The sequence below is a fragment of the Phyllobates terribilis genome, unplaced genomic scaffold, assembly GCF_046119375.1.
Source record: "Phyllobates terribilis strain yellow unplaced genomic scaffold, ASM4611937v1 Scaffold_10__3_contigs__length_209671492, whole genome shotgun sequence".
NCBI lineage: Eukaryota > Metazoa > Chordata > Amphibia > Anura > Dendrobatidae > Phyllobates > Phyllobates terribilis.
The window spans coordinates 150,772,632-150,834,394 of NW_027362770.1; the positions used below are offsets into that span (position 1 = coordinate 150,772,632).

The 61,763-nt window shown below is 48.6% G+C and overlaps 1 protein-coding gene across 1 annotated transcript; it reads left to right on the top strand.

Moving 5' to 3' along the window:
* Positions 1-51,544: 51,544 nt before the first annotated feature.
* Positions 51,545-60,280, top strand: LDHB (lactate dehydrogenase B). Its single transcript, XM_073649935.1, has 8 exons — positions 51,545-51,704; positions 55,064-55,201; positions 55,818-55,935; positions 56,465-56,638; positions 56,732-56,905; positions 56,983-57,100; positions 58,785-58,908; positions 60,004-60,280. The coding sequence occupies exons 2-8, from the start codon at positions 55,073-55,075 to the stop codon at positions 60,169-60,171; spliced, it is 1,005 nt and encodes a 334-aa protein (XP_073506036.1). The 5' UTR covers positions 51,545-51,704; positions 55,064-55,072; the 3' UTR covers positions 60,172-60,280.
* The last annotated feature ends 1,483 nt before the right edge of the window (positions 60,281-61,763 follow it).

Consider the following 61,763-nt stretch of genomic DNA (forward strand, 5'->3'; position numbering starts at 1 on the left):
GCTCTGCCTTGCTCACAGCTCCGGCGGTTCTTGCCTGCTCTGCCTTGCTCACTGCTCCGGCGGTTCTTGCCTGCTCTGCCTTGCTCACCGCTCTGGCGGTTCTTGCCTGCTCTGCCTTGCTCATCGCTCCGGCGATTCTTGCCTGCTCTGCCTTGCTCACCGCTCAGGCGGTTCTTGCCTGCTCTGCCTTGCTCTCCGCTCTGGCGGTTCTTGCCTGCTCTGCCTTGCTCACCGCTCTGGTGGTTCTTGCCTGCTCTGCCTTGCTCACCGCTCCGGCGGTTCTTGCCTGCTCTGCCTTGCTCACCGCTCCGGCGGTTCTTGCCTGCTCTGCCTTGCTCACTGCTCCGGCGGTTCTTGCCTGCTCTGCCTTGCTCACCGCTCCGGCGGTTCTTGCCTGCTCTGCTTGCTCATCGCTCCGGCAGTTCTTGCCTGCTCTGCCTTGCTCACCGCTCAGGCGGTTCTTGCCTGCTCTGCCTTGCTCTCCGCTCCGGCGGTTCTTGCCTGCTCTGCCTTGCTCACCGCTCCCGCGGTTTCTGCCTGCTCTGCCTTTGCTCACCGCTCCAGGCGGTCTCCCTCTGCTCTGCCTTTGCTCACCGCTCCAGGCGGCCTCGCTCTGCTCTGCCTTTGCTCACCGCTCTAGGCAGCCTTGCTCTGCTCTGCCTTTGCTCACTGCTCCAGGTGGTCTTGCTCTGCTCTTGTTCACCGCTCCGGCGGTCTCGCCCCGCTCTGCTCTTGCTCACCACTCCGGCGGCCTTGCTCTGCTCTGTTTGTCTACCGCATATGCGGTTCTGTTACTGAGTCCCAATCTGTATTTGACCTTATCCCGTCTGTGCTCCAACCTGCTAGTGCCTCCCTGTCTGCACTCTAGCCGTGCTTGCCTGTACCCCCCGCCTGCATACCCGCCTGCCTGCATACCAGTCGTGCCTGTCTATACCCACCAGTCAGTGTGCCAGCCCAACCTGCCTGTTCCTGTATTCCACGGTGTGGGTCAACAGCCGTGTCCGGGGTCTGACCTGGAGTAGCACCTGGTCCCTCTGCTAGGTTCCTCCCTGGTGCACTGGCGTCGTATGCCGTCGTGCGACCTTGGTTGGATCAGGCAGATACTTAGTTACGCCCCTCCAGGCACTCTCCGGTTCATGGTCCAGTGGGATCACTAAACACGCACACGCCAGTCAGTCCGGGCGTGTGCATAACAGACATGTACTCAATGACTGATAAACAGAGAGCCGCTGTTGTGCTGGGACAATTGACTGGTGCCGCAGAGCAGGAAGTTGAAACCTGGCCAGCCGCAGACCAGGAATCAGTATCCATTATATTTAAGAGACTGCAAATTGTCTTTGAAAACCGCACTGAGACAGATCTTCAGATACGTTTCTACCACTGTACCCATAAACCTGAGGACAGTATCCAAGACTATGCCTGGCGTGTACAAGAGGCCCTGCGGGCCCTGAAACAGGTTAGTCCGGCCAGCATACATGATGAGAACAAAATGCTGACAGAACAATTCATCCGGGGGTTGAGGTCTCAGGAGGAGAGCAGAACTGTACGGTGGTGGGCCTTAGATCATCCAAATGCCCCCTTTGACACCCTGAAGGACATGGCTATTAAGGGCCTTCAGCCCCTGGAAACATCAGATACTGCTATCCAGCGTTACCAGGGTGGGGCCACCCCAATGGCTACAACACTCATTGCCCCTTCATTAGCGGCTGAGACAAAAGTGCAAACAGCGCCCCCTAGCGAGCTGGACAGCCTGCGCCCTGAAGTGCGTCAGCTAAGTAAAACCCTGACCACTGTCCTGAGTGCCCTGCAGCTACAGACGGAGCCCGAGCCGGATGGAAGGATCCTACTCGCCGACAGTCTGAAGGATGTCCCCTGGATGAGGAGAAGAAGGAGGACAACGCCACCCCGTGGGAGGACCAACGACCAACGTCACTCTCCAGGAGATCTCATCTGCTACCGTTGCCACAAGACAGGCCACACCGCGCGGATCTGTCCTTTAAACGGGCAAACCGTGGGGCCAAGGGCCGACACCCAGGAGTAGATCAACCAGGCCCATCAAGCTGGTACGACCGGTTTGTAGGAGGGAGGCCTTTCCTGTCCATCGTGTTGGACGGCATAGCAACACCTGCACTACAGGACACCGGCTCACAGGTAACCATCATACCTGATGTCCTCTACAAAAGGTACTGGTCCATAGATGAACTCCACCCGCCAGCCCCAAATCTCTCTGTGTATGCCTCTAATGGCCTTCCTCTTAACCTAGTAGGGGTTAAGGACCTGACAGTGAAGGTTGGGAGAGTGGAACTAAAGGACCAAGGACTGATTGTCATAGAATCTAACCCTGGTGATACAAATCCATATATGATACTTGGTACAAATGTTGTTGGTAACTATTTGGGAGAAGTGTTGTTTTTACTCCAACAGATTGCTGACACTGCCAAACCAGGGCAGAGGAAGGTGCTCCAGAAGGAAATTCGCGCCCTCCTGTACCAGCAACAGGTAAAGCTAACAGGTGGTGAGATTGGTAATGTACGGGTGACAGACCCGATACCCATTGTGATTCTCCCAATGAGTGAAATGCTGATTTGGTGTAGGGCAGCAATAGGTCTCAAGGGACAGAACTACCAGGCGGTAGTAGAGCCCATCAACTCAGAGCACAGACCTACACTCCTAACTGCTAGAGGGTTAGTTGATGTACGCAATGGAGGGTACCCGTACGTCTCCTAAATTATGGGGAGAAGGAAGTTAAATTGCCACGATACGCCACTGTTGCCAGACTGTATACTGTGAATAATGATGCCATACACACAGTGGAATCCTTGACCCCACCGGATACAGTGGAGGACAATGACTCCGAAGCTCAGCTGGAGGAATGGTGTCAACAGCTCCATGTTGGGACTGATGCCACTCCTGTCCATCAGAAACACGGTGTTTACACAGTGGTTCAGGAATATGAGCAGGTGTTTCGTAAACACCCACTTGATTTTGGAAGTGTTAAAGGGGTACAACACCACATACCCACCGGTAACCATCCACCCATTAAGGAGCGTTACAGACCCATACCACCAGCACATTACCAAAAAGCCAAAGAAATGTTGCATGACATGAAGAAGGCAGGGGTAGTAAGGGATAGCTGTAGCCCCTGGGCAGCTCCCCTGGTCCTGGTCAGAAAGAAGGACGGTAGCATGAGGATGTGTGTAGATTATAGACAAATTAATCGAATAACACATAAAGATGCATACCCTTTGCCCCGTATAGAGGAATCCCTGGCTGCACTAAAATCCGCCAATTATTTCTCTACATTGGATCTCACTAGCGGGGACTGGCAAGTCTCTGTTGCTGAAGAAGATCGGGAGAAGACAGCCTTCACCACCCCGATGGGATTATGCGAATTCAACAGCATGCCATTTGGACTCTGCAACGCACCCGGAATGTTCAAGAGGTTGATGGAGTGTTGCTTGGGACACCGGAACTTTGAGACAGTGCTGCTATACCTGGATGACGTTATTGTGTACTCGAGGACGTATGAAGACCATCTAAAGCACCTGGCGGAGGTATTTCAGGCATTGTCCCGGTATGGTGCCACCTGTTCAAACAGAAGGTTCAGTACCTGGGACACGTGGTCAGCTCAGAGGGAGTAGCACCAGACCCGGAAAAGGTCACTGCCATCCAGAAGTGGCCTGAACCAAGGAACATCAAAGAAGTACGTCAGTTTCTAGGACTGGTCGGGTACTACAGGAGGTTCATTAAGGACTATACCAAAAAGGCAGCACCTTTACAAGATCTCCTAGTAGGACAGTCCAAAAGAGGTAAAAGTCCCCCATTCTAGTGGGGCCAAGAGCAGACTGAGTCCTTTGCGTCAATGAAGGAAGTCCTAACTGGTGAGGAAATTCTGGCTTACCCCGACTATGGCCAACCTTTCCTGTCGTACACCGATGCCAGCAACGAGGGACTGGGAGCTGTGTTGTCCCAGAAGCAAAACGGCAGAGAAAAGATAATTGCCTATGCCAGTAGGAAGCTTCGCCCTACTGAGAGGAACCCGGAGAATTACAGTTCCTTCAAGCTGGAGTTCCTGGCCTTGGTCTGGGCTATCACTGAAAGATTCAAGCATTACCTAGCCTCAACTAAATTCACAGCCTTTACCGACAATAACCCCTTGACACACCTGGAGACAGCCAGGTTGGGAGCCATGGAACAGCGTTGGGTGGCCAGGTTGTCGAATTATCAGTTCACAATCAAGTACCGGTTGTCAGCCTTATCAAAGGACTGATAACCCAAGAAGGTTCTCACCTGGAGAAGGATGCTCCTCCACAAGCCAAACACCTGTGGAATGAGAGAAGCCGGCTGTTCATCTACAGAGAAAAGCTGTGCAGAAGGTAACAAAATTAATAAAGGGAATGGAGGGACTGCAATACCCAGAGAGGTTGGCAAAACTAGGACTATTTAGCCTGGAAAAGAGAAGGTTGAGGGGGGACATAATAAATGTGTACAAATATATTAGGGGACAGTATAGAGATCTTGCCCGGGATTTGTTCAAAAGGAGGGATATTACGGTAACAAGAGGGCATTCACTAAGACTGGAAGAGAAAAGGTTCCAGCACCAGCATAGGAAGGGGTTCTTTACGGTAAGAGCAGTGAGAATATGGAATTCACTGAGTGAGGAGACGGTAATGTCGGATTCACTACACCAGTTCAAGCGGGGACTGGATGCATTTCTAGATACCAGGCAGATTTCAGCGTATACTTAAAAATAAAATAAAATAGTAGGTTGATACAGAGATTTATTCTGACTGCTGGTTTCAGAGTCGGGAGGGAATTTTTCCTCAGGTGAAGATTGGTTAAATCATTTGTGGTTTTTGCCCTCCTCTGGATCAACTTTAGCAATTACAGAACTAACAGGTCGAACTTGATGGACGCAAGTCTTTATTCGGCTTTACAAACTATGTTACTATGTCAACCCCAGAACCCATGAAATGGTGTGGCAGATTTTTGTACCCAGGACGGATATCCAGATGGTGTTAGAGGCCTACCATGAGCAAGCAGGTCACTTTGGCTGGAAGAAGCTGGAAACCCTGCTGAAGGACCGATTCTATTGGGTTGGAATGCGGAGTTCCATAGAAAGGTGGTGCCGAAATTGTGGGCCCTGTAGCCTCAGAAGGAAAGACTACGGCAGCCAGAAAGCACCCTTGCAGTCTATCAAAACTACCCAACCCCTGGAGATTGTCGCTCTGGATCACGTCAAACTGTCGCCCAGCAGATCAGGCTATTCCTATGCCCTGACCATGGTGGATCACTATTCCCGGTTCTGGTGGTAGCCCCCGTCAAGGATCTGACAGCAGAAACTGCAGCAAGAACGTTTCAAGCCTACTTCTGCAGACCCCATGGCTATCCGGACAAGGTGCTAACAGATCAAGGCCCTGCTTTAGAAGCTGAGTGTGGTGCCCCTGAGGGTTCGGTCGCCACAGAGGTACTGCACCTCACCCAGAGGTGTGGTGTCTCCCTTCTCTCAGGTAAGGAGGGAGTGCTGCACGGGACCCCAACACCTACATCCAACACTACACTAACCCAGGCCAGCAGGAGGGGCAAGACGCAATGTAGTTTTCTGCTGAGCCCTGACCCTGGCTGGGGTGGGGGGAACCCAAAGTTAGGGGGAACCAGTAGTGGGTGTGGGTGGAGGAAGTAGTTTATGGGAGCACGCATATAGTAGATATATAAAAAGGTAGACATCTTAATAGTAGAGGGTTGGAGTAGGGACAGTTCAGAGGAACAGTCTGGGAGCAGAGTCTCTGTAGGAGCTCTGCTCCACTACAAGGGCCCAGGGGACTAAGGCCCAGGAGGGGAGCAGGGAGTAAGCTCCGTTCTACAGAAGGGATCCTAGGGGAGTACGGCGAGTGCAGGTGGCACCCGTACACCCCGAACCTGCCAAGTGTCAGGAAGATCTAGGCCGCAAGAAGGGGACCGGCCCCTGGCCCAGTCGTGCAGCTTCAAGCCTCGGCTGGAAAAACCGGAGCCAAACTCCCACTTCAATCCAAGTAAGGTCAAGCAGGTCTGTGCAACTCCGACGGACAGGGGGGACCTCGCAGCACCCAAGCAGGATTCACAGTGGGAAGCGCAGGGCAGGAGGGAGTAAAGATCCAGCGTGAAGTCGGTCTAGAGAGGTACATAAGAAAGTGAGGTTCTGCCAGGTACACCCGAACTGCCTGAGGAAGGACTGAACCCCTGCCCGGTGAACGCAGTGCGACGCGGGAGGCTTGCACCAGTACAGTGCACCTGTAGACTGTCTAAGAACTGTGAGTAAATCTTGGATGACTGTACTGAGCTGCCTCCACTCCTTTATTCCGCCGGTGCCACTTCCCTCCCTGCACTACAACGCCCAGTGCCCCTCAATTCATCTTCACTGCCCTGAGGCCTGCTCCACCTGGGGGGAGCCGTTCCATCTCAAGCTGCCCAATCATCTGCCTCAGAGGACTGTCGCAGCGCTGGTGATCCTCACCAGACACCACAGGTGGCGTCACGAATAATCCCAAAAACCCCATACAATAGAAGTTTTCCCCCCTTTTTCACTGACCGCCCTGGGTCATGGACCGGGCCAGCCACCGTGATCTCCCCCATAAGCAGCCATAAGGCCCGGCTGCCGAGTACCCCATGGCCCTGGGGGTGAGTCATGAGCTATTCAAGGAATTCTGTCACCTGTATGGATGCAAGAAGATCCGGACTACGCCATGTCATCCGCAAACCAATGGTATGTGTGAGAAAATGAATAACATCGTTATAGACCTGCTAAAACCCCTACCTTTGGAAGAGAGGAACCAGTGGCCAGACAAGCTACCTGACCTAGTGGACCTGTATAACCACATACCTGTGAGTTCTACTAATTGTACCCCAGCGTACCTCATGAGAGCAAGACCTGGAAAATTGCCCATGGACCTGGAACTCGGAGTGGTAGAACCTGCTGCAGATATGTCCACTGAAGACTAGGACACAAGTCGGCAAGAGCAGTACAGGAAAGTACAGGCCTGTGTTGAAGACAGTCTAAACAAGGTGAGGGAAAGACAAGAAGATCAGTATAACAAGAACGCATCAGCAAAACCCTTGGCACCAGGAGAAATAGTGCTCAAGCGGAAAAGAAGAGGTCACAAGCTCGATGACCAGTGGGAAAGAGAGCCCTACACAGTGTTGAATTCTAAATTTGACAACACCAAAACCTGCCTGATCAGCAAGGATGGAGGTAAAACAACCGCAACAGTCTCAAGAGACCACTTGAAATTGTGCCCGGGTCTACTGAAGACACAGGAGGAAGAAGCACCTCTTGTAATACCGGAGAAACCCAAGGAAGATGTACTTCATACAGTTCTAGGAGACTTTCCTGCGGAATGGCCTCAACTTGATGGAGCAGTTATTATACCAGTAATACACTTCGGTCAACCCCCAGAAAAGCCTCCACCACAAGAAGAACCTGTGAGCACCCTAAAAGAACCTGCTCAGGAACAGGAAGAGTCCCCAGTAAGAGGAGGATCACCCGTTGAAGCAGAGCCGGAGGGCCCAGTAAACAGTGTACTTGCCAGTCCCATAGAGAGATTGAGGCAGTTTTATAATTTACCCGCACGTACACCTGATAGGTTAACAGAGAGTGCATGCAGAGACACCAGTATCACCCCAGTGCTACGAAGGTCCACACGCAGCACACAAGGCCAAATCCCTGCCAGGTATAGGGAATAAGTACAAAGTGCCTGCATTGTAAATAGTTACCCAGGTGGGTATTGCCTACGTCATTTATTTGTGTAAACTGAAAATAGAATGTGTTAATTTAGTTACCTGTAAGGGTATAGAGACTTGTAGGCTGAGGACTGTGAGCAGCCAAAAACTTTTCCTTGTAAATAGTTGCACTTATCAAAGTGCCTCCTTAATTTCATAAAAAGACCACATAACAAAAACCCGTTTGGCGTGGCTGAAGACGTGGTCCAACACCCGGATCACTTATGCCCTGTAGCCACGCCCAGGGCCTACATTGAGGGTTTTCAGGCGGGTCCCTCATGCTTCCTCTTGTTATACCTTCATCCGTGAAATGGACACCTGGTGACGGGACTTACTGTAACATTGTTATTGTTATTACTATTGTTACTTTTTGTTACCTGTTTTACAGAAATGCTTCAGTCCGAGAGTACTGAGTTGTACTGGGGGGAATGTGGCACCCTGCTACTACAGGTACCACAGGACCCAAAAGGGTGCATGGATGGACTTCTCCACAAGAGGCCCTCACTACAAACAGACACCTCCACCCTTCCACCTCAGACTACCAGAGGGAGCCCTGTTAGGGATATATAAAATGGAGGGTGGAGTTAGGCAGTGAGTTTTTAGTCAGAGAGCAGTCTGAGAGCAGCACGTGAGCTGCTGTGTGTGCTGAGGGCCCCGAGTGTGGCCGAGGCAAGGAGAGAGGAGAGAGGAGTTGAGGGGGCAGAGGAGCATCTCAGGCTCACCCCAAGACACTATCCGGACACCGGGTCTGCGCCTACGGGGTTCTCTACACCCAGTAGGGACAACCGGCATACCAGGAGGCTTCCAGACCCCTGGTCATCCTGAAGCTACCACCAATAACAGGACTAGGAATCACGAAGGCCCCAGCGTCCAGGGATAGTGGTTGCCAAGGAAAAGTCCTACTACCAAGCAGTCAGGTGAGAGAGCAACACAACATAGAAGCTAGGCCAAGTTCCAGGCGGGCCAGAAGCTTAGAGAGGGGAAGAAACGGATCAGGAGTAGTGTTGAGCCACCCCCGTAGTGTTCGAGTTCGGTTCGGTTCGTCGAACACCCGTGTGTTCGCCGAACTGTTCGTCGAACTGTTCGTCGAACACCTTCGAACACCGTTAAAACCAATGGCAGGCAAACAAAAACACATAGAAACACATAGAAAACACCTTCAAAGGTGTCCAAAAGCTGACAAACTGCTCAGAAGACATAACTAACACATGGAAAAGTGACAAGTACATATAGTCATGCGAAAATAAAAGAGGTGGAGGAGTAAAAGGAGGGGGAGACACAGATATAGGCATGTCATGCCCTTCTAAAATCCAAAAAGTGAGAAGCCGACACGGCCAGTCCGCTCCTGCCCGTGCCACCTCCGTGTCGCCGGGTTTGTGCCAGAGCCGCGGTGAACCCTGACGGCCAGCCCCCCTCTCCCAATACTGGTGCCTGTCCGCTGGTGGGTCGAGCGAGCCCCCCTGTGGTGGAGGCAGCTCTAAGCTTTTTAATTTAAATTGTCTCTCTAATTTGAATGAATACACTTTAAATCCATTTACAAGGATCTATTGGAGGGCAAGTCTCATGCCAGCAGCCGCGGTAATTCCAGCTCCAGTAGCGTCCACTAAAGCTGCTGCAGTTAAAAAGCTTTTATAAGGATCGAGCTCGGCTGTCCACCGCAAGGCATCCTACTGCCAGTCCCAGCCCCTATGCCTTGGGGTGCCTCCTGATGCTCTTCACTAAGTATACCATGGTCCCGAAGCATTTCCTTTGAAAAAATTAAGTGTCTAAACTACAGGTGGTGTAGCTTGCTTAACAGCCGGGATAATCCGCTGACTAGCAGACACTGCTACTAGGCACAAAGTATTTCCTGGGCTAGATGCAGTTAAAAATTTGTAATTAGATACTCTCGTTGGATGCTGAGAAAGCATTCCATAGAGTCTCCTGGCACGCCATATATGATTCTCTTAAAAAGCTTGGGGTAGGGGTCTAGGGGACCCTTTTATAGCCAAAATCACGGCCCTGTATCGCAATACGTCACCTAGGCTGAAGATAAATGGAACTGTAGCACCCTGAGGGCTCGGTTGCTACAGACGTATTGCACCTCACCCAGAGGTGTGATATCTCACTCTCAGGTAAGGATGGAGTGTGGATCAGGACCCGACACCTGCATGCATTACACCACATTGCCGTGGGGCAGGGCGACCAATATGCCCCTGAGATGGGCACGAAAGTCCCTGTCCCTGGCTGGAGTGGGGGGAGGGAACACTGAGGAAGGGGAACCCTGTACTGCAGGAGCAGGGAGGAAGCAGTTCCTGGGTGCATTGAGAAGGGAGTATAAAAGGTGGGCACCATCTTAGTTCAGTGCAGAGAAGTCTGAGCAGAAGTGGCAGGGAGCAGGGGCTCTGCATGAGCTCTGCTCCGGAGGCGGGCCTAGTAACAGAGGCCCAGGCCTGGAAGAGGGAGAAGGAAGGAAGAGGAGCGGAGAAGGCTCCAGGAACGAGGAATGAAGGGATCCCAGGGGTGCGGACGGGCGAGTCGCCACCGCACGCCCGAATCCACCTGCGTGGAGGGGTCAGGCCAAAGGGGGAGACCGGTCCCCGAACTAGTGGAGGCAGGAAACGACCCTCAGCTAGAAACCGGAGGCTCTGACATTTTATGTGGCGCAGCCCCTCGCTACACCCGCTAGGAAGGCACCACATAGGGTCAGGGAAACTGGCGCCAAGTTTACCAAGAGGAGGCCCGAGGCAGCCGGACAGAAGTGTTGGTAAGAAAGGCCAGACAAAGGACACACAAAGGGGGTCCTGTGAAGTGCTCCAAAGTTATCTGGGAGTTGTCTGAGCCCCTCACCTGGTGAGCACAGTACGACGTGGGCAGCCGTTACCTGCAGACGTGGTCTGGATAATAAGAACTGTGAGTAAAGGCCCTGGACTGCATCACTGACTCCGTGTCGTTACTGCTGCTGCCCTGCACCATCACCCCCATCCTCCGCATACACTGCCCTGAGGCTATACTCCTCCCGTGGGGAGTTATGCTACGCTCTGCTGCACCCACAACACCAGCCTCAGCGGTCTGCCCTGTAGCGGCGGTTCACTCTGACCGCAATCCACGGGTGGCGTAGTCGGACATTTAAACATCAAAACCACATAAATAGTTCCGCCACTGGTTTGACCGCCCTGAGCCACGGAACCGGGTCGCCGCCACGAAGACTACAACCACCAGCATCCACCAAAAAGGGTCCGGCTCCGGGTGTCCCAAGGCCCAGGGGGTGCGTCAGAACATTTTCATCACCTTTCACAATCACCAATGGGACAAGGCAGGGATGTCCTCTGTCCCCTCTCTTATACATCCTAGTGACGGAGCACCTGCTCTCATCAATTCGCCATAACCCCAATATTAGGTGGATTGAGATGGGAGGCACCGAGTACAAGTGCTCTCTATTTGCTGATGATGTCCTAGTATATATCACTCAATCACATATATCCATCCCTGCTGTTATGGCTGAAATAGATCACTTTGTTACATGGTAAAATTTTAAAATCAATGCAGCGAAGTCTGAGGCCCTCGATGTCTCCCTCCCCAAATCCATATAGGATTCCATCCAGTCCAACTTTCCCTTTGCCTGGCCCTCACAGGGTATCAAATACTTAGGAATTCCTATTCATAGAGACCTCTCCCATCTATGTTATCTTAATTTTGGGCCCTTTATTGAACAATTCCATACAGACCACGGTTGGCAAGTTAGAACTGTAAGATTCACTACGTGAACCACTGGTGTTTTGTGGAAAAGCACATGTACACTGCGTTCCAAATTATTATGCAAAAAGTGTTTAGGAGTGATAAGGGAAGAATTTGTTTGTTTGTCAGTTAAACTCATTGATGGTGATGTGTGTCAGGGCTCTTTATATCACTGTAAGCAATTGCAGACACCTGTGCTAATTAGTTTGGCAGGTGTGTCCAATGAAAGGCAAGACTACTTAAGAAGGCTGTCTCACATTATTAAGCAGCCTACATTTTCTGCCAAAATGGGAAAGAAAAAGGATGTGTCGGCTGCTGAGAAGCAACAAATTGTGGAGTGTTTAGGTCAAGGCATGACTACAATCAACATTGTGCGATGATCAGGATGAAGTGTCTTGGCAATCAAGAAGTATGTAGCTGATTCACAGTACACACGTGTGCGTGCTGATAAGGGCAAATTGAGGACTCTTTCCTACAGGCAATTACGTCAGGTTAAAAGAGCAGCGGCAAGAAAGCCTTGTCATAGCAGCAGACAAGTTTTTGAAGCTGCTGGTGCCTCCAACGTCCCCCGAACAACAAGATGCAGGGTCCTTCAGAGGTTTGCAGCTGTGCATACGCCATCCTGTCGACCTCCTCTATCCACTTCACACAAGCAGAAACGGCTCCAGTGGGCCAAACATTACATGAAGACTGATTTCAAAACTGTTTTGTTCACGGATGAGTGCCGTGCAGCGCTCGATGGTCCAGATGGATGGAGTGGAGGATGGCTGGTTGATGGACACCCCACGCAAACACGGCTACAGCGCCAACAAGGAGGAGGTGGAGTAATGTTTTGGGCTGGAATCATGGGGAGAGAGATTGTCGGCCCCTTTAGGATCCCTGAAGGCGCTAAAGATGAACTCCATAATGTATGTGGATTTTCTCAAACAGCACTTCCTGCCATGGTTCAAGAAGAAGAACCGTGTATTTCACAGCAAGATCATTTTTCTGCATGATAATGCACCATCTCATGCTGCACATAAAACATCTGCATCTCTGGCTGATATGGGCATAAAAGGGGACAAACTTATGGTGTGACCCCCATGCTCCCCTGACCTCTACCCCATTCAGAACCTTTGGAGCATCATTAAAAGGAGTGTCTATGATGGCGGGAGGCAGTTCACATCTAAGCAACAGCTCTGGGAGGGTATTCTGTCCTCATGCAAAACAATTGAAGCAGAAACCATCCAAAACCTGACAAATTCAATGGACGAGAGAGTTCAGAAGCTCCTTTCGAACAAGGGGTCCTATGTGAAAATGTAACATCACCTAGAATAAAGTTTTGAGTTGAAAACTGTTTGATTTCAGTTTCTAACAACCTGCTAATGCTTATAATTTCAAAAATGACCATTTTTTTGGTCTTTATTAAAATGAAAAGGTTGATCGAAAAGTTTGGGGGATCTAAGAGTGTGGCAACCCAGTAGTCATGATTACTTCGAATTCTGACAATATGAGGGTCATGCTGCAGGTAGTGCAGCAAGAAGGCACTTATGTGTCTTGCGCATCTCGGAGCCCCAAAATTATTTTCCGGGCTAGATGCAGCTAAAAATTATTTTTAATTTTAAATCTGGTGGAGCTTATTATAGATGGCCTAATAGGATCAGTGCTGCACACTGCTACAAAGCCCAAATTATTTTCCAGTCAAGATACAGATAAACATGATTAGTAATTTGAAAGCTTAAAACGGTTGGTAGGGTGATTTTAACCAATCATCAAGCTTTTACTCTCCCCAGGATGACACAGGGGTAGAAAAGTCGTTTCGGATCCATGATTTGTTCATCTTTATGAACGTGAGTCTGTCTACATTATCAGTGGAGAGCCGCGTGCGCTTATCTGTCAGCACACCACCAGCAGCGCTGAACACACGTTCAGACAGAACGCTGGCTGCGGGGCATGACAAGATCTCCAAGGCGTAAGTGGCTAGCTCCGGCCATTTATCCAGATTGGAAGCCCAAAAAGAGCAAGGGTCCAGTGACACAGTCGTGGCTTCAATGTTTACTTGGAGATACTCCTGTACCATCGTCTCTAGGCGTTGACTATGTGTCAGACTTCTTGTCTCCTGTGGCCTTGCAAAGGATGGGCTAAAAAAGTGGTGAAATGATTCCGCAAAATTGATGTTACCAGCAGATACTGTGGTTCTGTTACGGTTTGAGTGCTGAACACTTGACGGTCCCAAGTTGGAACTGTGAGATTCACTACGTGCACCACTGGTGTTTTGTGGAAAAGCACATTTAAGATTCTGCAACAGTCTCTGCTGATACTCCTGCATGCGTGCATCCCTTTCTATGGCAGGAATAATTTCGACAAATTTACTTTTGTACCGGGGATCTAACAGTGTGGCAACCCAGTAGTCAGGATTATTTCTAATTCTCACAATTCGAGGGTCATGTTGCAGGTAGTGCAGCAAGAAGGCACTCATGTGTGTTGCGCATCCAGGAGCACCAAATCCCTGTTGTGTTGGTGGCGAGGTAACAATCATGCTTCCTTCCTCTGTCCTCTCCCCCCAACCTCGCACAACAGAAATGTGATCAAGGTCTCCCTCATCTGATGAGTCTTCCATCAGTTCGTCCTCCACTTCTTCCTGGGCTCCTGCACCTTCCTCACTAGTTTGGCTGCTACCATGCGCCCTGGTAAAACCATCTCCCCCACCCTCACATGCCTGCCGCCTTGGTGCTGCCGACCGTCTGGACCTTGCAGATGTTAGCCCTTCCGCATACAACTCCTCCTCCTCTACTTCCTCCACCTCCTCTTGTGCCACCACCTGACTCCGAATTCTGTTTAACATGTGCTCCAGCATGTAAATCACCGGAATAGTCATGCTGATAATGGCATCATCAGCACTAAACATCTTCGTCGCCATTTCAAAACTGTGCAGAAGGGTGCATAGGTCCCTGATCTGAGACCACTCCTCCAGCGTGATTTGCCCCACCTCTGGATCTCGTTGGCCCAGGCTATACGTCAGAACGTATTGCACCAGGGCTTGTCGGTGCTGCCACAGTCGCTGCAACATGTGCAGAGTTGAATTCCACCGGGTAGGCACATCGCATTTTAGCCGGTGAAGTGGCAGGCCCAACGACTTCTGTAGAGATGTAAGTCGCTGAGCTGCGGGATGCGAACGGCGGAAGTGAGCACACAGCGACCGTGCCCTCTGCAGAAGGCCATCTAGTCTGGGATAGTGGGCTAAAAATTGCTGGACAACCAGGTTCAACACGTGAGCCATACAAGGCACGTGTGTGACATTGCCCCGGCGAAGGGCCGCACCCAGGTTTGCAGCATTGTCGCACACGGCCTTCCCTGGTTTCAGGTCCAGTGGAGACAGCCATTCATGAAATTGGTTCTCCAGAGCTGACCACAACTCCTCAGCTGTGTGACTCACATTTCCCAGACATTTCAAAGTAAAAACCGCCTGATGACGTTGAGCCCTACTGCCAGCATAGTAAGGAGGTGTGCAGGATCCCTTCTGCGCAGTTAGAAAGCTTGTGGCATGACCAGACAGGCTTTGGGTGCAGGTGGAAGACCGAGAGGAGGTTGAGGAGGCAGAAGCAGTGGAGGAACTTTGACATAAAGAGGATTGACGCACAACTCGTGGGGACGGCAAGACTTGGACAGCAGCCCCTTGTCCTGCTGTCACCATAGTTACCCAGTGCCCAGTCAGCGACATGTAACGCCCCTGTCCATGCCTACTCGTCCAAGTGTCTGTGGTGAAATGCACCCTGTCACACACAGAGTTTCTCAAAGAAGCGGTGATGTTGTGTGCGACATGCTGGTGGAGCGCAGGCACACCTTTCTTTGAGAAGTAGTGCCGACTGGGCATCTGGTACTGGGGCACTGCGACGGACATAAGGTCTCGAAAATCCTCTGTGTCCACCAGGCGGAAAGGCAGCATTTCTGTAGCCAAGAGCTTGCAGATGGTGAAATTCAACCTCTTAGCTTTCTCATGGCTAGGAGGAAATGGTCTTTTACTTGTCCACATCTGAGGGACCGAGGGCTGGCTATTGTGCTTAGACGGGGTTGATAAGGGTGTCCCCGGCAAACTGCCGGTCTGTGAGGAAGATGCAGGCGGACATGTTAGGTTGCCTTGATCCAAAGGTGGTGCTATCGATGTCGGACAGCGCTCAACACCAGCTGGTGTTACCACCTCCAAAGAAAATGATGACCTGCCAATCACGCTGGCTGTTGCGGGTAAAGAGGTGGCAGGTCTGCGCCCCAAAACAGGTGTGACTGCTGTCCCCCCAGTCACAGAGGATGAAGAGGCCGCGGATGCACAAGATATGGCAGACGGTGGTTGGCCCGGCCGGCTAGGCCGCATTGTAGCACACTGAGCTTCCCACTGCAACTTATGCTTCATGTCCATGTGCCGGTTCATGCATGAAGTACTCAAACTATGTATTTTTTGGCCTCTACTTAGCTTTTGCTGACAAATGTTACAGATAACACGAGTTGGGTCATCTTTATCGATCTGAAAAAATGCCCAGGCTATGCAAGGCTTAGCACCCATGCGACCTGAAGAGCCACCACGACTTGTGGTGAGAGGCAGAGTTGTGTTTGAGGATGCAGTTGTTGACGTGCTTCCAGTACTACGTCTCTGTCCAGGAAGGCGCAACCTGACCTCGTCGTCACTAGCATCTTCCTCCTCCTCCTCTGCTGACCTCATCTCTTGGCTGACTGTGGGTTGACAGTAAGTGGGATCTCCAACCTCATCATCATCACCCTGTGCGTTATCACACCCGTCGTCCTCAGAGCCAACCTGTTCCTGCCCTGACAAAAAACTAAAGTTGTCGCTCCAATCAGGTATTTGAGTCTTATCATCGTCTTCCTCATTGTCTCCACCAACAGGAGTTACAGTTTGGGAATGAGGGTCTACATTATGGTCAGAACCTTCTGCGTCTGGTCCTGGATCCGACTCATAAAGATTCTGGGCATCAGTGCAGATCATTTCCTCGTCTGGATTCACAGAAGCGCTGGAGTCGACCTCTGATTCCCAGGCTATAGTATGAGTAAACAGCTCTGCAGACTCAACCATCTGTTCTACCTCATACTCAGACGGGCAGCTGGAGATTTTGGAGCTGTGAGGAAGCAAGTGCGATTTGGGTGACACCTTTGAGGACTGGAGTATTTGTGATGTTGAAGTTGATGTGGAGGAGAGCCCACTTAAAGGAGCACTTGATATCCGTTGAAGCACCTGCTGTTTTTGTGCCTCATCTGGAATTTGTAGCGATTGGCGTGGCCGTAAGAAAGGGATCTTATCACATTGTCCGCTAAAAGAAGTAGACATTTTAGTTTGGCTGGAAGATGGTCTTTCTTCTGCAGATGTTACTGTTGCTTTAACACCTACCCCACGGACACAACCTTTTTTCCCCTTCCCAACACGCCTATTCCCCTTTCCACCAGCAGCAGGCCTTTTTCCACTCATTTTGGTGGTTAACTAATTCACAACTCTGGAGTTGTTTGCACAAAAAAACAATGGATGGTAACCGAGCAGAGCTGAGTGGCCAAACTGTGGTATTAGGCCAAAACTATTGGCTGGGTTAGATGCAGAAAAAAATATATTCAGTTTGCAACCTGATGGAGGTCAGTATAGATGGACTAATACAACAAGTCCCACACACAGCTAGAAGCCCAATATTTTTTCAGAGGTAGATGCAGAAAAAAATATATTCAGTTTGCAACCTGATGGAGGTCTGTATAGATGGATTAATAGAACAAGTCCCACACACAGCTAGAAGCCCAATATTTTTTCAGAGGTAGATGCAGAAAAAAATTATATTCAGTTTGCAACCTGATGGAGGTCTGTATAGATGGACTAATACAACAAGTCCCACACACAGCTAGAAGCCCAAATATTTTTTCAGAGGTACTGTAGATGCAGATAAAAATTATTTTTAATTTGCAACCTGATGGAGGTCAGTATAGATGGACTAACAGAGAAAGTCCCACACACTGCTAGAAGGCCAAATATTTTTTCAGAGCTAGATGCATACAAAAAATTATTTTGAATTTGCAACCTGATGGAGGTCAGTATAGGTGGACTAATAGAACAAGTCCCACACACTGCTAGAAGGCCAAATATTTTTTCAGAGCTAGATGCAGAAAAAAATTATATTCAGTTTGCAACCTGATGGAGGTCTGTATAGATGGATTAATAGAACAAGACCCACACACAGCTAGAAGCCCAATATTTTTTCAGAGGTAGATGCAGAAAAAATATATATTCAGTTTGCAACCTGATGGAGGTCAGTATAGATGGACTAATACAACAAGTCCCACACACAGCTAGAAGCCCAATATTTTTTCAGAGGTAGATGCAGAAAAAAATATATTCAGTTTGCAACCTGATGGAGGTCAGTATAGATGGACTAATACAACAAGTCCCACACACAGCTAGAAGCCCAAATATTTTTTCAGAGGTACTGTAGATGCAGATAAAAATTATTTTTAATTTGCAACCTGATGGAGGTCAGTATAGATGGACTAATAGAGAAAGTCCGACACACTACTAGAAGGCCAAATATTTTTTCAGAGCTAGATGCAGAAAAAAATTATATTCAGTTTGCAACCTGATGGAGGTCAGTATAGATGGATTAATAGAACAAGACCCACACACAGCTAGAAGCCCAATATTTTTTCAGAGGTAGATGCAGAAAAAAATATATTCAGTTTGCAACCTGATGGAGGTCAGTATAGATGGACTAACAGAGAAAGTCCCACACACTACTAGAAGGCCAAATATTTTTTCAGAGCTAGATGCAGAAAAAAATTATATTCAGTTTGCAATCTGATGGAGGTCTGTATAGATGGATTAATAGAACAAGACCCACACACAGCTAGAAGCCCAAATATTTTTTCAGAGCTAGATGCAGAAAAAAATATATTCAGTTTGCAACCTGATGGAGGTCAGTATAGATGGACTAATACAACAAGTCCCACACACAGCTAGAAGCCCAATATTTTTTCAGAGGTAGATGCAGAAAAAAATATATTCAGTTTGCAACCTGATGGAGGTCAGTATAGGTGGACTAATAGAACAAGTCCCACACACTGCTAGAAGGCCAAATATTTTTTCAGAGCTAGATGCAGAAAAAAATTAGATTCAGTTTGCAACCTGATGGAGGTCAGTATAGATGGACTAATAGAATGATGCTATGCCCAAAAGATTTTACTTCACTAGGTGCAGTAAAAAAATTGGTATTCTATACACAGGTGGTATATCTTGCAACACAGATAGGCTACTCCACTGACTAACACACTCTGCAATAGGCCAAAAAGGATTAGCTTTGCTAGATTCAGCCAAATGCTGTGAAAAAAACTTGCACAGCACTGGCACAGACCTGCCTGGCAAAAACTGATAGGAACTGATGTAACCTAGTCCTGAAAAGGACTCCAATTACAATTAGTCTTTACTCCCACAACCTATCTATTTAAGAGCACAGACCTGCCTGATAAAAGTCGTAGGAAATGCTGTAACCTAGTCCTTAAAAGGACTGCAATCACAACTATTCCCTACTCCCAAGCTATCTGTATATTTGTGCGAAAATTGGCTTGAAATTAACAAGGTATAGCGCACACAGCAACAGCGGTGCCGTCTAACACGCAGCTGCAGCAGTGAGAAAATGGTGGCGACGGGGAAAATGGCTTGGTCTTATAGGGCAAGGACATGTGACATACACTGCCAATGACACATGCCCTTGCTTGTGTGAAAAAAAGCACTTCGCTCCGTGTGTGCGCTGCTGATAGGCTGACAGATTGCACCTCCCCACTGTAAATGCGGGAAAGAGAAAAAAAAATGAAGATCTTCATTGTTCCTGCAGAGATCCATCCCCTGCCCCTCCCCCCGCCCCGCTGTACACTCAAACTGCGTATTAACATTAATTTTCATCATTACTGAGAAAAAATCCAGTTATGATTTTGGTGCACGAACAGTTATCGAACATAACCTCGAACAGCCGAATTTTTCTCAAATTGTTCGTGTTCGCCGAACGGCTCGAACACCGCCCAAAACAGCTCGAATTTGAGATTGGCGAACAGTTCGAGTAGAACAACGCTCATCTCTAATCAGGAGGCCTTATACCCGCTCACTGGGGAGAGTCCTGAAGTGCACCCTTCCTAGCAAGTACCCTGGACCATACCTGCCGTTATACCAGTAAAGGTACTGAAGCGAATCCCCTGTGTGCGTGTCCGTCATTCCCCCTGACCCGACCGGGCCATCTCTCACCTGCATCCCTTTCATCAACCCTGCCCTGGGGGTCCACTCCGCCTGTGGGGAGCAGAAACATCCCAGATGCCATCCCATCATCCCCCGGAGGTCTGCAGCAGCGCTGGTGACCATTACCAGAAACCACAGGTGGTGTCACGAGACAAACTGTTAACAAAACCCCCTTTTAAAGAGTGACCCCAGAGGACGGGCCCGGGAGCCGACTGCCGTGACATCCTACAAAGAAGGTAAAGGCCCGGGTACAGAGTTTCCCCTATATCCCCCCCTGGGCGAGTCAGAGGCATCTGGGGAAATGCCCGCAAACCAGACCAGATTAAGCAGCAGGGCTGTCAAATCGAGATGCTGACAGCCCAGCACGCCACAGGATCAGATTGGATGACTGGACTGTCACTCACAACACCGACAGTCCAGCACACTCCCGATTCCATAGGACAGCTGAGCTGTCACAGCGTCCCTAGGCCACAGTCAGTGATGAAATCGTGACACTTTCTTTGTAGAGTCATGCAATCAGGAGACCAACGTTCTAGTAAAAGTTGGATACGTAGGAAATTGAAGAAAATGAGAATCAATAAAGGGAGTGCAATGCCAAATCTGATCTGTAATGGAGATGGTTTTTCTATTTTTATTGATGTTGTCAACCTGTTCCAGACTGTCAACGAAGGACATCGGCTTCAATCTTCATGGAAGAGGGTGAAAGAGCTAAAGCAGTGGAAGAGCACATACGGGAAGATGCACTAGTCCGACTTGGCATTTAAAAGGCAACCCGTCAAAACATTTAAGTGTGAGGGCCAGGGTCCTAAAGCTGGCTATATACATGAGATAATTATAGGACGAATGCTCATTTGGCACACAACTACCCCTATACACAGTAATGCTCAGTTTAGTCTAGGGAGAGAGGAGAAAGCCTCTGCCAAATACCTCTGGCAGCGGCTTATTGCCGCTGAAAATAAAAGGATTGTCTGTTGAAATTCCAACTAGCCAATCGTTCTCTCCCCGAAATCATCTAAGAGTCAGAAAGCCCCAGTACTAGTGATGAGCGAGCATATTCGCAAGTACTCGGATGCTTGGGTCTCCTCCCTGCATGTTTGGCGCTCTTTAGAGAGCCAATCAACATGCAGGGATTGCCTGCCACTCACTGTAATGCCGCAGCCATGTTGGTTGTGGGCATTACAGTGATTGGCTGGCCGCACAGCATCATCAGGTCTATATCAGACCTGGCGCCACCATGCTCGTCACAGTCACTCCGGAATCAGACAGTGTAGGGAGAGGTGCTTGTTTATTAGGTAGTGTAGGTAGAACAGAAGTATATTACACATATCCATCACAACAAACAGTCTTTCTGAGGATTAATCCATCTGCAGAGATATCAGGCAGGCAGTGTATATAGGCAGGCAGGCAGTGTATATAGCAGACTGCAGTGTATATAGCACAAGAGGCTCCATTCCAATTCTGTCTGCTGCTGCTGCTGTTAGACATTTCTAGACATAGGCCCAGGTCTCAGGAATAATTTTTTCTTGTATCTTAATCCTCATTATTTGCTTAAAAAGCAATCCAGAGAACACCGTTTTTCTGCGCCATTTGCTTGTTGGCACTGCAGAATACAGCCAGGTCCTTTCCATATTTCAGCACATATATGTTTTCAGAAAATACTGCCATTTTTGGCCTCCATTAAAAATTTGTTTCAGTGTGTCAGCAAAGTTTTTGACACTGGTTTGCTGTTTAAAATAGTTACCTACAGGCCAGGTAGTTAAAACTGTGGTTTCTCCATCACACGGATTACATATAACTTCGCTCCAAATTAACCATTTGTAGTGAGCGTGGAAGATATTGTCCTCCATTTAAAATGGGCAAGGCGCGTGGCAAGGGAAGCGAAACTGGACGTGATGGTGATGGTGCATTCAGAGGCTGTGGCCGAGGCCATGGGCAAGCTGAAATTGTGCCACAACAAACACCCGACCTTTTTGTCTCAATTCCTAGGGGACCGCAACACACCACTATTAAACCTAGAGCAGTGTCAAAAGGTTGTTGGTTGGATAGCGGATAATGCTTCCAGTCACTTTGCCTCCACCACCACCCTGTCTTCCACACGGTCAAGTCTCAGTAGCCCTGAGTCTGGACTGCATATTCCTCACCCTGATTCTCCTTCCTCCCACCATGCTGAGTGCCCGGAGACAACTGATCCCACACTTGGACACTCCGAAGAGCTGTTCTCTTTTCCATTTATAGATTCGGGCCTTTCGCCTGGTCCACTTGAAGCGGGGCAAGAGGAGATCGCGTGTAGCGATGCCCAAATATTTGAGCAGCCACGGTCACACGAAGGCGACGGTGGGAAAGTGTCACAAGAGGTGGACGATGATGAGACACAATTGCCAGAAAGTCAGGAGGAGGACCAGGGTGCGGAAGGGGAAGACGAGGTGGTGGATGATAAAGTAACTGACCCAACCTGGCAGGAGAACATGCAGAGCGAGGACAGCATCACACAGGGGGAGGGAGGCAGAGCACCCCAACAGGCAGGAAGAAGCAGTGTGGTGGCCGCAGACAGAAGGCAGGCAACCGTTCCCCGTAACACCAACACGAAGGAAGTTGCCAGTACAACTGTTAGGTCTTCCCGAGTCTGGTTGTTTTTTAAAGACTGCCGATAACCCCAAAAAGGCCATTTGCACCACCTGCCAGGCCAGCATCAGCAAGGGTGATAAAACTACCAGCCTGACCACCACCAGCATGATCAGGCACATGGCATCAAAGCACCCGACTTTGTGGGCTGAACCCCAGGGTTCAGGAACAGTGTCTGCGGGTGGCACCATTGCTTCTTCCGCTGTTGTGCATGCAAGCCAATCCCTGTCCATGGTGCATGCGAAGATGCCTCCTGCCCTGCACCTGTCGTTGCACACTCTCAAGTAGCAGCATCAGGAAGCACGTCCACGTCCTTGTCCCAGCGCAGCATTCAGTTGTCCAAACCCCAGTTCTTGGAACGCAAGCGCAAATACGCAGCCAACGCCCCACAGGCCACACTACTAAATTCCCACATTTCGCGACTGCTTGCGCTCGAAATGTTGCCTTTTAGGCTCGTGGAGACGGAAGCATCCCGCAACCTGATGGCGGTGGCCATCCCTCGGTACTCGGTCCCCAGCCGCCACTATTTCTCCCGGTGTGCCGTCCCCGCATTACACAAGCATGTGTCCCAAAACATTAGCCGTTCCCTCAACAACGCAGTTACCGGGAAAGTCCACCTAACCACGGACAAGTGGACAAGTGGTTGTGGGCAGGGACGATACATCTCGCTGATGGCACAGTGGGTTAACATAGTAGAAGCCGGAACCCAGTCAGACTTTGGGACGGAGCACGTCCTCCCGACGCCAAGGATTGTGGGCCCTAAGTCAATCAGGGTTTCCCCCACAGTCTACGGCTCCTGCACTTCATCCTCCTCAGCCTCCTCCTCCTCTTCAGCCTCCATCTCCGAAATGACCACATCAGTCGCAAGCTGGAAGCACTGCAGCACTGCCTCAGCCAAGCAGCAACAAGCTGTGCTGAAGCTAATATGCTTAGGTGTCAAACCGCACAATGCTGAAGAGTTGTGGACAGTACTGAAAGAGCAGGCAGATCTGTGGCTCACACCGCTGAACCTACAGCCAGGCATGGTCATGTGTGACAATGGCCGGAACCTGGTGGCGGCTCTGAGGCGAGGCGAGCTCACACACGTACCATGCCTGGCCCATGTGCTTAACCTTGTGGTTCAGCGGTTTCTCAAATCCTAACCGGAGCTGCCAGATCTGCTTGTTAAAGTACGCCGCCTGTGTGCCCATTGTGCCCATTTTAGAAAGTCACCAACAGCTTCTGCTCCCTTGCCGTGTTTCAGCAGCATTTGCAGCTTCCGGCTCACAGACTGGTGTGTGATGTCCCCATGCGTTGGAACTCTACACTGCAGATGTTCGGAAGGATTTGTGAGCAGAAGAGAGCAGTTGTTGAGTACCAGCATCAACAAGGCCGTCGGTATTCAGTTCAGACTCCACACATAAGACCTCAGGAGTGGACATGGATGTCAGACATATGTACCATCCTCCAAAACTTTGAGGACTGCACCAAGATGGTGAGCAGCGATGATGCCATAATTAGCGTCACCATCCCGCTTCTCTGTCTTCTGAAACGCTCTCTGCTCACAATCAAAGAGGATGCATTGCAGGCAGAGCACGATGAGATGGTAGCAATGAACCATACAGGGTGATTATACACAGCCCAGCCTCATTTCATCCCAACGTGGATTGGGTGACAATGAGGAAGAGGAGGAGGAGGAAAAACAGGAGCTAGTTTCCTGCGCTATAGACGGTACTACCTGCACAACTGTCATACTGTCTGTTCAGTGTGGATGGCCTGAGGACAGAGAGGAGGAAGAGAGCATGGTCAGTCGTCCTCTTGGTGAGGACACGGATGTCTTGCCTGTTAGCAGTCTGGCACGCATGGCTGATTTTATGTTACGCTGCCTTTCCCATGACCCTCGCGTTCTCAAAATTTTGGGTGACAGTCATTACTGGTTGATGACACTTCTAGACCCACGCTACAAGGAGAACTTTATATCTCTTATTCCTGAGGCGGACAGGTCTACAAAAATGGGGCAGTACCAAAAGGCAGAACTATTAAAGAAATTCCCATCTGAGAACGCTGGCGGCAGAGGTCACAGTTCGTTGGACAACCAAGGACTACAGGCGAGAGAGACACAACGCCAATCCAGCAGAGGCAGGGGAACACTGTCAAAGTTCCGGGAGAGTTTTCTCAGACCCTCCCATCGCACAGGCCCTGAGGCGCGGGGTACTCTCACAAGGAGTGCAAAGTTTGGGAAGATGCTGAGGGAGTACCTTGCCGACCGTACCAACGTCCTCCCTGATTCCTCTGTGCCTTATAATTATTGGGTATCCAAGCTGGATACGTGGAATGAACTGGCTCTCTACGCCTTGGAGGTCCTGGCCTGCCCTGCCGCTAGCGTTTTATCAGAGTGGGGTTTTAGTGCCGCTGGTGGAATTATAACTGATGAGCGCATCCGCCTGTCAACTGAAAATGCTGACAGGCTGACTCTTATAAAAATGAACAAGGGCTGGATTGGGCCAGACTTCTCAACACCACCGAATGACAGCAGCGTAACAAACTTATTCCCATGCACCTTTTCACGCCCACACATGGGTATAAGCTTCCTGATTTTGTCTATTTGCTCTTGTCCTCCTCCTTCTCCTCATCCTCATCCTCCACCACCATATCACCAGGGTGACAGTGGTTCGTGATGCAACACCCACATAATTTTTTTAAAGGGTGTTTATGATGCCCGTAAAAAAAATTTTTTATACAGTATGTTCATGTATACCCCCCAGGGGTAAATATTTGTCAGCTCATACACTTAGTGCATGGGCATTACAAGTATAGGAGACAAGCTCCTTTCTAATGGGAACATTTTTTTTATGAGGCCCTCCTCCACGTCTCTTCCAAGGGACATTGGAGTGCCTCCCAATTTTTGGCAGCCCTTGCATTCACTGCATAGGCCAACACTATGGGAGACCCACTTCCTAATAATGGGAACATTTTTTCATGAGGCCCTCTACGTCTCTTCCAAGGGGCATTGGAGTGCCTCCAAATTTTTGGCAACCCTTGCATTCACTGCATAGGCAAACACAATCGGAGACCCTCTTCCTAATAATGGGAACATTTTATTTCAGGAGGCCCTCCTCTAAGTCTCTTCAAAGGCGTCCAAATTTTCAAAGGGGTATAGGGGTGTGTCCAAATTTTGGGCAACCCAGCCACTCACTGCATACGCAATAACAGTATAGGAGACCCACTCTTTTGTAATGGCAACAACAAAGCATAGCTGGCTGATGGCTCTCTAAGAATAGTGAGGGTCGACTGCTGGCCCTTTAAGAATAGTAAAGGCCGCCTGATGGCCCTACAAAAATAAGCTTTGTGACTTTCAGAGTCCCTCCTTCATAAATTAAACAAGATGTGTCTGATGATGTCTCACACACCACATGGCCAGATAAGGTTGTAAAATGTTAAAATGACATTTCCCGGTGAATGTGTGACGCTCACAGCCCTGCCCTGGGAAGATGATGGGGGTACTCGGAGCCTGGTCAGATGACGAGGGGGATGTAGCCGTGGCCTGGACCCGTTCCGTGCCCAGGGCCGTCACATTTAAAAAAATTAATGGGCTATCGGTGTTGGTGAGGACGAGTGGCAGAATTGAGACTACGCCACCTGCGGTGTCTGGTGATGCGCCACCAGCGCTGCTAGCAGTCCTCTGAGGCAGGATGTTATGACAGCTTGAGATGTTATGACTCCCCACAGGCGGAGCAGGGCCTCAGGGCAGGGGGAGCAGGGGGATGGAAGGAGTAGTTATAGGAATACCCTGGTGCTGTGTGGTGCGGTGCAGAATAAAGAGTCCGGAGGCCTTAGGGGTAGTCTTCCAGGTCTTTTACTCACGTTCTTGTAAGCAGCAGCAAGGCTTCTCGCTGCTCCTCACGGATTACTGCGGTCACCAGAGACGAGGGCTCAGCGCACCCAGGATATTCAGGCACTTCGATCAGGACCCTCTGAGTGTTCCTAAACTGTCCCTTTCAACCTCTCCTGTCCACGTGCGTGCAAAGGCTGGGTCTCCCTCTGGACTATGTACAGATTGCTGTTCCGTCCATCCCGCGACGGGATCCACTGTAGCCTTCCGGGCTTCTCTGACAGAGACGTGAAGTGGCAAAGTCAGATGTCGGGGGCCGGTACCCCTCTTGCAGCAGGAATCCCTCTGGCTGGGCCAGAATGGAGAGTACAGGTGGCGTACGCCGCTCCGTCTGTACTCCCTGGGATCCTTTTGCTTGCGGAGCTATCTCACTATAGCTCCCGACCTTCTTGAGCAAGGGAACTTGACCGGGGTAGAGACACTGTTAACTCATACCCGCTCCTCGTGTCAAGGTCAGGGCACGAGGACCGTGCATCTTCAACATGCTGCAGGCTCCAACACATGGCCACTGCTAGCTGTGAAGATCACACTCCATCAATAGGACTCATAATCGATAACGGAACCAAGGACAAGAACCTTTTTCTAAAGATGGCTGGCTATTATATAGCAAATTATGTGTGCAAACTAAAACTGTGTTCTACCCTTCACCCACTACATGGTTCCCCTAACTTTTGGGTCCCCTCACTTGTGATCCTGCTGAGGCAGCACTATGGTGCATACTTGCCTCCCATAGGTCAGGAGTGTGTGTAGTGTTGAATGTAGATTAGGGTCCTGACCAGTATACCTTCCTTACCTGGGTGAGGAGACACTACACCTGCTGACAGGTTGCAGAATCCCCCCTTGTGGCGACCGAACACTTAGGGGCGCCACAAATGCATTTGTCACGGTTGAAAGCAATGCAAAAGTGCAAAAAACGCATCAAAAACGCTATGTGTGAACATAGCCCAAGGTGTGGTTATTTATTTTGCCTCATATACAAGTCATTACCCTGGAAAGGATGTTCCTTAACATATTTCCCAGGAAAATCCATTTTGGCTTTGTTTTAGTATGTTTTATTGTGAGTCTGTATAAGTGGCGTAATACCTCTGACAACGTTGTTGACAGCAGTGACCTGGGAGCCAGAAATGCTTCCAGGGGTCTTCCCCATGCTGTTCCCATGCCATTTGAGCACTGTACCCATCAATTTTTAGGCCCTCTGCAGACAGCCGGGGTGAGACGCCTGAAAAATGCTCAAGTTTCCCATAGACTTACATTGGGCTCGTTGCTTGGGTCGAGCACCCGAGTATTCCAATGTCCTCAACCCGAGCAACGAGTACCCGAGCATTTTAGTTCTCACCCATCACTACCCTGTACACATCAGATGCCAAAAATTGGAGGATTTGGGTGACTTTCATCAACTGTGTATCAAGGCTTTTACAAAGGATAAGGTATGGCATAGGTCAAGGTAGTCCCAAAGTCTTTGCATATAAGTGATTGGCTCTACCCAATTTCTTCAACACCTGTACAGCCTAGGCTCAAAAAGGACACTGTCAAAACAAGTTCAAGTGTAATGCAGGTGACCGGATGCAACTCACAGATAGACACGAGGCAGCAACAGCTGATGAACTATTTATTTCCCCCACTTCGGCTGGAACTTGCAGTAGTTAAGAAACAGTTAAAAATCTTAAACAGGGTAATGACAAGTAGATTATATAGTACAGAACATATAATGAGTTGTAAAGTGCAATTAAAACGGCAGTAAAGTCTCTCAGGGATTATACGAGTGTTCATTCCTCTGACAGCTACAACGTTGGCTCCTCCTGAAGTAATGGCCGTAGCGGGGGTCGCTGGTTGTTCCCGCTAGGCCGTAAGTCCTCCTGACGAAGTCAATTAAAGCACGTTGAGCCTCCTTTGCTCCAACTGAGCCCCACCCTGTCTGCTGTCCTAGCTCAGTCCGACCCCTGTACCATATGTCAGTGCTGAAAGCGACGGCCCATCTCACTCGTGCCTTCCTTCTAGCACCACAGGCGTCCTCCTCCTGGTGGAGTCTCCTCAGGGGTCTTCGGTGCTTGACCGACGATGGTTGTCTCCCGGATCTGAGGAAAAGAGGGCTGGGCTCCGGATCTTGACTGGCGTCATCAGTGTTCGTACTCTTGACCTGTGCAGATCTAGGATTCGTAGATCTCTGTGTTGACCGGCGTAGATCGGGTCCTCGGCTCTTGACTGGTGTAGTTGGGGGCCTGGATCTGATTTGGCGTCGTCTGAATCCCGTCTGCAAGCGGCCATCAACCTACTGGCACACGCTTCCCGCTGCAGCCTGTCACGCAGCATCTTCTCTTGTGCAGGGGCGTACATAGAAATCATGGGACCCCATAGCCATAGCAGAAGTTCTAATTGGGCTACCCCCCAAAAAAATATATATATATTTGTCGGGGTCACAGAAGAGCATATCTCACAACTTTCCAGCCTTTACATAATAATTTTCCTCCTGCTGAAGTCCTAGATTCCTCTTTCATTGCCCCCACAAAGTATTATGCAAACAAAAGTGCCCCCCAAGCACAGTATGATACCCCCATGGTGAATTCCTCCACATTAGTCTCCATATTCACAGTATGATGACCCTACTGTACCCCACCTCAACTCCCAGGTCACAGTATGGTGACCCCAACACAGTATGATTCCCCAACTGTGACCCCCACACAGCCCTGCATACAGTATAACTGGCCTACATACAGTATAATGGCCCGACACTGTATAGTGACCCTACACTGTATAACGGCCAGCACTAGCCCTTCAAACAGCATAATGCACCGTCCATGGTCCTCCACAGAGTATAATGCACCCTCCATGGTCCTCCACAGAGTATAATGCACCCCCCATGGTCCTCCACAGAGTATAATGCACTCCCGATACTCCTCCATACAGTTTAGTGCACTCCCCATGGTCCTCCACACAGTATAATGCATATTGGCGGTACGCCACTGCTTCTGTGCACATCTGCACCTCTCTTTCTCTTGGCTCCAAAACCTGCTCCGGTTTGGCATGCAGACACTATTCCAGACGGCGGCCGATGCAGCCAACACCGATAACAGCTGATCGGCGGGGGTGTCGGGTGTCAGACCCCAGCCGATCAAGCATTGATGCCTGTGACTGTACAACTTAAAATCTTAGTTAGCCAGACGATTAGATTTTATAATCCAAGAGAAATACCTTATTGTGTTTTATTAGAGATTGCTGGCTGTATTAATGTTCTGCTTGCTCGTCAGTTTATGTACACTAATTTAACTTGTAAAGTATACAGCATTTCACTAATCTCATTAGTATCTCAGGAGCCTCTAACCATTGTTCAAAAATTGTCTAGCCCATTGTGTAAGTGTTGAAAGAAGATCCGGTGGAGCCTTCACCACAGGGAGTCTCACATGTATACCCAGGCAATGCTTTGTAGGGGGAGGGTGAGAGCAGTTCTGCCATTGAGGGGGCTGAGCCCAGAGGAGCAAAAGGGACATGTGTTTTTGTAACAGTCAGACTTGAAACAGAGATTGGAGAAAGACTTTACAAGGAGAATGAGAGACATCCTTCAGGACAGCAGATGGATTGCATGCCATTACCCAAAGAGACACAGATTTGAATTCTATATGATTCTAGCCTAAGGGTACGGTCCTGGCTGGAAAGATACAGATATGCTCCACTAACCATCAGAGAGGCTGTTATGCACACGCCCGGACTGACTGGCGTGTGCGGGTGTTGTGGTTCCACTGGACCATGGACCGGAGAGTGCCTGGAGGGGCGTGACTAAGTATCTGGCCGATCCGACCAAGGTGGCACGACGGCATACGACGCCAGTGCACCAGGGAGAAACCGGGCAGAGGGACCAGGTGCTACTCCAGGTCAAACTCCGGACACGGGGGTTGACCCACACTGGAATTACTGGAACAGGCAGGTTAGGCTGGCACAGACTGGTGGATGTAAGCAAACACGGCAGGTATGCAGAGGGGTGGATACAGGCGAGTATGCAGGCAGGGAGGTACTGGCCGAAAGGACGGGCTGGAGCACAGAAAGGTTAAGACCCAGTACAGACTGGGTCACAGAACCGCAGATGCGGTAGACAACCACAGCAGAGAGGGAACGCCCAAAGCGGTGGGCAAGAACAGAGCAGGACGGGGCTGCAGGAGCAGCGAGCACAAGCAGGGCAGGACAGGACTGCCGGAGCAGCGGGCAGAAGCAGGGCAGGACAGGACTGCCGGAGCAGCGGGCAGAAGCAGGGCAGGACAGGACTGCCGGAGCAGCGGGCAGAAGCAGGGCAGGACAGGACTGCCGGAGCAGCGGGCAGAAGCAGGGCAGGACAGGACTGCCGGAGCAGCGGGCAGAAGCAGGGCAGGACAGGACTGCCGGAGCAGCGGGCAGAAGCAGGGCAGGACAGGACAGGACTGCCGGAGCAGCGGGCAGAAGCAGGGCAGGACAGGACAGGACTGCCGGAGCAGCGGGCAGAAGCAGGGCAGGACAGGACAGGACTGCCGGAGCAGCGGGCAGAAGCAGGGCAGGACAGGACTGCCGGAGCAGTGAGCAAGGAGTCAGAGCAGGACGGACAGGGCTCTGTTCACACGGAACAGACAGGAAGGGAAAGGCAGAGCCAGATACCCACAGGGTACTTGCAGTGAAGTAGCGAGGGGACCACAAACTCACAAACGGGAGTACAGAGACAACAAGCAGGAGTTAGGTACGAGTTCAGACTCTGCAGAAAAAGGAAGGGAACGGACATAGAGGCAAAACAGGTAAAGGATAGGAGAGAGTTCAGACTGGAACTGAGTGTACGGAGGAGACCGACACTGCAGCGGAATACAGGAGCGGGTCTGGGAATACGGCCCCCAGAGAGGCAGGACGAACAGGCAAGGAGCGTGTTCAGACAGGACAGACAAGATACAGGAACGGATCTAGGTAATCGGCCCCTAGAAGGCGGGAGGAACAGGCTAGGAGCGTGTTCAGACAGGCCTGGAAATACAGCCTCCAGGAAAGGCAGCAGGCAAGAGTACACAGACAGGACTCAGTTCAGACACGGGAACTGATACCACAAGGCAGGAGACATAGACAGGACTCAGTTCAGACACGGGAACAGATACTGCAAGACAGGAGAAATAGACAGGACTCAGTTCAGACAGGAACAGATACCACAAGGCAGGGACACAAACAGGACTCTGTTCAGACGGGAACAGATACCGCAAGGCACAGACAGGCAAATCTAGGAATACGGCCCCTAGAAGGCGAAAGAACAGGCAAGAAGCGTGTTCACAAGAACAGACCACAGTTCAGACACAGAACTGGAAAACAGGCAGGAAAACAGGATAGGACCTGGCATGTCAGAGACAAAAAGCCGACTGACAGGACACAATGCTCAGGCGCCATCTTGAGGAAGAAGGTGGTATAAATACCCAAAGATGGACAGCAATAGGCTGAAGGTGCAACAGGGGCGTGTCCGCAGCAGGTACAAGAAACAGGAAGTTCAGCGGGCGTCGCCCTATGCAGCCAAAACAGACAAACAGACAGCAAGGAGGGAAGCCAGAGAGACATTCTGGACTGGAGATCAAGTGCGCGCTCTTGCACAGTGGGAGATGGACCACCATGCAAGGACGCCGCCAGGTATGTTACAGTACCCCCCCCCCCCTTACGCCCCCTCTTCTTCAGGCCTGCCAGAATCTTCCGCAGGGAATTCGAGGACCAGTCGTTCACTTCAAGGAGATCACTTCCACTGTCCACAGGAAAAATTGATCTCATCTGGTTAGCTAGGATGCTACCTCCCATCCAGCCATCCTCAGCAACAGACGAAACGGGTGGAGTACCAGGAACAGCACACAAGGAAGTCTCTCTCCACATATTTTCAGGTGGCACCCCAGAGGGTACAGGAGACGACTGGAAGTCCTTCACCGGGTTGGAGGGGGACAGAGACTTGGGGGTAATCTCTGCTTCGAGGTACATCTAGTCAAGCTCACAGGAAGAAATAGACGGGTTATTAGGTACATAATGAGGAAAAGTCACTGTCTCTTTGTTATCTGGTGGTACCCCGGAGAATTCAGGAAACAACTGGAGGTCCTCCGCCGGGTCAGAAGAGTGCAGAGGCTCAGAGAAAACATCTGCTTCAGAGTACACTAGGTCGGACTCACTGGAGGAAGCAGGCGAGGTATCGGGTACCGAGTATAGGAAAGTCTCTGTCCATTCACCACCAGGTGGCACCCCGAAGGGTTCTGGAGACAACTGGAGGTCCTCCGCCTGGTCAGAGGGGTGTAGAGACTCAAGGGTAACCTCTGCTTCAGAGTACACAAGGTCGGACTCACTGGACGAAGCAAGCGAGGTATCAGATCCAGGATATAGGAAAGTCTCTGTCCATTCACCACCAGGTGGCACCCCGAAGGGTTCTGGAGACAACTGGAGGTCCTCCGCCTGGTCGGAGGGGTGTAGAGACTCGGGATTAACCTCTGCTTCGGAGTACACTAGGTTGGACTCACTGGACGAAGCGAGCGAGGTATCAGGTACAGAGTAAAGGAGAGTCTCTGTCCTTTCGCTACCAGGTAGCACCCCGAAGGGTTCTGGACACAACTGGAGGTCCTCCGCCTGGTCGGAGGGGTGTAGAGACTCGGGAGTAACCTCTGCTTCGGAGTACACTAGGTTGGACTCACTGGACGAAGCGAGCGAGGTATCAGGTACAGAGTATAGGAGAGTCTCTGTCCTTTCGCTACCAGGTAGCACCCCGAAGGGTTCTGGAGACAACTGGAGGTCCTCCGCCTGGTCGGAGGGGTGTAGAGAATCGGGGGTAACTACCACTTTGGGGTACCCATTGTCAGGCTCACAGGACGAAGCGGACAAAGTATCGAGTACCGAGTGTAGAGAAGTCTCTCTCCATTTGTCATCGAGTGGTATCCCGGAGGATTCAGGAGGCAACAGGGGGTCCTCCGCCAGGTAGTAGAGGTGCACAGACTCTGAGGTAACCACAGCTTTGGAGCATCCTTGGACATGCACACCGGTTAAAGTGGGTGAAGCATCTGATGCTGGGTGCAGGAAGTTCTCCTGTGTGGAGTCTGGATGGGCAGAAGTCTCTTCGGGCAGGAGAACCGGAGCACTACCCACACACATTACCCATTGGGGCTTCTCTGGGATACAGGGAGATGAAGCTTCAGTAGGGACTTCAAGGTTGGGGTCAGGAGGTCTCAGGGAGGACAGACCCTGGCGTGACGGCTTGCCTCTACGTCTAGCACGTCTGGACTGCCTCTTGAGGTTGGGAGAAGTATTCTGGAAAGCGTAGTCACCCTGTGAGGATTCTGGGTGGGCAGTAGTCTCATTGGGCTGGAGGACTATTGCGCTACCCACACACATTGGGGCTGCTCCGGGATATTGGGAGGTGAAGCTTCAGCAGGAGCCTCCGGGTTAGGATCATCGAAGACCATTAGAAAGGCCACCAGGAAGGCCATTAGGTCCAGGAGGATCGGATCCCGTGTTTCATATAGGGGGTTGATCCATTCCAAGGCATCACCCGCCAGGTAAGACATAATGAATGCCACCTTAACCCGATCGGTGGGAAAACATAGAGGGTAGAACTTGAAGTGTAGCATGCATTGCTCCACAAATGCACGACTTTGTCTTGGATCCCCATAGTAACGTGGCGGATCCGCAGGAACGAGAGCAGATAGATCCATCTGGACGGGTGCGTAATTCGCCTGGAACTCAGCTGAGAAAAAAAAAAAACTTTTATTTATTTATTTTAATGCATGTATTCGCTGGAAAACTTCTCAGAGAGCGAAGGCCGTGGGGCTCAACGGGAACCATGGCCTGAGCATGCTGTTATGCACACGCCCGGACTGACTGGCGTGTGCGGGTGTTGTGGTTCCACTGGACCATGGACCGGAGAGTGCCTGGAGGGGCGTGACTAAGTATCTGGCCGATCCGACCAAGGTGGCACGACGGCATACGACGCCAGTGCACCAGGGAGAAACCGGGCAGAGGGACCAGGTGCTACTCCAGGTCAAACTCCGGACACGGGGGTTGACCCACACTGGAATTACTGGAACAGGCAGGTTAGGCTGGCACAGACTGGTGGATGTAAGCAAACACGGCAGGTATGCAGAGGGGTGGATACAGGCGAGTATGCAGGCAGGGAGGTACTGGCCGAAAGGACGGGCTGGAGCACAGAAAGGTTAAGACCCAGTACAGACTGGGTCACAGAACCGCAGATGCGGTAGACAACCACAGCAGAGAGGGAACGCCCAAAGCGGTGGGCAAGAACAGAGCAGGACGGGGCTGCAGGAGCAGCGAGCACAAGCAGGGCAGGACAGGACTGCCGGAGCAGCGGGCAGAAGCAGGGCAGGACAGGACTGCCGGAGCAGCGGGCAGAAGCAGGGCAGGACAGGACTGCCGGAGCAGCGGGCAGAAGCAGGGCAGGACAGGACAGGACTGCCGGAGCAGCGGGCAGAAGCAGGGCAGGACAGGACAGGACTGCCGGAGCAGCGGGCAGAAGCAGGGCAGGACAGGACAGGACTGCCGGAGCAGCGGGCAGAAGCAGGGCAGGACAGGACAGGACTGCCGGAGCAGCGGGCAGAAGCAGGGCAGGACAGGACAGGACTGCCGGAGCAGCGGGCAGAAGCAGGGCAGGACAGGACAGGACTGCCGGAGCAGCGGGCAGAAGCAGGGCAGGACAGGACAGGACTGCCGGAGCAGCGGGCAGAAGCAGGGCAGGACAGGACAGGACTGCCGGAGCAGCGGGCAGAAGCAGGGCAGGACAGGACAGGACTGCCGGAGCAGCGGGCAGAAGCAGGGCAGGACAGGACTGCCGGAGCAGTGAGCAAGGAGTCAGAGCAGGACGGACAGGGCTCTGTTCACACGGAACAGACAGGAAGGGAAAGGCAGAGCCAGATACCCACAGGGTACTTGCAGTGAAGTAGCGAGGGGACCACAAACTCACAAACGGGAGTACAGAGACAACAAGCAGGAGTTAGGTACGAGTTCAGACTCTGCAGAAAAAGGAAGGGAACGGACATAGAGGCAAAACAGGTAAAGGATAGGAGAGAGTTCAGACTGGAACTGAGTGTACGGAGGAGACCGACACTGCAGCGGAATACAGGAGCGGGTCTGGGAATACGGCCCCCAGAGAGGCAGGACGAACAGGCAAGGAGCGTGTTCAGACAGGACAGACAAGATACAGGAACGGATCTAGGTAATCGGCCCCTAGAAGGCGGGAGGAACAGGCTAGGAGCGTGTTCAGACAGGCCTGGAAATACAGCCTCCAGGAAAGGCAGCAGGCAAGAGTACACAGACAGGACTCAGTTCAGACACGGGAACTGATACCACAAGGCAGGAGACATAGACAGGACTCAGTTCAGACACGGGAACAGATACTGCAAGACAGGAGAAATAGACAGGACTCAGTTCAGACAGGAACAGATACCACAAGGCAGGGACACAAACAGGACTCTGTTCAGACGGGAACAGATACCGCAAGGCACAGACAGGCAGATCTAGGAATACGGCCCCTAGAAGGCGAAAGAACAGGCAAGAAGCGTGTTCACAAGAACAGACCACAGTTCAGACACAGAACTGGAAAACAGGCAGGAAAACAGGATAGGACCTGGCATGTCAGAGACAAAAAGCCGACTGACAGGACACAATGCTCAGGCGCCATCTTGAGGAAGAAGGTGGTATAAATACCCAAAGATGGACAGCAATAGGCTGAAGGTGCAACAGGGGCGTGTCCGCAGCAGGTACAAGAAACAGGAAGTTCAGCGGGCGTCGCCCTATGCAGCCAAAACAGACAAACAGACAGCAAGGAGGGAAGCCAGAGAGACATTCTGGACTGGAGATCAAGTGCGCGCTCTTGCACAGTGGGAGATGGACCACCATGCAAGGACGCCGCCAGGTATGTTACAGAGACCATGGACACATTTTGGGGAGACCAGGGTTGGGACGAAGAAGTCACCTGGCCCCATGGATATGTTGTTCGGAGAAGCCAGAATGGGACCCACCGGTCATGTGGCTCCATGGAAACCCTCGGGTCTCCTGGCCTTTTACCTCGATGGACTGCTAGCTTCCTAAGCTTGCCGCTACCTTCTCTCTGTGGGGGCCCGCCAGAAGCACGTGGCCACAGGTTGAGGTAGTTGGCCCTGGAAATCTTCAAAGTCGCAGCGTTTCTATCCCAGGCGGGCAGAGAAGGAAGGGTGAGACTGTGTAATGTTGTTCCATCTTGGGTATTTGCTGGGACTGTTCTGTGTGTTTATTGTCCACTTTGTGGTTCAATAAAGTATTGCCACACTGTTTTACCACCACACTGTGTTGTCTGAGTAGCGTTACGCCCACGGAAGACCCCGGGTCTTCACAATGCCCTGTCCCATGGATAGGGCATTGATGTAAAAGTAGTGGACAACCTCTTTAAGCTTCCTCTAGCTGCAATGCAATGCAAAAGTGGATATATGAACCAACCACAAAAGTGGGCAACTGATTTTTGCTATGGAGGTTTATTTATCCTATGTAGTCTTTTGATTAAAATAATTAATACAAATGTCCATTAAGGAGAACTTGACATCTGATCCATGCTTCTGGGACCAGGGGCAGCATGAATCAGAGTCTGCCTTCCTTATTACAGCCGTGTATGTTAGAGTAATTTCAGAGAAAAAAGATGGGGATTTTTATCTTGGATGAGTAGTCCAAGGCAGGTCCCCGACAGCGTCTCCCCCACCTGATTGCTCTTAATGACAGGTCTCTCCCTATGCACACATAGCATAGGGGTACAGGATGGGGAGAAGCCCATAAATTGTTCTGTTATTGTTGAGATGTTCCATAATAAAAGTTTTATGATTTACCGGTAAACTAGGGTGGAAAGTCTAACTATAAACGGAACACAAGACATCATTTTTTACTATTCAGTCAAAAGAACCTTCTAGAGGCCAAAAAAAAGTTTTAAAAAAATGGAATGCGGCAAAATTGAAAAGACAAGAAAAATCCATGAAAAATCCACAAAGAATTCCTACTTGATTTTCGTGAATGATTGTATTACATGGTCTGATCCACCATATAATAGGTTTACATGTCATTTTCAATTTATTTCCACCACTTGTATGGTAAAATAAAATGTTAGCATTTCTTTTTCTTAAAAGGAACCTGTCACCTTGGAACATGCTTATTTCCTCCCGGGAGCCACCGGCTTTCAGTTATGAGGGCGTACACTGAGCGGGGCAGCTGTAAGCATACACTGGCACTTTGACTGACAGGCTGGCTTTGCACAGTTGCCCTGGAGAGTGAGCTGTCAATCAAAGTATCAGGGTGTGCTTACAGCCGCCGCTCACAGTATAGTTATCGGTGCTATGATCGGTGACTGTAGCCGCTCAGTGCACACTGCTATGACTGAAAGCCGGTGAAAGGTTCCCTATAAGTATACATTGTGCAAAAAGTTTTAAAAATTAAAAGTTTCTTTAAATTTGCAATTCATACTAATATAATGTATCCAGATGTTTTCCTCATTTTAGTGTGATCATTTTCATATATAATATGCATCATCTCAGGCATTAGTCTGTTCCATTGTTTTTTGTGTTGGGGTGGCAGTTACTGCAATGTTGTTGGCATTTGGTGTTTTTCTTTTTTAATTTATATATTTACTACAGATTAGCAAAAAGAAAAAATTGGGGCCCAGTAAACTCTAGGAGGTACCCAGGGTGCCAGCATTTAAAGGTGGGCCAAAAAAAGTCTGCAGTGTCCTGGTCCAGTTGCCACGTAGTGCCAAGATGAACACTGGACCAAAGTCCTGCAAAAACTTCTCAATTTTATTTTTTTGCATAATATAGCCAATAAGAGGTTATAACAGTCCTCTATGGGTGGATGGTGGGCGGGGGTGTTAAGAGAAGGGGCTCACTGGGCGTTGGTGCAGCAGGTTGATGACTAGAAGGAATGAAAAACGTAGGTAGACAGGTGGAGTGCAGGAAACCGCAAGCAGGCAGAGGACGTCACAAAACCACAGGTAAGCAGGTAGAGTGCAGGAAACTGCAGGCAGGTGAAGGATGTCAGGAAACCACAGGCATGCAGATGGAGTGCAGGAAACTGCAGAAAGGTGAGGGACGTCATAAAGTCACAGGCAAGCATGTGGAGTGCAGGAAACTGCAGGAAGGTGAAGGATGTCAGGAAACCACAGACACGCAGGTGGAGTGCAGGAAATGGCAGGAAGGTGAAGGACATCAGTAAACCACAGGCAAGCAAGTGGAGTGCAGAAACTGCAGGAATGTGAAGGATGTCAGGAACCCACAGGCAAGCAGGTGGAGTGCAGGAAACTGCAGGAAGGTGAAGGATGTCAGGAAACCACAGGCACGCAGATGGAGTGCAGGAAACTGCAGGAGGGTGAAGGATGTCAGGAAACCACAGGCAAGCAGGTGGAGTGCAGGAAACTGCAAGAAGGTGAAGGATGTCAGGAAACCACAAGCACGCAGGTGGAGTGCAGGAAACTGCAGGAAGGTGAAGGACATCAGGAACCCACAGGCAAGCAGGTGGAGTGCAGAAACTGCAGGAATGTGAAGGATATCAGGAACCCACAGGCAAGCAGGTGGAGTGCAGGAAACTGCAGGAAGGTGAAGGATGTCAGGAAACCACAGACACGCAGGTGGAGTGCAGGAAACTGCAGGAAGGTGAAGGATGTCAGGAAACCACAGGCAACCAGGTGGAGTGCAGGAAACTGCAGGAAGGTGAAGGATGTCAGGAAACCACAGGCACGCAGGTGGAGTGCAGGAAACTGCAGGAAGGTGAAGGACGTCAGGAAACCACAGGCAAGCAGTTGGAGTGCAGGAAACCGCAGTCAGGAAGCAGATAAAACTCCGGAGTAATGGAAAAGTCAGCAACCTAGCAAGCTGCACATAGCCAGGAAGACATCTTGAAAACCGCAGGTGGATATGAAGAAAAGGTCCAGAAGACCTGGGAACTGGTAGCCGACTGAACTCCGGGGTCACAAGAATCCAGCATTCATCAGGTGGTTGGGCCAGATGACCCTAGAGGTCCCTGCCGACTCTAGCATTCTATGAGAACTCCAGGGTGACAGGAAGCCGCAGACAAGTAGGAAGAGGCACTAGGCTGCTGTGCACACACAAACTGCAAGTCTAGACTCAGAGTTAATACCAAGGCCCGCTGTGTGTCTTAGAAGCCCTTAAATAGGATCAGGCAGTTCATCACATGGAAGTACACCAGGCCACCTGCAAAGCCCAACGTGGAGCCCCAGAAAGTACAACGGACAGGTGCAGATGGAGTGGAAGCCAGACCAGAACAGGTGTGCAACAGGGAGTAAATTAAAACACTTTTTGTTAATTTATTTTATGAAGATTTATTCTGTAACTGCAGCTTATGTATGTAAATGTAAGACTGGTGGGGATCAACCTCTGAGACCCTCATCTTTGGAACACAGGAAGCTGCCAATCAGTGGTGTGGGCGGGGTTATACACAGCTCAGCATTCTGACCACTGCTAGATCTATGTTATGCACACGCCCGGACTGACTGGCGTGTGCAGGTGTTGTGGTTCCACTGGACCATGAACCGGAGAGTGCCTGGAGGGGCGTGACTAAGTATCTGGCCGATCCGACCAAGATGGCACGACGGCATACGACGCCAGTGCACCAGGGAGAAACCGGGCAGAGGGACCAGGTGCTACTCCAGGTCAAACTCCGGACACGGGGGTTGACCCACACAGGGATTACTGGAACAGGCTGGTTAGGCTGGCGCACAGACTGGAGGGTATAGGCAGGCACGACTGGTATGCAGGCAGGCGGGTAAAGGCAAGCACAGCTAGAGTGCAGACAGGGAGGCACTAGCAGGTAGGAACACAGGCGGGATAGGACCCAGTACACACTGGGACTCAGGAACAGGCAGGTTAGGCTGGCACAGACTGGTGGATGTAAGCAAACACGGCAGGTATGCAGATGGGTGGATACAGGCGAGTATGCAGGCAGGGAGGTACTGGCCGAAAGGACGGGCTGGAGCACAGAAAGGTTAAGACCCAGTACAGACTGGGTCACAGAACCGCAGATGCGGTAGACAACCACAGCAGAGAGGGAACGCCCGAAGCGGTGGGCAAGAACAGAGCAGGACGGGGCTGCAGGAGCAGCGAGCACAAGCAGGGCAGGGCAGGACTGCCGGAGCAGCGGGCAGAAGCAGGGCAGGACTGCCGGAGCAGCGGGCAGAAGCAGGGCAGGACAGGACTGCCGGAGCAGCGGGCAGAAGCAGGGCAGGACAGGACTGCCGGAGCAGCGGGCAGAAGCAGGGCAGGACAGGACTGCCGGAGCAGCGGGCAGAAGCAGGGCAGGACAGGACTGCCGGAGCAGCGGGCAGAAGCAGGGCAGGACAGGACTGCCGGAGCAGCGGGCAGAAGCAGGGCAGGACAGGACTGCCGGAGCAGCGGGCAGAAGCAGGGCAGGACAGGACTGCCGGAGCAGCGGGCAGAAGCAGGGCAGGACAGGACTGCCGGAGCAGTGAGCAGAAGCAGGGCAGGACAGGACTGCCGGAGCAGTGAGCAAAAGGGTCAGAGCGGAGCAAGGCTGCCGGAGCAGTGAGCAAAAGGGTCAGAGCGGAGCAAGGCTGCGGAGCAGTGAGCAAGGAGTCAGAGCAGGCTAGAACCGCCGGAGCGGTAAGCAAAGGAGTCAGAGCAGACTAGAACCGCCGGAGCGGTGAGCAAAGGAGTCAGAGCAGGCTAGAACCGCCGGAGCGGTGAGCAAAGGAGTCAGAGCAGGCTAGAACCGCCGGAGCGGTGAGCAAAGGAGTCAGAGCAGGCTAGGCTGAGTAGGGGGGACAGGGCTCTGTTCACACGGAACAGACAGGAAGGGAAAGGCAGAGCCAGACACCCACAGGGTACTAGCAGAGAAGTAGCGAGTGGACCACAAACTCACAAACGGGAGTACAGAGACAACAAGCAGGAGTTAGGTACGAGTTCAGACTCTGCAGAAAAAGGAAGGGAACGGACATAGAGGCAAAACAGGTAAAGGATAGGAGAGAGTTCAGACTGGAACTGAGTGTACAGAGGAGACCGACACTGCAGCGGAATACAGCCCCCAGAGAGGCAGGACGAACAGGCAAGGAGCGTGTTCAGACAGGACAGACAAGATACAGGAGCGGGTCTAGGTAATCAGCCCCTAGAAGGCGGGAGGAACAGGCTAGGAGCGTGTTCAGACAGGTCAGACAAGATACAGGAACGGGTCTAGGTAATCGGCCCCTAGAAGGCAGGAGGAACAGGCTAGGAGCGTGTTCAGACAGGCCTGGAAATACAGCCTCCAGGATAGGCAGACAAGAGAACACAGAACAGGACCTGGCACCTTCAGAGTGCAAGCACACACTGAATGAAACACTATGCTCAGGCAGGGATAGATGGGAGCAGCTGAGCTATATACCAGGTGACAGACAGCAATAGGCTGAGGACGTACAAGGGGTGTGACCCACAGCAGGTACAAAAAGCAGGAAGTGATCGGGCGCCGCCCTTAAGCAGCAGAAACAGACACAAACAGACAGCATGGAGGGAAGCCAGAGAGACATTCTGGACTGGAGATCAAGTGCGCGCTCTTGCATAGTGGGAGATGGACCACCATGCAAGGACGCCGCCAGGTATGTTACAATCTACAGCAGAGAAAACAGGGATTCTTTCAAACCTACAGCAAGCAGCCCACTAAGTGACACATTGCTGGAATCAGGGTCTCTGCCCCTACGTCATGCTGCTCTCAGATTACATAACAAAAACTTGCTGACCGATTCCCTTTAAGCAAAACAAATAGGTCCAGTAAATGATTATCAGGCGTGGTACCAGGAGTCAGACCTTTACGAATTACACATTGATGGCCCGTCCTAAGTTTAGGCCATCCATTTAATTTTTCTCTTTAAACTTTGTATTACAGTAGAACATAGATCAGAATTATTTTTTCTGGAGGTAAAACTATCGTGAGTTTTTTATAATTGTTTTCTCGCTTTAAGAAAAGAAAAACGCCTAAAGTTATGATTTTGGAATGTTGCTGAGGCCTGTGGGACCAGATTTCAGCCCGTTTTAATTATGTAGGTAGAACAAATGTGACTTGGAGCAAAAGTCATATAAAAATCTAATTACAGGACCATAAGATATGCAACGCGGAAAGCTGTGGTTTAGGTCGTTCTTCTTTTAGTGGAGGATTGTAGAAAGTAAGGTCTCTGTTCTGTGGTGGGGTCCTGAAAGGACCCTTTACAGCTGTGTGTTGTGTGCACTTTACATGTATTGAGGAACACCTAGGGAGATATGTATAAAAAAAAAATTTATACCAACTACTATGATCCCTGAAGAAAAGGTGTTGAGCGCTATGGCCAGCACCCCTGCATGGTGTCCCCTTCCTCCTCCATGCAGGGACGCCAGCATACTCACCGCTCCAGTCCTGTGACATGTTCTCTGCTTTCTTCCTGTAGTATGTGCCGCAGATCCTGGCAGTCCGCCCAGTGCACTCGTGTGCTCCTCTGTTCTGAAAGAGGCAGCGCACGCATATAGTAAAATGCCTTCAGCCTGTTCCTCAGAGGCATTTAGTGTAATGATCTCCACCTGCAAGATGGATCCCAGCCAATTGCTGGGGGAGTCATCCTGTGTAAAAGACTCCATTAGGGAGTCGCCGAGCAACGAATTGAGTCTTTAGGCAGTATGGTGTCTACCAGTACAGTTCCCATGGTTCCGGTGTGGCCAGTGTCCTGAACCAGAATCCCTGGTCTCAGTGCAGCCAGTGCCTGAACATTGTCCCTTGATCCCAGTGCGGCCAGTCCTGTTCCCGAAGTCCTGTGGTCCCGGTGTGGCAAGTCCTGAACCTGAAGTCCCTGGTTCTAGTGTGGCCAGGGCTTGAATATTTTCCTCCTGTCCATGTGCAGCCATCCCTGAATCAGTATCCGAGACCTGTGTGTCTGAACGTAGCCCTAGTCTGTCTCAGCGAACCTGACCCCTGGGGTCAGCAGCTGCAGTACTGGGATCTGCCTAGGAGTGGTACCTGTCGGCTACCTGCAGCCCAGTCTGTCTCCACCATCAGGAGCTTCAGTGAACACCTGGTAGCCGCTTAGCTACGTCCCTTCCTATGCAGGCCCGGCCCTGTGGCACAGAGGGTCCACATATCCACATGCGGAACCATTGGGTGTAAAAAGGGGTTAATTTCAGGTTCGAGGGAAGATCAAGGACAAGGATAGGAACTCCACCAGTGCACAATGTTAGCAAAGTCAAAAATATACTTCAGCCGTGAATAGGTATGGGAAACTGGTCTCTATGATTGGTTGGTCAGATAGTAACGGATTCGAGCAGCCCTTAAAAGGGGCCTAAGTTTTGTCTTTGCTCTAGTGTCTCCATGTATTGAGAATTTGTCATTCATATTATGACATGCAGAACTAGTGCTGTTGCTTCAAAAGCATCCAGCAACTGTTACAAATAACACAAGCACAGGAGACAGGAAGTGTTGTGCTTCAAAAGCATCCAGCAACTAGCGGGGTTAACACAGTCACAGGAGACAGGGAGTGTTTTAGCAGAGCCCCAGAGGGATTGTGGGGAACATGTTATTGTAGTCTGGCTGAAGCCGAAGAGAAAGGAGGTGTGTTATCTGGATCTGACAGAAGGCAACTGAACAGGATTCAGATCAGGAGAGAAACTAAACACAGGTCAGATAAACTCCCTGAACTAGCAGTGTAGAGTGTTATCGGGCAAGAAGATAAGGACTGGACAGAATTGTGTAACAGGTATCATCTCCCTCATCAAACCCTCCCCCCACCCATCTCCATGCAGGATAAAAAATGCTGTGTACTATTGTGACCTTGTGAAGGAAAAGCCTGTGGTTGTGTATGCATAGAAGTATGCTGCTAAGAGATCTAATCTATGCTGAATCATGCTACTGAAGAGACTGTAATACTGTGCCTTGTGAAGAAACTACTGTATTGTTTCTGGAGCCAGTTGCTCAAGAAACTCAGACTGTACTGTAATGAAGATTGTTGCTGTGATATCCCTGAATTACACTGGCAGTGCTTCAGATTAAATTCCACTGTTAAGCTTTTGAAGAAGACTCTTGTCAGATGAGTCGGGTGAGCAATTGAATCCATCCTGTGCCTGAGAGAAGCTGCAGCCTACGGTCGCCCTGAGTAACAGTTCCCCCACATGCCTTAGCACAGCACTCGGCTATTTCAATTTTGGGAAGACTACATTAATGGGAATTTGTCACCAAGTTTTCACCACCTAATTCTAGAGCAGCATGATGTAGGGACAGAGATCCTGACTCCAGCAATGTGTCACTTACGGGGCTGCTTGCTGTAGTTTTGGTAAAATCACTGTTTTATCAGTAGGAGATTATCACTAGTACCCTGCTGCCATGTAGTCCTCCATAGTCATTAGCTCTGTATAATCCCGCCCCCACCACTGATTGGCAGCTCTCTGCCTATGCACAGTGTATACCGAAAGTGGCCAATCAGTGGTTTGGGCGGGGTTATACACAGCTCAGCATTCAGAGAACTCCTAGATCTGCAGCCGATAAAACACTGATTTTATCAAAACTATCGCAAACAGCCCAATAAGTGACACATCATTGAAATCAGGGTCTCGGCCCCTACATCATGCTACTCTCAGATTGGGTTGCAAAAAACTAACAAGTTGCCTTTAATGGCTCAACCACCATGTGCATTATCCCTTAGGGTCTGTGCACACGTTTTTTTTTTTTTACTCAGTCAAGTTTTCTAGTGGAAACCGTTTCAAGAAAGGCTCCTTTGAGGAGCTTTTTGAGGAGTTTTTCAATAGTTTTTGCAGAGTTTTCTGATTAAACAGTGCCTAGTTTGGAGCAGACTCCACCAGGATTCACTTCAAGGAACAAACATGCACCTTTTTTTTTTCCTCCTGGCATTTCCGTTTTTCAAAACCTGAAGCAGAAGAAAATGCATAAAAGACTGAACGTGTGTACAGCGAAATGGTTTTACAATAGAAGAAAAAACTCTGAACAGTCTGTGTTTCTCGGGTACAAGTTGGTGTATTTTAATATTTGCTAATGTTCTCCATGGGTATTTCAGCATTCATCGAGACACCAAATATTAAAAAGAATTAAAAAGTTAACCAAGAAAAACACAAAAATTGCAAAACACAATATGACTAAGGTCTCATTCAGACGTCCATTTTTTGCGTTCGAGTGCTTCCCGTGTTGTTCACAGAGAGCACATATACTTATGATGGTGAATGGGGTCATTCATATGTCCGCGATTTTCCGCTGACAGAGGACCATGCAAAATTGCGGAGACTTTGATCCGAGTGTCTATGGGTCCATGAAAAAAATCGGACAGCACTCAGATGACATCCGTGTGTCGTCCAATTTTCACAGACTGTTGGATAGGAGAAGGTGGAGAGACTTTTTTTTCACGTACGAGAAAACCTGATAATACTTGGACCAAACACTTTCGAAACTTGGATGAAAACCATGAAACTTCTGTTTGGTCAGTTTTTCTTGAACAAGAAAAAAACTGATGAGTGAATGAGGTCTAAATCTAAGACATGAACATGGCTCTTGTTCACTCCTCCATTCTAGGTCATGTTACTATAAGGTTTCTGCCAATTTTGACGGCTAGAATAGGGTAAGACAATGAGGTCCATGGGAGCACTGTCCACCATAGATGTGAACATAGACTCATTAGATTTGTGTCATTAGGGCTGTTAACACCAGACAAACCAGGGCCCATTAGACATTGGGGGACCTATGGTGATCTATGCTTGTCAAACCAGATGTGTAGTGGACAGGGCCTATTATACTTGTGCCTCTGGGGCTTGTCATCACAACAGGACTATATGATATATGACTAGACGTTCACGAGTATGTTATAACTGAGCCCTAACACTGATACAGAGATGAACAAACCAGGGGAGATGTTAAACCTGCACACCGCAGGCTCCTATACAAACTAGGAAAATCCCTAATTTGACCCTGACTTGTTAATGCCTGACTGCAGAGGTTGGCACCCTAAAATTACACAATGGCGCCCCCCGCTCAACGCTGGCTGACATCAAGTGTTCTTAACTGCACCCTCAACTAAACACAGAGTGTAACCCCAAACAACAATAGGACGTAATGCACACAGACAGAGGGTTTGACACATTGCTCACACAGTCATACAAGAAAGACAAAAAGAAAAAGAAAGGAACCCCAAAAAATTTCAGGATATGTGGAAACCCCCAGACCCTAAATGTAACAAAATGGGAAGAGTGCTGGGAAGAGGAACACGGAAACAAACCGCAGGAGAAGCAATAGAGAAAACCTCAGCAAGATAATCCTTGACTGGGGAACTGGGACTTTAAACATCGATCTAACTTGCAGTATAGCCAGCAAAGACTGCATGTGTCAGGAGAGTATATATAGACCCTCCCAAGATGTGATAGGACAATCCAAACAGGGAAGTGAAAACACCTGCAAAGAAGCAACACAGCAAAGCAAAGACAAGAGCATTATCAGCAGTTGGGCAGAGACAACACAGGCTGTGGTCAAACAGAGAGGGAAAATGACCACACAGCAAGAGGTCACCGGATTGAAACCCGGAATCGAGCAATGAGAGAGCATTTGAGGGTCACGATTTTTTTCTTCCCTATAAAGCATGGTTGTCATTCCTAAATTGGGTATTTCAACAAGTGGACTGTAATATTTCTGCCATATACAGATGAAATATCAGACCCCATGACCTCTGATATATCCAGCTACAAAAAGATATGTTAAAGCGGTAACATTTAAAACATTTTGGTAACCGCAATATTATCCTATGGGGAAAAAAAAATCACAAATGACCTTGGGAACATCACAAAAAAATATCACGAGGTTGCGTGGGGCAGTTCTTACTGTCATTCTAACCACGGGCAACATTTTGACACCATAGGGACCTATTATTAACGGCCTTCTGCTCAATCTTGAGCCATAGCGATTAGATGGATGAACGCTCTGTAGGAAGATTGATCTTGTGCTAGCCTAGATAGGCCCACCAGGGTCTTCTCCGCCGTTATCTTGATTGTATCAAGCCATCGGGTTGTTGGACTTCCTCTTTGCCTTGTTCCTTCTATTCTTCCGACCATGATATCCTTCTCCAGTGATTGTTCTCTTAGTATGATGTGTTCAAAGGAGGCAAGTCGTAGCTTGGTGATCCTTGCTTCGAGTGACATGTCTCGCTTGATTTGTTCCAAAATCGATTTGTTCTTCTTGCCATCCATGGTATTGATAGCATTCTTCTCCAGCACCACATTTCGAAGGAGTTCATTCTTCTGTCCTGTTTCTTTATCGTCCAGGTTTCACATCCATATGTTACTACAGATAAGAACAGACTATGTACGAGTCATGTCTTCGTCGCCAGTGAAGTGTTCCTCGATTTGAAGACCTTGTCCAGTGACTTCATTGTTGATTTGCCCATATCTATTCTCCTACTGACTTACGGTGTCGTCGCTGCGTCTTCAGCGATCATTGATCCGAGTAGGTTGAAGTCCTTTACAACTTTCAGCTCGTTGGTGTCCATCTCAAATGTGTCCCGGTCTCCTGGTCGTACCTGCCAGTAGTCAATATCTTTGTCTTCCTTCTATTGAGTAGGAGTCCCATGTTTGAGCTTTCCATCTTGACATTCCGCAATAAGTCCTTCATTCCATAGACCCCTAATCTAATGAAAAATTACCAGGCCCCTCCACGGAAATGGAAAACCCTGCTGGGCCGACCATGAGTAAATTCTTCCACCCTCTAAAATGCTTCATGCATTGATTGGATTTATACATAGGGTTGTCTCCAAACAGGAGTTGGATGGCCATGGAGGGGTGTGTGCTGCATGGTGACAGAGCGTTCTGTGCCCATACATATTGCATAGGCCAATGTGAATTGCTCAACCCAGGTGAATGGGTCTTTGCAGATTTTGCTCTGGGGCTGAGGAGTTAGACCTCTGCTTTTTATTGCTCAATGCACTCTAGTAATCTTTGAGCGGGTGAAACCGGCTGCCACGTAATTATACGCTGCTGCCGCTATGCAGTTATGCATCAAGGTGACCCGGAAAATTATGTTTGATGGAAACGAGCTGTAACCACAGACTAAATGGAGTTTCTACCTGATAGGTCTCTATTCATACCTATCACTTTGGCTCTATGGCCACAGCACTCACTGCCATTATCTTACGGCCTGATTGCAGTAGATTGCACTACTTTTTACCAGCAATATAAGGTATCTGCACGAAAAAGTGCTAAAACGACATTGCACGACATGTTCAGTCTTTTGCTACTTCTTTTATTCATTTTGGAAACCAAGAAGTAGCATGTTCATTCTTTGGGCGGCTTCTTTTGGAAGATACCCGCTCTTTATAGTCGAAAGTATAGGAGAAAGATGTCAGCGGCAAAGTCACCTCAAAATGATGGCAAAAACACCAGCAAAGCTGCGGAAAGAAGAAGATAGTTGACTTTTTCCGGAAGTGGCTTTGCCTAGAAAAACCTTGGCGGGTACACCAGCGTCTTGTGTGCACCTACCCTTAGGCTATGTTCACACATCATGGTTTTTTTTGGCGTCAGTTTTCTGCAGCAAAACCTGATCTTCAAGGGTGTTTAGTTCAGGATTTTTCTTGCATTTTTGGTGATTTTTTTGGTGCATTTTTCAGCATTTTTTTCACTGTCCTTCTGTCTCTTTTTATGTATGTACATAAAGTTTTTGGGAAAAAAAAGAACCCCATTCTATTTTGGTATCAAAAATGCTGAAAAAACACTGATACAAATTTTGATGCGTTTTTTCAGTGTATTTTTCACCACTCATTACTTCCTATGGGTGAAAAAACGCTGTAAAAAATGCTGAAAAAAGTGACATGCTCTACTTTCCAAAAAAACACGCAAGGCACAAAATCCTGAGCAAAAAAAACCCATGATGTGTGAACAGAGAATTCTTGTTTCTCATAGACTTTGCTGGTACTGCAAAAGGCAGCTGAATATTTGCATAAAAATCTGCATCAAAAAACGCTGAAAAAACAATGATGTGTGAACATAGCCTTATTCTACGCTAGCACGAACATCCACAATATAAATTGACATGCTACGGATCTCAAACCAGTGTCAATTTTCGCTGCGGGATATTTTTCTCTGCAAGTGCACAAGATTTCTGAAATCCCATACTGGAAATCACAACGGATTTTCTGCGAGCGAATACACAACGGGAAATCTTTACTGAGCCGAAAAGGTGAAAATCTGCAAAAATCTGCAACAAAATCTGCAACAAAATCTGCAGGCTCTGCTACAGATAAACTGGAAATATGTTTCAGAAAAATCCGCACGCAAATATAACGCACGGGAACCCTGCGAAGGGTGTGTTTACATGTTGCAGATTTTGGAGCAAAAAGTTCTGTAACTGATCCGTTCATCTGAAACAAACTTATTTAGAGGATCGGAAAAAAATTTCAGTTGCAGAAACAACAAAATCTACAGCGTGGGGAAGTCACTAGCAGATAGAAAAAATACAGTGGATTTTCCACAGCTTAGCATCTCACCATGTATGACGTTTATCTGGAGTGTTCCTTTAAAATCTCCCATAAACCACTGTGTAGAACTAATGACCAGATTACAGCTGACTTCAGTTTAGGACCGTGGAGCAGATAAATAGCCGTGTGTGTCCTCTGTGGTTATTCACTCCTCTTGGGTTTTGGACGGCAGAAGTGGTGCTTAGAGGAGCAGGTATGTTAGTCTTGGGATGCATCTAGGTTTTGGGCTTCTTTTGATGTATTAATGCAAAAAGAGAAAAAAATTCTATATATTATGCTAGGATTCCCACTTTATGGCTTAGAAAATGCCAACTAAAACCCATCCTATGGCTCGGATTCTGTGGATTGAATTATCATGGAGATTTTGGCCATTGCATGACTTCATTGCTTTGGTCACATGATGGTGGACATCTACTAGGCAAGTGTTGCCAAAATAAGAGTATATGTGGGATTACATCTGTACTTTCCACCCCTCTTGTACAATCAGGTATTGTATGTGTCCTATCCTAATAGGACCAGTGCATGAGACCCACTGATACCTAGAAGGTGGACATCAACGCAGAGTCAGTGGCTCCTCTTGATTTGGACATTGGCCGTAAGGTGCAATCTATGCTAGCTGTACTGCAAATCAATAGCCTAGTTTCTGGGGGGGGGTGACAGGAGTTGGATGCCTCCATATGTTGGGGTGCAGGTAAGCAAATCTAATTATCAGTCTTCACAGTACCCCCAATATGCCTAAAACCAAGTGGTGTAACTTGAAGCTCATGGACCCCAATGCTAAAGCTTTAATAGGGGCCCCAATTATTGCAAGTCTTTAATATCATTGGTCTTTTCATATAGGTCAAAGACCCTCTTAGGGACCCATCGGGTCTGGAGTGATTGCAACTTCTACACCTATGGTAGAGCAGTGAGCCACAGGTACCTTCCGGCCTTTGGTCTACATGGTGACGTAGGCATACGCAAGATGTCAGAGCCCTGATACAGGTTGCGCTATGCACAGTAAACCTGCCCTAGTCTGGCTCACTGATCCTTGATTGACATCCTGTTCTGAGCGGTGTGCACGATTGCAGCGCACTCACTGTGCACTGACACTGGGAGCGACTGACTTTAGGAACAATTAGGCTATGTACCCATGTTGAATTTTTCATGCAGCAGGCAGAACATGCTCTTGGCAGAAAAGCACTGTAAAAAGCAGGTTTTGCTGGCTTTTTTTTTTTTTTTGCTCTTGTGCATCAAAAGGTCAACTTCCTCAGGTTTTGGAAACAAAAAAAAAATGCAGCAAAACCTGATGGCTTTTTTATGTTTGTGGCATCTATGCACTACCCATTGCTTTCTATGGGTGAAAAATTCTGCAAAAACGCTGAAGGTGAAATGCTGCATATTTTTTTGCAAAAAAAACTCCGCTTTGACTAATGTGTGTGCATGAGTTTTCTGAAATCTAAAACTTTGCTGATACTACAAAATGCAGCTTAAAATTTGCTGGAAGAAGGGAAAAAAAAATTGCACCGTGTGAACGTAGCCTTAAAATTATTTTCTCGTTGCAGCTGAACTTCCACTTCGACCTTCATGCGTTAGCCAGTATTTGGCTGTGGATTAGCCCTATGGCTGCAGACAAATATATGTATCTAGCATTCCTTTAGAAGGCAAGTGTATCTAGGTGACCTTCATATTATTTATTTATTTATTTTTTTGGTCCCTATATGTGGTGTTTTTTTAAGTACTCACTACATGGTTAACCCTTATCTGCCACGCTGGCTCCTTATTGTATGTCCCTGCCTTCGCTTTTTGTCCTGGGACTACAGGATCCTTTAATTTCTCTGAACAATAAGCTCCTGTAGGCCTTAGACATTTTTTTTTAAGGCTTTGGAGGCGTATGAAGAAGGGCTGGGCCTGGGTTGCCCTTGCAGAGTTGTCCTTGGAGGGGATTGAGTGAGGTGATGGGGTGTGTCTGTCGTCTGCAGTGATGTAGTCTGAAGTAACGAGGCTGTGACCACTCCTCTGCCTCATTCTGACAGCAGAAGCCTCCTAGAATCCGACTTCCACACGTATGTATGCTGCCATTGTGCTCCTTCTCAGTGCACGTATGTCTCTTCTATGGGGTTGGCTTGCTTCTTCTCAAAAGTCTCTAGATGGTCATAGCCAGATACACCGGCATCTTATCGAGAGGACCAGGATGACCCTTGCATCTTGGCCGTGATCCCTAAAGCGCTGATCCTCTGGCACATCTCGCTAGTACTTTGCATCCCTGGCTTTATTCTGCATTTGTTGCCCATTTAACTCCTTTAGTGTTATGTAACCCTTTATCACTTCACCATCTTGTGCAACCCAGCACAGGCCTCCCCAGTGTAAGACGTGAAGCTGGACGCCTGCCAGATCTACACGCCTGCACTTAAAGGACCTTATAGACTCCATAACGCATGAGAGCCTGACAAGAGGCCGGTGCAAATTGCCCTTTTAACCGGTATAGGAACCTGGTACAAAAGCCACATGCATGGCCTCCAGGATGGAAGAGACTAACCATTTCGTAACTATGTCAGACACGTAGCTGGTTACTGGAACTAGGCAGGAAATGAGTTCTTCTAAAGGAGAAGCAAAAAAAAGAGAAATTCCCCAGGTTGTGACTTGTACGCATGGAGACCACTCGTGGTCGGAAAGGATGAATATACTGCACATCTAGGACATCTTGTTCTGGGCTTTTTTTTTTTTTTTTTTTTTTTTTTTTTTGACCCTTCAAAATGTCACCATTGTTAGTGTTCCTCTTGGAACAGAAGAGCATTCTACCTGATGCGCTTCTTTTCTCTTCTCCTACCCCCCCCCAAAAAGTCCTTCTGTTTTGGGCAGAACTTTCCCTAGAATGAAGCCTACTTTTTGAATGAGTCGTAACCTGACAAATCTGTAACACGGTGCTCATGGCCTGTTATGGTCCTGGCTGTCCTTTATTTATATGGAAGCACTTGTGGCAGGCTGTATTGTATAAATTCGGAGATGCCGTTGGCGCTCGAGGAAATGTACAGACTAAAAACCACTATGCCAAATGCATGGGCCTTAAGAGTAGTGCCACCTTTAATACTTTAAACTATTTGTACACTCTACCCTTATAAAGAGTACTTTTAATAAAACCCTGTGCACCCTCCATGTAGCAAAGTACCGAGTGCACTGTTCTACCCCCCCCCCCCTCAATTATGATTGACACTCACCAAGGAGCACTACCTGTGTTTAATCCTCAGCTCTGCACACACACTGCAGGAGCTGAGGGCACTGTCAGTGTGCACTCGTCTCCCTCTAATGTCAGTATCATCTTCAGCAATGGACAGGATGGGGATCAGAGTACCTGCATATACTAAAGTGTGTATGCGCTCACTGTTCCTGCAGTGTCAGTGTGCAGGGCTGAAGATTCAATACAGGCAGCATTCCTTGGAGAGCTGTCATCATAAGGGGAGTCGTGGTGAAACTGCAAGAGCTGGGTGCACAAAAGCCCCCTACATATGGCATAAGTCTGAACCATGTGGTGGTGTTTTGGGGGGGCTAAGTTCCTTATATAAGTGGCTTCATTTGAGTATTGGCGGTGACACTAGGCTGTCAGTGGCTGCCAGTTTTCACATGATGGCAGTGTATCTCGAATGGTATTCCCATCTCCAAGACCCTGTCCTGATGTGTAATATCAAATACCTGCAATCAGAAATGTAGTATAGTTCTTCTGATTTGCTATGTCACTTACCCCATGTTAAGGGCATTGCAGCAGCTTGGGTATCAATGGCTAACAACTCACTGAGTGGATGTAACCATGGATACTTAAGCGGCTGCAATGCCTTGCACATGGGGTAAGCAACATGGTGAATCAGGAGAACTATACTAAATTTCTAATAGGAGGGATTTGCTAATATTACACCTACTGCATACTAGAATAGGATCTTGGAGATGGTAATAACCTTTTTAAGGCTTCAATGAGTTGCTTGCTGTGGACGTGGCACCTTGACTGAACGCAGAATATCTGCCAGCCGATGCAACATCAGCAGTGCCCCCTGGATCACAATGGAGATGTTTATCAGCACACCATTGACAGATTCAGCTGATTTACTCCCATCTTGGAGCAGACATGACCAAACAGTTTAAGGGAGATAACAGCAGGTTAACAGCCTTTGATGCATCAAAAAAGGTACATGTGAACAAGCCCTTGGGCTTCGTATCAAAATTATTAGTGATCTGTTGCCCATAGCAACCAGAGCACAGCTTTGACAAATCTACTGTTTGTCCATAACAACCATTCATAAAGCTGCTTACACTTTACCAGAACTCTTTAAAAATGGAGTCTGAGCTGTTGCTACGAGCAACAGTTGTGATAAATGAGGCCTACTGTGTGACCACCATGCATCAAACTTCATGGACTTTAGTTAGCCCTACCTAGGTTCTGCAGATAAATCTCATGATCAGCTATAGACCCCATAACATACTAGATAAAAGTCCACTTAATGCATATTAGGGGGCTTCCAAGCTGTCCCTGACAGATGTCGGGGGAGAGATGGATCAGGCCTCTGCAACCTTGATGGCTGGTCCTCTTGTTTTGAGGGACCTAAGCTGCTTCTTTCCTCAACACTCTAGGTCAAGAGCTCATACAGTATGTATGAGGTGGAACAGTTGGCAGAATGGTCATTCAGCAGATAACTTGCTAGTATCTGGCTAGGTCTATGACTACTACATGTGGTGTACACTTTTTTTATGATGGTCTGCCATCCTGGACAAGTCGTGTTCTCTGCCTCACAAGTGCCTTCTGAGCTACAAGACTACAGCAATTGTCAGGGATCAGTTGCCGATGGCTCCTTTCTACGACACAGAATAGTTTCCACTCCTATCAGGGCAGCAATTCCTGACATGGAAATACGACCCTGACGTAGGATTAACACAGGCCACATTGCTTCCATCAGCTGTGGGGCTGGAGGCACTTGCCATAAGGGATGGCTGTGGATTACATGGAGGTTATGAGTAGTGACGTCAAGAGGTTGCACAACAAACCACAGATTAATGAGAACTAAATGAGATTCCATATGTGCAACACAAAAATCCAATCCTCTACCCTGTGGTTTTATTCCAGACCCTACTTAAAACCACACCTGTTACTTGTTCACAAGCCCTACCTTTCACTAAAGGGGCTTTAATTTAGAGATCTCATTGCTTAAGGCCTAGTATATCTTTAGGGGGTTTATGGGCAAAAAATGGTTTTTGAGTGACCTGTAAGACCTAGTCTATCGTGACAAATATATTCCCTTTAATGTATACGCTCTTGTAATCAGGTAAATGTGCCATTTGACTGGCATAAGGTCCTAGTCTCCATTCATTGACTGTAAGCAGAAACTTTTTGAGAATTGCAACTGCTTAACTCAAAGTTCAATGTCACAATTTCTTTTAGTAACTGACCATGGCAACTGTACAAGAGAAACTGCTTAGCTGCACTGCGTCTGTTAAGACCGCTGCTCCAAGAAACAAGATAACGGTCGTAGGTGTCGGGCAAGTTGGCATGGCATGTGCCATCAGCATCCTACAGAAGGTATGTGCCAAATATAACTAGTCACAAAGCGTGTGACCGCTCCCTGCACAGTGACCTTCACACAAGCTTTTGTCTCTGAAGCACAGAGGGAACATCTGTCTTCTAGTCATGTAGAAGGGGGGGCCATATGCTCCAGCCCCAAAAATGCAGAAGGCTTTCTAGTTTAGAGCCTTGCATGTATTTTCCTTGGGGCCTTCAATGAGTCATCCAGTACCACTCAACTCTGCATCAAAGCAAAGGGTGATTGTGTGCCTGATCAGCAAACATTATGGTCTACTGATGAGGATCCTGTTGGCTTGTAATGTCACTAGCCTCCATTGCAAAGAAGACGAGTAATATGGACTCGATCCGAACTCAACTGCATCATATATGCCAATGAGGCTGTTGGGTCAGAAGACAGCCAGTCCATCTATCAGTCTGTCCTCAGACCCTCATATGAAACTGGCTTCAAATTCACTTTCAACCCCCTTAAGAAAACCAACTAGTGACAATTGTCTATCCTTAAATGAAGGTGGCCATTGGTAGGGTTAATCCTAAGGATTTAGCAGCCCATACTTTTATGTCGGTAGGTATATAAACTTGGTGTGGTGTAATTGACCGCTTATTTCTTAAACAGGATCTTGCTGATGAACTAGCCTTGGTTGATATCTTGGAGGACAAATTGAGGGGTGAGATGTTGGACCTGCAGCATGGAAGTCTGTTCCTTAAGACGCCAACCATTGTTGCTGACAAAGGTGAATAGTGACATTAATTATCAGGGCACCTGCAACCTTGGGGTATGAGGAGGTTGTGTGGTTGATCAGACTGTGCAGAAGTTGGACATCTGATATTGAGAGGTTTGCCACCAGACTTGATGACTTGCTAAGGGTTATTCCCATTGTCAGAGGTTTTACAACCACTAGCTGACATCCAACAGATTATTAAAATTTGCATCTGTTCTTGATGTACACAATTTTTCTGCTTACAGGGTGTTGCCACTGACCACCAAAATCTAGATTGTAAGCACTGAGCTAAAGCTGGCTGGGATTACAAGGTAATGGTGCAATCTAAGCTAGCTTCAAAACAGTACTTACAAGCTCTATATAAGTTTAAGCACTGCACATTATCTGCTGTCTAGAAGTGGTGGTCTGTTTCCAAAGCCACAATCTGTAAAGAAGTCCCATCTATGAAGATGGGAATAACCCTTCAATCTCGCATAACTTCTGTTGGTTGAGGAACTTCATGACTTTGTATTTTTACATATTTTTGTTCTTCCCACTCTAGACTATTCTGTAACTGCAAACTCTAGGATTGTGGTGGTCACTGGTGGAGTCCGACAACAGGAGGGAGAGAGCCGTCTCAACTTGGTACAAAGAAACGTCAATGTCTTCAAGTTCATCATTCCACAGGTTGTGAAATACAGTCCTGATGCCACAATCATTGTGGTCTCCAATCCAGGTACCTCCTGGATACTGTTCCAGTATGTTCTAACTACTCCTAGGCTGTAAACCCTTCTGTGGAACTTTTGATAAACTAACACTTTGTCTGCAGTTGACATCATGACCTATGTCACATGGAAGCTGAGCGGTCTGCCCCAGAACCGTGTCATAGGAAGTGGAACCAATCTAGACTCTGCAAGATTTCGTTATCTGATTTCTCAGAAGCTTGGTGTCCATGCCAGCAGCTGCCATGGGTATGTCCTGGGAGAGCATGGAGACTCCAGTGGTGAGTGGCTATTATTTATATTAAGGATACTTGCAGATGAGAGGACCTGGATTGTAACACCACTCTCCATTTTTAAGTTCCTGTATGGAGTGGTGTCAATGTGGCCGGTGTCGCCCTACAGTCTCTGAACCCTGATATTGGAACTGAGAAGGACTGTGAAAACTGGAAGGATGTTCACAAGCAGGTGGTGGACAGGTAACTGACAAGACTTAAATCTTACAGAATATGGTATATTTCAACAATCTTCCTCCTTGTACCAGTCATGGACCCACTTGAAGGAACACTAAATCCATAAATTAACAAACTAAACAAATATAGCTACATGTTCAAAGGTAGGATATCTTAACTACTGGGCCTCTTTTATATCATACAGTTTCCCACGATAAGGTCTTAAGTTGGATTTGACCTCCCCTGTAACTGGGACTGATATTTGCCTTGGTTTCAGGGGAAATTCATCTGATTTGTTCTCCTAAGACCAGTCACTGGATCTGGAGGAGGTGCCTCCTAATCTGTATTGTGTACAATGATCACTCAGAAGGCAAACCTAATTAATCACATCTGCTTTCTCGGTGTCCAGATGCAGGGAGTCAATCTGCATTAAGTATTTTAGAACACATGTGCACTGCTCAGACACTTGTGGTCCATGGCAAGGGTGGGCAAGTTCCCCAAGGGGCCACATGAGACTAATTGTTAAGCAGAATCTAAGTTCAGCCTTCCATAGTCAGTTTTATTGAGCAGAATTAAGTATTCTTGAATCCCCCTACATGCCATGAAACCTCATATTATATATTGAGGCATCACCTGTATAGTGTTAGCACAGGAGCAGAGCGCTGGGGCCATGAGGTCACTTGCACATGCTGAATGGTGGAGGAAGGAGACAGTGGCTCCCTCCTTTTTTGGTCATGGTTATCAGCAGGCAAAGGCATGATGTTGGATGCTGTGTGGGCTGATCTATGGTCAGTCTAAAGCCCCCATCTCACATAGCGAGATTGCTGCTGTGTCATGGTTTTGGTGACGCAACAGTGACCTCACCAGCGATGTCGCTATGTGTGACACTTTGCAGCCATCAGGCCCCTGCTGTGAGGTCGCTGATCGCTGCAAAGTGTCCTGGACCATTTTTTTGGTCGTTGCCCTCCTGCTGGTCAGCACACATCGCTGTGTGTGATCAGGCTGGTAACCATGATAAACATCAGGTTACTAGGGGCACATGCGCACCTAGTAACCCGTTTACCATGGTTACCACTCAGCTACAGTGAGCGGGAGGTTACCGCTCACTTTAGCAGGCTGGTAACCATGATAAACATCGGGTTACTAGGGGCACATGCGCACCTAGTAACCCGTTTATCATGGTTACGAGCCTGCTCCTGCTCCTGCTTCAGCAGGCTGGTAACCAGGACATCGTGGAAATATTCTTTCCACGATGTTGCTGCTCCCCTGATCGTTGGTGAGCCCGCCTGTTTGACAGCTCACCAGCGACCACATGGCGACGCAGCAACGATCCCTGACAGGTCGTATCATTGTCGGGATCGCTGCAGCGTCGCTAAGTGATGGGGCCTTAAAAGTAATTATGGTACTTTATCCCCAGAAAGACAAGTGTAGTGGGGGAGGGGAACAGTAAACAGGCTTTACTAGGTTCTTAGTTTTATTCACCAACTTAAACAAGTACAGAAAAACCTTCATTTTAAGTGTTTTGGCTGCCAAAAGCCTGTAGAACATGGCCTAAGTATAGTCACTATACAATAGGCAGATTGCCAAGCCAAAAATACTTTTAATTCCTTATGTGAACTTTATCATGACACATCTGCAATAAAAAAAAATTGACTTTGAAGCAAACTATACAAATGGTGGCGAGTCCCCCAACACTGACCTGTCATTGTAGTGCCTACGAGGTGATCAGGCTGAAGGGATACACCAACTGGGCCATTGGCATGAGTGTGGCTGACCTGTCAGAATCCATAACCAAGAACCTGTCTCGGGTACATCCAGTCTCCACAATGGTGAAGGTAAGAGAAGCTTGTACGTTGTGTAAAAGGAGTCTGTTCCTTTTGAAGACAATGGAAACCTTATGTATTAACCCAATAGTGTATCTAAATTCCTTGCAGGCTATGTACACTGGCACACATGCATTTTACTTCCTAAATGCAGTGTTGGCAGTATAACTTCCCAATCCTGAGAACCTCTTGGTTCTCCTGATGGCTCTAGGCTTCCCTTGTCTCGGGGGGGGGGGGTTACTAAGGAATGCAAAGTGTAGATTCAGCCTCAAGGAAGAATGAGAGCCTATCTTGATATGAGCTAGACAAAGGCACCCTGAATGCAGGCCTTGCATCCAGCCTGTATTACTGGGAGGGACACTCTCACCAGATATGAAATTTGGTTAAAGCTATTGGTATGGCAGGGCTGGAAAAAAAAAAAAAAAAAAAAAATGCAAAAGTATAAAATGCTTTGCATTCAAGGTGTTCAGCCTTAAAGCCCTTAAGTATAAGTTATCAAATCTTGCTGTCTGGCAGATTGTCACTGTTTCACAGCTAGAATGGGGAACATTGGTTTTCCTCTTCCACATCAGGTGAGCAGTTACATACTTAAGCCACAGCCCCACTGTCAGTACTTGGTCAGGGGTTGTTTCCCCCCTCAGGAGTGGAAGCCAAAACCAGGAGTGGGTGATGAAACAAGTGCACCAAGCCATCACCCACTCCTGGTTTTGGCTTCCACTCCTGAGAAACTGATAGTGGGCCGTGGCCTTAGACTAGAATACTGGGGACCAGTGCTCTGAACAAAGGATGCTCTTGCCTTCAATAAACAAATCCTATGCTTGGTGTCTTGGTTTCAGAGCAGATATCTGCTATAATTACCTGGTCATTGCAGAAGGTCCCTACTTCAATTGATGAAGTGTCGGCTCTATTCCCCCAGTTATTAATCCCATATGTTCAATGTGAGGGTGATATGTCCCATCTCTAGAGCTGTCTTTATCGATTTTTAATTTCTCTTGGAAACTTAAAAAAAACTTGATCTGTTGTGGTTGACTCATGGGTTTCCTGTCTGGATCATCAAAGTTGACTTTATTTTAAAACTGACTTAGGAACTTTTTTTCTCCTCACCAGAACTTCTATGGCATTAACGATGAAGTGTTCCTCAGTCTCCCCTGTGTCCTGAACGGTCAGGGACTGGTTGAGGTGGTGAATCAGAAGCTACGAGACGATGAAGTTGCTCAGTTGAAGAAGAGTGCAGACACTCTGTGGAGCATTCAGAAAGACCTGAAAGACCTCTGAATATCACATCTCTCCTCTTGTCCTGCACACTTACACCTCCATCACTAACATTGTATACTGGTTTGTAGAGTAATAATAGTTGTCAGAATAAAATCTGCTACTGAACAAATGAGTTTGTACTATATAATATAAACCCCATATGGGGTGATCCAGAATATGCTAAGAGCACTGGAACACAACATTCTGAAGGAGGCCTTTAAAGGGTTATTCCCATCTCAAGATTTTATCCCAATATATTAGAAATGTAGTATAGTTCTTCTGATTTGTTATGTTGCTATACTCATGTGCAGGACCTTATATCAGTGATCATAACCATGGATACCTAGTGACTTGGCTAGTTGCTAGTGGTCATAACCATGGATACCTAGTGACTTGGCTAGTTGCTAGTGGTTGTAACCATGGATACCTAAGGACTTGCACATGAGTGAATCAGAAGAACTATACTACATTTCTAATTGGTGGTATTTTCTAATACTATACCTAATAAATATATATATATATAATTTTTATATTACCCCTTAAAGAGAATCTGTCAGCAGGGTTTTTGCTAGTCTGAGCAGCATATGGGGCAAGAGCCTGATTCCAGGGATGTCACTATACTAAAGCTACAGCCTTATCAGTGTTTTATCACTAAGGACTAGGTCTCAAGTGCAAGACAGTCCAGCTAATCTATGTAACCCCACTGCTGATCAGAAGCAAAGTGTCAATCAGGGATGTGGGCAGAGTTGTACACAGGTCAGCATTCTGACCACTGCACCAAGCAGCCCAGTAAGTGATACATCACAGGAATCAAGGTCTCTGTCCCTACACCATGCTGCAGTCCTATCACACAACCAAACCAAGCTGAGAAATTCCCTTTTACATCAATGGTTTATAATGGAGAAACATTATGTGCAGTTTTTTTTTTTTTTTTGTTTCTAAAACATGCTTGGCTAGTATCAAAAATTCTATAAAATTTAAGTTTCAGTCACTTATATCCTAAACACAATGAAAGGGCAGGGGGTTATTCTCAGCTTGGTGATGGCATATAACAAGGATGGATGTTATCAACAGTTTGGGGGCAATGTTGTATTCCCTTTAAAGTTTCCCCTGGTGTGCAGCAGTGGATGGCTGGGGGGTGGGGGGGGGAGGGGAGCCAAGACTGGGGCTCACAGTTCTGCACATCTCAGTGGGACAGAAGGACCTAATCTAACATCTCCAAAACCACATGCATGGAACAGATGCAGGCTCTAAAAACCAGTCTTTTGGCTCCAAACTCGAAGTTCTTCCTGGATGAAGTGGACCTCCAAACACTGAACCACTCAACCTTCCACTGGTGAGGGGCTGGCCTGCACTGGCCAGTAGGGGAATCCCCTGGTGGGCCCCTGTGCAGATATGGGCTTTCAACCCTACTGTATGGGCATAATTCACTCTGTACAGAAAAAGAAGCATCTCGTCAAGCTACCCAGTTTATTATAGAATTGTTTGTTGGAATGAAGTATGGCTTTTACTGTGGCTCCATATGTACATACTAGAAGAAAAAGCCTTAATATGGCAATGTACATGTGACACCCCAGGGGTCTGGTTGCCACAGTGATAGAGATATTATGTCT

Excerpts from the sequence above, each read along its gene's own strand:
- LDHB (XM_073649935.1), top strand. The coding sequence starts at position 55,073 with ATGGCAACTGTACAAGAGAAACTGCTTAGCTGCACTGCGTCTGTTAAG. Across the intron at positions 56,906-56,982 it reads AGAGCATGGAGACTCCAGTG|TTCCTGTATGGAGTGGTGTC; the intron begins GTGAGTGGCTAT and ends TCCATTTTTAAG. Across the intron at positions 57,101-58,784 it reads CACAAGCAGGTGGTGGACAG|TGCCTACGAGGTGATCAGGC; the intron begins GTAACTGACAAG and ends CTGTCATTGTAG.